We start from the raw sequence: 72,089 nt of genomic DNA, 5'->3' as shown, positions 1-72,089 counted from the left end.
ACTGAAAAAATTTAAAAAAAAGGGCCTATGACATACTTCCCATTAAAAAACTCCCAATCTCTCCCAGATTTGACGGGAAGGTAAGATATGGAGTTGTCTATAAAGCCTCGTTTTTAAAACTTAAATTTTTCAACATTAAAATTAATTCACCTCACGTTTTCAAAAAATAAATTTTTTAAAGAGTGTCCCAGAATTTTTAAACTAGTTGATCAAAAAATTCTTTTTTTAAAAAATCGATCACAGTTTTCTGGCGACTCTGCTGGGGATATTCGACGTTTGACTTGAAAGTAATTTTGGCCAAGTATTTAAACTTTCTTACGCTTTAATTCATACTCCATGTTCACATTAATTGATTATTTGCATGAGACTTGGAGCTCCAATGTGAAGGTGTGTGGGTATACATCGTTGGATGAAGCTCACACATCTATATTTTATGTGCTAAGGGAAGTCAATGTGAATGACACCCTCAACCCTTCCCTTGAAGGTTTTTTTGTGTGATTTGAGAGTTGAGAAAAACACTAGGAAAAAACCCGGATTAACCCTCTCTTCTTTTCAAATATCCCCTACTATTGAAAATGAGGGATTTTGAAATAGAGGTGAGGGGGATGTCCAATTGAGAGCTCCCCTTACATCGAGAGATCCCTTTTGGGATAGTATCCTTGTCGGTGGAACAACTCTCTCTTAAGCCATTTCCAACTTTAGAAAAAAAATCCAAAAAGCCAATTCTACCAAGTCGTTGCCTCGTCTCGTCCTGTCGAGCAACAAAGCCACGTCACAAAGCCCTTTACTTGACTACTATATATGATAAATACATGTATGCATATAGATATTTATAGGCGCTCAGTTTATCCATTCAAAGTTTTAAAATGTCATGAAACATGTGAACAATTTCGAAATTTTGAGGCTAAACTTAATAGTTTTAAAGGAGTAAAATCGAGGAAACCTAGAAAAGCTAAAAGAAGAATCTAATGTAACTAGTTTTCTTTCTTTGTGTCTTTACTACTCAGATTTTAAGCGCAAGATTTAATCAAGAGAGACGCATAAGGCGCAAAGAAGATCAAAAAAGACAAAAAGACTTGAAGATTCAAAGACTTAGACTAGATTTCTTTATGCTTGAAATGTAAATCTCTTTATGAAGATACATGAGCGACATTGTAACGAAAGGATGAGGGGTGCTTGCTTTCTTTTCTTATTTTATTTTATGACTTGAGTTTGTGATTTTATTCATGACACTTAGGATTTTAATAAAATAACTCATTCTTATTTTACTCATCCTTTTCTACATGTTATACATTGTGAATGGGTAAATTGAGCGTCTATTGCGTGTTAGGGATTATGTGCATACGAGCAACGCATTGCTTGTTTTACTTGATAAAGGGGTTCGAACTGACTTTGTTCTCTTGAACACAACATACTCATATTCATCATAATTTACAATGACTAACCCACCAAGAAGGTTTAATGATTCAGTTCATCTAAAGCTAGACGATCTTCGTGATACACTAATACAATTGGGGCAAAAGCTTGAAGACCTCACAGCAGAAGTCGAAACTTATGCGACAATTGAACCCCTTAATCCGAAAAGCTTGCGAGAAGAAAGAGAGAGGGTAAGCAGGACATTCGTGGACGGTTGGAAAGCTGCAGAAAGGTCTATTCAAAACAAGAGTCATGCAAGCACGTCAAACTCAAGGACAAAAGAACCCATTTCGCCTAAACAAAGTCAACAATCATCACGAGCAAGGAGTGCCACTACTGCTCCACCTCGTAGAAAATTTGAAAACTTGGAGATGTCATTGTCGAAGGCCTTAAGGAACTTGTTGCAGAAGAACTTGATTCAAACGTTAACATCGGAACATGGGAGAGAAGTAATGGACAAGTTCACAAATGAGTGGTGCGGATATCACTAGACTAGAGGGCATTCCACTAATTGTTTTTCCCTCTCAAACAGAAGTTTTAAGATCTGATCGATGCTAAGATCATCCCAGTACCTAAGGTTAAAACCGATTGATGACGTCACAGACAACGAGGAGGAAGATCCGTACTTGACGAAACATGCATTCGCTAAAAACAATTCGAACTTAAAATCTATCATTTCTGAATTTCATTCACATGCAGAACATTATCTTGATAATTTTAAGTCTCTAGGCACCTTGAAAAATGTTTTTAAAAATGATAAAGAAACTTTTGATTATATGTCCTCCGATGAAACATTTAAATCAAAAATGACCTATGAGATGAGGCATTATCTAGATAAATAAGAGGAGAATTTATCCACTACGGATGAGACAATTGAAATAAATCTTAACACAGAAGAAGATCCTCAAATTGCTTTAATCAGAAAAAGTTTAAACGATTTAGAACGAGAAAATATGACTAAACTTTTAAAAGCAAACAAAGATGTTTTTGCATGGTCTTATAAAGATATGTCAGGAATTGATACAGAAATCATCCAACGCCGCATACCACTTTATGAAGACGCAAAATCGGTAAAACAGAAGCTTCGAAGAATGAAAGCAAACATCATGGACAAGATCAAAGAGGAAGTTCAGAAACAGCTCGACGCAGGATTCCTCGAAGTGGTAGATTACCCAGAATGGATCGCCAATGTAGTCCCAGTCGCAAAGAAAGATAGAAAGATCCGAGTGTGTGTAGACTATCGGGATCTCAACAAAGCAAGCCCTAAATACAACTTTCCACTACCACACATCGACGTGATAGTGGATCATGCAGAAGACCATCAACTCCTATCATTCATGGACGGATTCTCAAGTTACAACCAAGTACTGATGGCTCCTGAAGACAAGGAGAAGACAACGTTCATCACAGAAGTCAGAACATTTTGTTATCGAGTCATGCCTTTCGGACTGAAGAATGCAGGAGCAACGTATCAACGAGCTACCACGATGATTCTTCACGATATGATCCATAAGGAGGTAGAAGTCTATGTCGATGATATGATTGTCAAATCAAAAGATCGAGAAGGGCACATCCAAAATCTTGACAAATTCTTACAACGCATCAGGAAGTTCCAACTTAGGCTCAACCCAAAGAAGTGCACATTTGGAGTGACAGCAGAAAATATGTTAGACTTCTTAATCACGCAAAGAGGAATTGAGGTTGATCCGAGCAAGATAGAAGCGATCACGGCAATGCCACCTCCACGAAGCAAGAAAGAAGTGCGAGGCTTCTAGGAAAGATCCAGTATATAAGTCGATTCATAAATAAGTTGACTATGACATGTGATCCTTTGTTTACACATTTAAGGAAAAATGAAAGATTCGTCTGGGATGACGCTTGTCAGAACGCATTCGAGAAGATAAAGGGATACCTCAAGAATCCTCCTATTCTGATGCCACCAAGACCAGGCGTACCGCTAATCCTATACTTAACAGTCACGGAAAACGCAATGGGTAGTCTACTGGCCCAAGAAAACTAGGAAAAGATGGAAGTCGCAGTCTACTACATAAGCAAGCGCATGACAGGCTACGAACTTAATTACTCGCCAGTAGAAAAGGTGTGTTGGGCCCTAGCTTGGGTCACCAAGAGGCTAAGGCATTACATGCAAGCCCACACAGTCAAGTTAGTATCAAGGCTCGATCCAATTCGTCATTTATTCCAGAAAACGCTTTTGTCTCCGAGGTAGCTAAGTGGATGATGATAATATCAGAGTACAACATCGTGTACACAATTCAGAAATCTATCCAGGGGAGCGTTGTGGCAGATTTTCTCGCAGACCAACCAATCGAAGTTGAAGGCGAAGAGGAGTTAGCATTCCCAAACGATGAAGTGATGACTATTAACCCTACAACCTGGAAGCTATTATTCGATGGAGATTCAGGAAAACAAGGTTATGGCATCGGAATACTACACATCGATCTTATGGGAACATACAACCCAATCTCAATCAAGCTCGAATATCAAGTGACGAACAATAAGGCAGAGTATGAAGCGTGCATCTCTGGCTTGAAGATTGCTCATGAAAAAAGAGCGAGACGTCTAGAAGTAGTAGGAGACTCAAACTTAGTTATTTCACAAGCTAATAGTGAATGGCAAGTCAAAGGAGACAACCTCAAACCCTACCATCAACACTTATCGACTCTAATAGAAAAGTTTGAACATGTAACATTCACACATGCTTTGAGAAGTCAAAATCAATTCGCAAACGCTTTGGCCACGTTAGCAGTCATGACGCAAATCCCAGAAGGAATCAAAATCAAGCCTTTGAAGATTCGTCAGAAACAGAAACGAGACTTCGAGAAGAGGACGATTTCCAACACTGAAGTGGCGCCCAAACCTTGGTTCGAACCTCTATAGAAGTACGTTGAGCATGGAGAGTATCCTTCACACTTCCCAAAGAAAGAGAGGAGAGCTCTACGCCAATACGCAACCAACTATGTGCTACTCGCAGGAAAGCTATATTGACGCTCCTTTGACGGTCTGAACATGTTATGCATCGACCAGCCTCAAGCATCACAAATCATAAAGGAAGTACACGCAGGAACATGTGGCCCACACATGAACGAATTAGCACTCGTTAATAAGATCCTTCGCTTTGGCTATTACTGGCAGAACATGGAACAAGAATGTGTAGAATATGTTAAGAAGTGTCATCAATGTCAAGTTTACGCGAACTTGAAGCACACCCCAGCATCTCTAATTTACAACATGACTTCACCATGGCCATTCTCGACATGGGGAATAGATATCATCGGGAAAATTTATCCTCACGCTTCAAACGGACACGAATTCATCCTGGTAGCTATCGATTATTTCACAAAGTGGGTCGAAGCTCAATCATATAAGGTTCTCAAGTCATCACATGTTGCCAAGCTCATACGAAACAACATCATTGCACGTTATGGAGTTCCTCATGCTTTGATCTTAGACAATGGTGGACACTTCCGGGGAGAAGTACTCAAAGTACTAGATGAATACATGATTGAACACCACAAATCCTCACCTTATCGTCCTCAAACGAACGACGCAGTAGAGGTAGCGAATAAGAACATCATCACTATCATCAAGAAGATGACTCAGACATACAAGGATTGGCACGAGAAGCTTCCATACGCCTTATGGGGATATAGAACAACCATTCGAACGTCAACGGGAGAAATGCCATTTGCATTGGTCTACGGAATGGATGCAGTGCAACCTATCGAAATCGAAGTTCCTACTTTAAGAGTTTTACTCGAGACACAAGTAGTGGAGGAAGATTGGTGTAAGTCACGGTACAATCAGCTAGCCTTTATGGAAGACAAGAGGTTAGACGTATTATGTCACACGCAAGCATACCAAAGAAGAATGACCAGAGCTTTCAACAAGAAGGTGAAACCTAGGAACATTCAAGAAAGCGATTTAGTTCTAAAGAAGAACTTATGGATACTAAACCCTAGAGGGAAATTCCAAACACCATGGGAAGGACCCTACCTCGTCAAGAAGGTCTTTTCAGGTGGCACCACGAGATTGACCACCTTGGATGGAGAAGAACTCTCAGCACCCTTCAATGTCGACATGCTCAAAAGATACTTCATCTAAAGCATGCGTGTTGAATCCCATACAATCAAAGTTCATAACTTCACAAGTTGTGAACTACGTCAGACCTGATCTCTCTTGAGAGTACGTAGGCAACCCATCCAGGGTGCGGTCACCACTATTAATTATCGATAGAAATTGATAGACATTTTGCATTACATGCATTCATTACATACACTAAAGTTCATAACTCACAAGTTGTGAACTACGTCAGACCTGATCTCTCTCGAGAGTACGTAGGCAACCCATCTAGGGTGCGGTCACCACTATCAATTATTGATAGAAATTGATAGACATTTCACACCACATGCATTCATTACACACCACATGCATTCATTACACATACAACCAAAGTTCATAACTTCACAAATTGTGAACTACGTCAGACCTGATCTCTCTCGAGAGTACGTAGGCAACCCATCCAGGGTGCGGTCACCACTATCAATTATCGAAAGAAGCTGATAGACATTTCATTTCGCATTACATGCATTCATTACATATACATCAAAGTTCATAACTTCATAAGCTGTGAACTACGTGAGACCTGATCTCTCTCGAGAGTACGTAGGCAACCCATCCAAGGTGCGGTCACCACTATTAATTATTGAAAGAAGTTGATAGACATTTCATTTCACATCACATTGCATACATTCATTGAATATACATTAAAAAGGGAGTTAATCACACTCTGAGTTGGCTCCCAAACCAAAAACTCCTAGTCAACACTAGGGGCATTTTTATTAAAATAAAAATGACCACAAGATCCTCACAAAGTCCCACTTGAGAAAATATAACGCCCAAAGATAAAGTATTTTTCTCTTCGACTTATGATCTAAAAAGATTTTCAAAACATTCACACATACACAAACATTTTTCACAAGCATGTGCATGGAACTACGTTGGACCTGAATTCCCCTAGCTATGGGATACGTAGGCAGCTTGTATGAGCCTGGTCCTAAACATTTTCAAAAATCAAACCCTATATCGACACTAGGAGCATTTTACGAAAATGAAATGATTGAAAGATCCTCACATAGTTAGCTTAAATGAGTAAATATAACGCCTAACACATGGCTAAAGCACTTTATTCTCTAACAGCTTAGGATCTTAAATGATTTTCAGCTTAAGTCAATTGTCACTCCAGCAGATACTTAAGGAAATTTCCCCAGCTTAAGTCAATTGCTATTCCAGCAGAAACTTAAGAAAATTCTTCAACGAGATGCGGAATCACGATCTATCCGTGATACAATTTCGGAATTACGTTCGGACCGAATTTCTCCTTTTATGAGAATACGTAGGCAACTTTTCACAAGTACGGTCTCAAATCCCCAGCAAGCCAAATCTTGAGCTAGGACAAAATACATCCCCAAAGAGTTAAAGCCAACGAGAAATTGGGATCACAAATCTATCCAAAACAATCAAATCTCTTGTGTCGAAACTAGGGGCATTTGTGGATAAAAACAAGATAGACCCCTGAATTTTTCTAGTGTCAAGCGAACTGATGAACGAGTGCAAGAAATAAGTAGGGATGCGGGAAAATACGTTTCTCCCCGATGGATGTCTCTTGACGAACTAATGTAACTAGTGGAATCCGAGTAAAGTGTTTCGCAAACAGATCTATCTCAAGCCTAGACAAAAGCTTAAACTACTGATGTTTAAGAGGGAGCTCATAAAAGATGAATGCCCAAACTCGGAACCATGTCATCAACAAAGGCGATGTCTCGTCTCAATTGGAGGTCAAGTGCCAAAGATCTAAGACCTCAAGAAAAGTAAAATCAATTAAACAAAGGCTGTGTTGGTTGAGATATGAAATATAATACTGTTGTTCATTTAGATTCTATCTAATTGCTAAGCAAGAACAAAGTGTTTGAATCTATCAGATACACCCCGGTCATAAAGAAAAGAGGCCGAATAAAATAGAAAAAATACTCGTAGAGGTTGAGATGTTGAAATCACCATTTGTTGTTCATCTAGACTCTTGTCTAAATTGCCAATGCAAGAACAAGAATATACCGATTCTATTAAATATACCCTGAGTATAAAAGAGCCCAAGGCCATAGAATCTTAAGCACATTGACCTCCGAATTCGAGAAGTGAGGCTCAATCTCATGACGCATGGTTGAAAGATTAAGCATTCGAGCGAACAAATCCCTCGAAAAACTCAGGGCAAAACGTCTCGGCGAAAGACAAGTCCCTAAAAGTGACAGCATGAATCTCGAAGAACATCGATTACATGTGGTTTCCTCTCGACACACTCTAAGGAAGAAAGTATGGAACCGATTCTTGAAAGTATTTCAAGACCGTTGAAGAAGACGCTAGTGCTTTGAAAATTAAGGAAGTCTAACTTCGAACTTAATCACTAATCAGAATTGTGATTAAAAAGTATTTCGCTAAACTGACCAGCGATACTCAAATCCATATAATCACTAAGCAGAATTGTGATTAAAAAGTGTTTCGCTAAACTGACCAGCGGCACTTAAATCTATATAATCACTAAGTAGAATTGTGATTAAATAGTATTCGCTAAACTGACCAGCAATACTTAAATCTATATAATCACTAAGCAGAATTGAGATTAAATAGTATTTCGCTAAACTGACCAGCGATACTCAAATCCATATAATCACTAAGCAGAATTGTGATTAAAAAGTGTTTCGCTAAACTGACCAGCGGCACTTAAATCTATATAATCACTAAGCAGAATTGTGATTAAATAGTATTCGCTAAACTAACCAGCAATACTTAAATCTATATAATCACTAAGCAGAATTGTGATTAAATAGTATTTCGCTAAATTGACCAGCGATACTCAAATCCATATAATCACTAAGCAGAATTGTGATTAAAAAGTGTTTCGCTAAACTGACCAGCGGCACTTAAATCTATATAATCACTAAGCAGAATTGTGGTTAAATAGTATTCGCTAAACTGACCAGCAATACTTAAATCTATATAATCACTAAGCAGAATTGTGATTAAATAGTATTTCGCTAAATTGACCAGCGATACTCAAATCCATATAATCACTAAGCAGAATTGTGATTAAAAAGTATTTCGCTAAACTGACCAGCGGCACTTAAATCTATATAATCACTAAGTAGAATTGTGATTAAATAGTATTTCGCTAAACTGACCAGCGATACTCAAATCCATATAATCACTAAGAAGAATTGTGATTAAAAAGTGTTTCGCTAAATTGATCAGCGCCACTTAAATCTATATAATCACTAAACAGAATTGTGATTAAATAGTATTCGCTAAACTGACCAGCAATACTTAAATCTATATAATCACTAAGCAGAAATGTGATTAAATAGTATTTCGCTAAACTGACCAGCGATACTCAAATCCATATAATCACTAAGCAGAATTGTGATTAAAAAGTGTTTCGCTAAACTGACCAGCGACACTTAAATCTATATAATCACTAAGCAGAATTGTGATTAAATAGTATTCGCTAAACTGACCAGCAATACTTAAATCTATATAATCACTAAGCAGAATTGTGATTAAATAGTATTTCGCTAAATTGACCAGCGATACTCAAATCCATATAATCACTAAGCAGAATTGTGATTAAAAAGTGTTTCGCTAAACTGACCAGCGGGACTTAAATCTATATAATCACTAAGCAGAATTGTGATTAAATAGTATTTCGCTAAACTGACCAGCGATACTTAAATCTATATAATCACTAAGCAGAATTGTGATTAAATAGTATTTCGCTAAACTAACCAGCGATACCTAAATCTATAATAATCACTAAGTAGAGTTGTGATTAAATAGTATTTTGCTAAACTGATCAGCGATACTTAAACCTATATAATCACTAAGCAGAATTGTGATTAAAAAGTGTTTCGCTAAACTGACCGGCGACACTTAAATATATATAATCACTAAGTAGAATTGTGATTAAATAGTATTTCGCTAAAAAAACACAATCAGCAAACTGAGTCAAGATGTGTACTCATTTACAATCCAAAGACTAGGCGAGGTGTGTAGAAATATGGTCGAAACCACCAGGCTCGATCTACACGATCGATAAACCAGGAGCGATGTATATTCTAAACAAAGGTGAATCGTCAACGAGTGGATGATAAACCGACTTTGAAGAATGAAGGGTAAATTACACGGGTCTCCTGAGAGACTCGTCAGGTTTGTTCTCTTTTCATTCAACGAAGCCAAAAATAAACTATAAATTGGGTGTTTTCAAAACGTAGTGCCTATTTTCAAGCTTGGACATGCATTTTTTCTAAACCGAGTGTTTTCTACAAATTTTGTCCAAGAGGGGCATTCTGTAGACACTCATTTTTCACACCTAATTTTATAGTTTATACTTTTCATAAATCTGAGTCTATAAAATTTTCTCGAATTCATTCACGGACTTATTGCACGATTTATATTAAAGACGATTATTTTTAGAACAATTGAGTTTTTGAAAATAATTGATTTTGGATTCTTAATAAAGTTAAAGTAGTAATTTGTCTATGTTACAACATTTAGAGAAGTTATTATACTTAAAATATTCAAGGTTTTATTTAATTAATTACCTTGGTATTTATAAAAAATAAAAATTAAAAAAATTATTTACAAAATATATATTAACGTTTTTTATAAAATTCGTTAGGTATATTTTGTTTTCTTTTAATTAGATTAGTTTGTTAGATTAGTTAGATTAAATTTTACAATTTGATTTAGTTAGTATTTTATTATAATTATAATTGTTCCTTAGAAATAGGAATAATTAATAATAATACAATTGCTTTTTTTTAATTGTTTGTTTTAATTTTATTTCTTTTGTAAGATAAAGGGAAATGGGTCAATCCAAGATCCACATGCAAGATCCATATCAGATTTATGAATAGAGATAGGAAGATCCAAATCAAAGGCAAATCAACCCAAAGTAAGGCCAAGGAAAGGATCCAATTGACGGATCCGACCGGTCACCCGACTAATGGACCGACCCATGCCCAAGATTCGACCCATGAAATCAAATGTTAAAAGAGTTAGGTGAAGGCAACGGTCATCTTCTTTCTTGATGGTGACAACCACAAATCTTGAAATGACGATTCTATCATGTGCGGTCAAAAGAAAATAAAAGAAGTTGCTAAAAAAGAGGAGGAAGTGGCAAGAGAGAAAGTTTCAACGTGTGTAGAAGAAAATATTGAAGACTTGGTTATTTTTTAATTATAAAATTAAAATGACCAAGTAATACATCATTATTAAATAAAGATTAAATCTCATTGGATTGAAAACTTGATTTAGTGACATGTCAAGTGGAGATTGCTCCATTATTTTAAACATTTGTAAATGTTTAAAATAGTTTTCTTTCCAACGTCAAGTTTGTTAAATGGGCCTTTGGGCACTAGGGTTTCATAGCTTTGCCTATAAATACCCCTCTTAACACCCTAGAAAAGAAAAACTTCAACTCTCGAAATTCAACCTTCTCTACCTCTCCTTTCTACCTTCTCTATTGCATTTTATCTAAAAATCTGCCCTCTTCCTTTCAAGAATCTAAACAAGAGCTCCAACTAGTTTTGTTGGGTCATAAGCCTTTTGTTTAGAATTTCCATTCCTCTTTGCAAAGAAGCAACCCCATTGTACCTTTTTGCACAATTTTTTTTTTTATATATTTCAATTTGAATTAGAATTTTTTTTTATTTATTTTATCTTGCACTCAAATCCCATACATTATTCCTCTTAAGTTTGCTATTTTGATAGGCGTGTAGGATTTTCTTTATTTTTTATGTATATATGTAACATAATAAAACATAACTAAAAAAAATAAGATAAAAATTTCAATGTAAATAAAAGGTCCTTGATCAAAAAGAAAAAAAGTTTCTTTTTAAAACCAAAATCGGCCCTTGAATTGGCCATTTAAAAAGACTCTAAAGCATAACAAAATATCGGCTCTTGAATTGGCCATTTAAAATGACTCTAAAGCATAACAAAAAAAAAAGCGAAGTATAAAAAATAAAATAAAAAAATAATTAAAAAAAATCTTTTTTTTTATATACAGTTTTATTTATTTATTTTATATTTTTGAATGGTTAGGTTTAATTATTTTGCATATATAAATGTATACTTATATGTTAATAAAAAAATTGGATTTCTTATGCAATTTGGGATCCATTTGGATCACCATAAATAAGTTAGAATAGGTTCATGTTGAAAACCTGAAGCTGACTCAAGACTGAGGATCCATGACTTAGAACTGAGGAATGAGGACCAAGGACCGAGCATCAGAAGACCTAGGACCGAGGATGGAGGACCGAGGATGGAGGACCGAGCTGCATCAGAAGACCTAGGACCGAGGATGGAGGACCGAGCTGCATTCATTTGTTTATTTATCTTTTTATTTATTTATTATTTTATTTTCTGTTTTCTTAAGTCTTAGGTTTGTTGTTTGACATTTTTTATTTTGGTTAGTTAAGAGTTTGTGGCTTGCTTGATCCTAGTTAGAAAAAAAATTAAAATTAAACCCTAACTAAAATTGAACTTAGCCCAAACTTAGACTTAGAATTTTCTTTAGACATAGTACTTTTTTTTTTATTATTATTATTTTTATTATTTTCATTATTATTTTTATTTAAATAAAAAACCCGAAAATAGTATAATTTTAGACCTTTAAATAATTCACTAAAGTTTCTTAAAAATTAATCTAGACTTAGGCCAATTAATTTTTGATTAATAACTTGCCTAGTTTTGATTTTTAGGATAATTTTATGTGTCAATTATTTGCTCTCGTTTTCTTTTATCTTTGCTTATTTTTTTTATCCCATGCAAACCCATTAAATGTTTAAAATGGAAAATCCTAAAATGTAAAGCGTAAAAATGTTTTAAAGAAAGGCCAAAATTAATTAGTAGAGACCTTAGGGGCGTTGTGGGATATAGCGTCTAAAAAACCCTTTCCCACACGTAACCAAACGCCGAACTCACATCTCTTAAATTCCTAATTTTTGAAATTATGTGGCGACTCTCTAGTCGTGAGGTTAATTAATACTGAAAAAAGTTTAAAAAAAGGGCCTATGACATACTTCCCATTAAAAAACTCTCAATCTCTCCCAGATTTGACGGGAAGGTAAGATATGGAGTTGTCTATAAAGCCTCGTTTTTAAAACTTAAATTTTTCAACATTAAAATTAATTCACCTCACGTTTTCAAAAAATAAATTTTTTAAAGAGTGTCCCAGAATTTTCAAACTAGTTGATCAAAAAATTCTTTTTTTAAAAAATCGATCACAAACATATCACTCCCTTAACAAAAATATATAACTACAACACTTAATCTGTATGACTTTATATTTTAATATTAACATAAAATTTTATTAGTATGACATTACATTTATATAATTTTAAATTTTGTATTAATTTTTTAAAGTCTATATTTAGAAATACAATATTTTTAAATTATTTGGTTATTGCACCACAACGACCCGTTTTTGTTAGAATAATAAATTTTAAAACGATTAGATTTTAAAAAATATATATATGATTAAAAATTAATCATACGAGTCTTAAATTACAACTTAAGAAATACAAATACAACACTTTAACCAAATAAATTAATAAGACTTTATATTTAAAAATCAATTTAAAACTGTATTTATATAATTTTAAATATTTGTATTGATTTTTTATAATATATATATAAACACAATTTTTTTTTTCAAATTACTGGATTCTCGTACCACAACGCACAACTCATTTTGCTAGAGTAAACGGGTTATTTGTTAATTTGTGAGTTTACCCATAAATTTGAAACGATTAAATTTAAAAAATAAAATTAAAAAAAAAGATAAAATTTTGAATTATATTCATCATATAAATATATATAAATATTATTATGACTCTTAAATGATGGAATGTTTTGTTTTTGTAAATTAAATATTATTTTTAAATTAATTTTGTATTATAAAATATAAATTAATAATTAAATTTGGACAATTAACTCATAATTTCTTTTAGTTTTTAATTTTTTTTAAAGAATAATTATGCAAACATGTTTACACCTTTATTTGGCAATGTGTCATATTTAAAAAATTAAAAAAAAAAAATAGTGAAATCGCTACACCAAATTATTGTAGGATTAATTATATTTATTTAACCTATAAATTCAAATTCTAACTTAAAATTTTAATTTAAAATAATAAATAGTTTAAAATTATAATTTTATTTTATATTTTAAAAAGATTAATAATTTTAATATATATATATATATATAATATTTATAATTAATAAAATCAATAATAATAAAAAAAATATATTATTATTTATATTTAAAAAACACAAAATATTATTAAAATATATTTTAATATTATGATATTATTATACTAAATAAAAATAAAAATCCATATATTGTAAATAATAATATATTATAAATAGATATATAAAAAATAAAATTATTAATCTTATTAAAAATATTTTATTCTAAGAATCATTATTTAAGTGTTTTTTATTTTATTTATTTTAAATAAAATGTATTCACTAGTGAAAAAATGGACATTACCGAGAGTAAAATATCTCGGTAATAGCTTTATATATGTCGGTGACTCGGTATAACACTAATAACAAAAGTTTAGGAAACTCTCGGCATTCGTCGGTATAGTGGTTTTCGGTAAATCTATTTGGGTTTTTACCAAGAGATTTCATAAATCTTTCGATTTAGACACTAAAGACAAAAACTGGAAGTTATTTGAAAAACTTTTGGTATTGTCCCAAGATAAAATTCCGAGATCATCTCTCGATTTTTCACACGAAGAAAATACCAAAAGTTTTTCAAATAACTTTCGATTTTTCTCTCGTATGAAAAACCGAGAAATGATCTAATACCGAAAGTTTTTCAAATAACTTTTGGTTTTCTCTCAAGAAAAACCGAGAGATAATAGATAATCTCTCAAAATTTTCTCTTGGGACAATACCGGAGGTTTTTTAAATAACTTTCTGTTTTTTCTCTGAGAGATAATAGATTATCTCTCGGTTTTTTCACTTGAGGGAAATACTAAAAGTTATTTGAAAAACTTTCAGTATTGTCTAAAGAGTAAATTTCGAGAAATTATCTATTATCTCTCGGTATTATCCTTGAAAATGGTTCAAATAAGCCGTCCATTTTTACGCAACCAAAACATGTTCAGCCAATTCATATACAATATCATTTATAAACAAAAATATCAATATAATTCCAAGATTTTAAACCAAACTTTATTATCAGTCAAACCAAAACGTTTACAAATGTTCAAAAAACAACTACAATGTACTAACTAGCTAGGGGGTTGATATTGCCTCATTAGGAATGCAATTTGTTGTTCTTATTTCTCCATTTGGGCATCCGTTTGCACCCTTTTTGCCTCCATTTGTGCATTTTCCGCCTCCCTTTGCGCCTTTTCTGCCACCATTTGCGTCAATTCTGCCTCCCTTTGTGCTCTTTCCATATCCCTCGTTTGAATTTCTTCCATTGTCGACGCCATTTCTCTCATTTTTGCCTTAAATTTTTTATTCTCCTCCAACATCAATCGATTAGTGGGTCATTAAGAATTGTTGTAATTCCGACGATCCTCTTGAAAGTGTGTGGGCCATATGTCGGATCTCATACCGATCACTGTCACATGCAGTTCGCGTCCGAACATTTTCTCCGTCAAATCGAAGTAGAAGATATTTGGTTCGTTGCTTCTTACTTCTTCCATCTATGCCTGCATATTTGAAATTAATTTTCATTTATATAAGATATATATATATATATATAATTTTATTAAATTTTCAATTAAAGTCATTTAACTTACAATCTTCTCTTGCGCTCGTTCATTCGTGATTGGGTTGGGGTTTTCTTTTGTACCTTTCAGGGTACGGGTCCTCTTGAAAACTTCAACGACAGTGGGGGCCCATCTTATTCCACCTGCATGTTGAATTAAATGATTTATAAAATTAGTAATATTCTTTATATTAAGTTATTTGAAATAATGTACATACCAAATCTTCTCCACTTGTAAAAATGGCATACTTCCCGTATGATGCGGGAGTTTCAATTAATTCATATTCTCATCATTAATATCATTGTTTCTCTGCATTTGAAATAAAAAATGATGTTAGAACAAGTGTTATCAGTTTTTATTTCAATTATAAAATTGTACCTTAAATTTTTTTGTGAAGTAATGGTGTTTACACACGAACTCCAAATCAGTTGGATCGTAGTCTCGTGGGGAATTGGCAAGTACCATTGCCTCATCTCCATGATGAACCCGGATATAATTCCTGATCAAATCAGAGCGCCACGTATCCCATATATGTTTGGCGTGTGCCAATCTGGTCGCTCGATATTGATCAATAGGACCATCTGTGCTCTCGAAGGGTTCTTGAAAAACAAAACATTTAAATATTATAAAATTTTACTTGAATGATAAATATTTAAGTAATTTATCACCGTCATAGCAAGGCAAAGTGAATCCAATTGGTGAGCACTTAATGTCTTCCACTTGAGAAGACGGTGCGAAATGGATGAGGGGCCCGCACCACCAACTCCAAATGTCTAAACCACATGCGTATACCTTCGTCGATGGGCTTCTCATCGACATCTCTAAAACTCAGAGCAATCTTCAACCCCGGTGGCCTCCTCGATAGAGCGATTCTTGTTCTTTCCCCGTCTCTTCTTAGCGGAAGATTATGCAAAAGTAGCAAATTAAATATTATGTGTAAATCAATATAAGCAATAAATATGTGTAAAAATGTTACATGTCGATGTGTCTTGAGTGGACTGGTGCTCATGATCTCCTCCTCATGTATATATATTATTTTAAAAAATATTGTTTGATAGAAATTATAAAATATATATATATATATATTAAACTTATTAGTTTTTTAAAAATTAAAATTTTAAAATAATTAATTATTTATTAAAAACTTAAGTTGAATTTGAATATATAGTTTTAAACAAATATATTTTAACAATATAATGACTTGGTGTAGCAATTTTGTTTGAATTTTTTTCTATTAATTTTTTTATTGACACATTTGACAAATTAATAGATTTAAATAAAATATTTCAAGTACACGAGTATATTTCTACTCGGGTATTTTATATGTTAATGACAATAACGACGGGAAACTATCATCGTTATTGATAATTTTCTTGTCGCTAAAAGGAATTATCGACACTAAGCTAGGTATATTTTGTTTATTTGATTGATATTATTATCAATAAAGCCGAACAGGTTTTATGAAAAAAAATTGTCCAAATAGATTATAAATCCTAGTTACACCTCTTGTAAATAATGTCTTCGTTTGGTTAGGAGTATTTCGTTTGGTTAGGAGTATTATGTATATAGTAGAAACTATAAGGGTTATTAATTATATGAGTAATGATAAAGGCAGCGAAACATTTACAGCGAATGTGTAGCGAATCTATGTGGAAGGCTGACTAGACATGATGACTCCGGGTCATTAATAATTTCTCTCTCTTCTCTTTATTAATCATTTATTTTTTTATCTTTTCTTCGATCTTTATTAATAATTTATTTTTATAGTTAATTTGTAAATATATATTTATATATTTTATTATTTAACTTATTTATAAAATTTAAAATAATAATAGAGACAATAATAAATTAAATAAAAAATAACAAAATATATATTTTCAAATATATATTATATTTGATAAATATATATTTAAAAGATTAAAAAATTAAATATAAAAAATTTTAATTTTTAATTAATTATTTCTCTCCTCTATTAATATATATACATATATATGTTAATAATTTATTTATTAGTTTTTAAAATGAGTTATAATGAAAAATAAAAATTTTGTCAACTAATTCAAATCAAATATACTAATATTCAAAATAAATATAACTCAAACTATGATATATTAATATTAAATTTTTTTTTCATAAGAGTTAACCCATAATATAAGAATAGAGAATATATAACATTTTGAGTTAATTAATTAAGTTTATAATATAATTTACAAGAAAATAAAATAAAATAAAAAAGATTAAAGAGAGAAAAAAGGAAAAATAACTACTAAAGAATTTAAGTAAAAAATATATATATAATTTTAAAAATTATATATTTATATATTTTATTTATTTATTTTCCATATTATAACTAGTTTTAAAAATAAATAAATATATAAATTATATATACGTAGAGGAGAGAAATAATTAATTTCAAAAAATTAAGAATTTTTATATTTAATTTTTTATTATCTTAATTTATCAAATATAATATATATTTTTTTATTTAATTTGTTAATGTCTCTATTATTATTATTCTAAATTTCTTATAAATAAATAAGTTAAATAATAAAATTTATAAATATATATTTACAAATTAACTATAAAAATAAATTATTAATAAAGATTGAAGAAGAGGATAAAAAAATAAATTATTAATAAAGAGAATAGAGAGAAATTATTAATGACTAGAAGAGAGATAAATAAAATTTGAAATGTTGAGTCATCATGCCTAGGCTTCCACATAGATTCGCTGCACATTCACTGCAAATCTTTCTCTCCCTCTATCATTACTCTAATTATACAGGGGTACTGAGAGGTATAAATTATATATGTTATGTGTTTGGTTGAAAGTATAAAAAGAGTATAAATTATATAATTTTTACTATTTTGTGTTTAGTTGGTTATATAAAAAGGTAATAAAAAGTATAAAAGATTATTTTACTATTTTATATAAATTATTTTTAATTATTATTTTAATATTTATTTGATGAAACTTATTGTTTTATTTTGTTTTATTGTATGTGGTGAATAAATTATAAATGATTGTTTATAGTCACTAATTTCTTATATTCTTATTCTCCTTATTCAAATCAATGAATTGTAAAGATGATTTATAGTCACTAGTTGGGTTGTGGCGATTCCAATTCCGATAGATGCTGCAGCACAAACTATTAGGATTATGAGAGTTAAACATGTAAAGTCTCTCAAACAAACATCCAAAATGGCTTTGAAGGCTTTTCAATGAAACAGTTGAAACCATAAGCCTTATACTTGCGAGATACAAGATATGTCATTGAAACAATCCTCCTTTTGAATTAGATCCTTGATCTCATACTTACGGATAATAGAATAGTATGTTTGCTCCAATATCAAAATCAGCTTGTGTTGCTGATAACTCAGGCAAATGAAGGAAAAGTTATGATATAGGAGAGTGAAGAAAAGGGATAATAAGAAGATGAAGGAAGAGAAAAAAAGGGTATTAATGAAATAAAAACATAAGTAAGGACTTGTAACTGATTTCATCTGTAAAGTATAATTTGTTTTAGTGTAGGTACAATTAGATTGTATCTATAGTATTATGGGAAGAATGTCAATTTTATGTATCAAGTTGAGTGGAAGTGTCAAATTTATCCATTAAGTATCAAAATTTTATTTATATATATTAACTTGTCAAAATATGTCAATTTTATTCCTATTAACGGATATGTGATAACGGACGTTAAAATTTTGCCAAGTTGTATATCCACGTATTTATTTTTAATCTTCATTGCTGTAATTATTTTACTATTCATACACATCCTAACCAAAACTAATTACTTTTAATCTTCATTGCTGTAATTATTTTACTATTCATACACATCCTAACCAAAACCAATTACTTTTCTCTTTCATCCAAAATAATGTTTCTCTTTCCACCGGAGCTTTTAGGGTAGTCTCTCCGCATCCAACTTTTAAGGTAGTCTCTCCTTGGAGCTTGTTTAGGTCAAAGAGGTTTTATCTATTCCACCACGATCCTTAAATTCAATCACGGTCTCCAAATGATGTGCTTCATTCCCACCAAGGAAGCCGAAATTACAGTTCCTTCCATTGCAATGAGTTTCTGTAGAACGGCTCATGATTGTTCATTAGGTTAGGTTACATTTAGAGTCATCGTGCTTATAAGGTTCCATGGCAAAATTTAGTGTTAATTATTACGTTAACCGTCATTGATCTTCAATTAAAATCCTTAATCATCTGAATGACAGATCTATTTGATTACATATAACAAATGATTGAAATGAGAGATTATAATGATTATATAGCAAAAACAAAATGAACGGAAAACAACTTTAATGTTATGAACAAAATCAGTTATCGCCCGTTTCGATTTCCTTCCCGGATAGAGAACGACAACAGAGAGAGGAGTTTGGGACAGACGACATTTCAAATATAATTAACGAGTCATTTGAACAAATCAAGAGTGAAGACATTGCCTCTGTGGCCACTCTATGAGAAAAGGCCAAAGCTGGGACGCTCTCAATCACAGGCTCGTTCATTGCATGCTGAGTTATTCGGTAATCCGACCTAAACTGACAATGCTTTTGTCCCAATCGATTGAGGGAGGATTCGAGGACAACGATTTTGGGTTAGGCTGGGTAGGCTTCTGTCACATAGACAAAGGTTTAGGGTTCGACTGGGAAAGACTTCAGACAAAAATGGTTTAAAGTTCGGATGAAAACTTCAAGTTGGTTGGTGATGACGATGAGAGATAAAAAGTTAAAAATGAAATGAAGGAAGAAGTTACAGAGGAATTTGAAAATGTGAATGTTTAATGTTTTATGTCTTGTTTGAAAGTTGAATTATTAAAAGGGAGAAATTAAAAAAAAAAAAACTATCAAAATTATAACAGCGTTATAACAATTCTGTTAATTTGAATAAAATTGACACATTTTAACAAGTTAATACATATAAATAGAATTTTGATACTTAATAAATAAATTTGACACATGGTCTTAAATTTAAAATTGACCCAATAACAAAAAAAAAAAAAAAAAAAAAAAAAATTTACTTTACATCAAGTCATTGCCCTAAAAGAAAGAAATAAATGTGAGAAAAATATTTAGTAACTAGATTATTCTCTGTCAATGTCATTTCTCAAATCTAATAAACTATTAGGGTGTGTTTGATGACGGGGAATTGGAATTGGAATTGGCATTGGAATTCTAATTCCAATTCCATGAGAATTGGCATTGAATTATAATTCAATTCCTATGTTTGGAAAAATGATAGAATTGTAATTCAATTCCAATTCTTATGTTTGGGAAATGATAGAATTGTAATTCAATTCTAATATTTGTAAAATAAAATATAGTTCAAAATGTTAACTTTTAAAATATGTTTTGACGTTTTGGCACGTTTAATACGTTTTTGACTTTTTTTCACATTTTCACACGTTTTCACACGTTTTAACACGTTTTTCATATTTTCACATATTTTTTACGTTTTTAACACGTTTTTCACATTTTTCACACGTTTTTCACGTTTTTCACGTTTTCCAAACGTTTTCACGTTTTTCACATGTTTTTCACACGTTTTTCACGTTTTCACACGTTTTTTTACACGTTTTCACGTTTTTTACACGTTTTAATACGTTTTCACATTTCTCACATATTATAACACGTTTTTCACACGTTTTCCACACATTTTTCACGTTTTCACACATTATTCACACATTTTTTACGTTTTCACGTTTTTCAAACGTTTTCACGTTTTTCAAACGTTTTAACACGTTTTTCACGTTTTTCACGTTTTTCACATTTTCACACGTTTTTCACATTTTTAACACGTTTTTCATGTTTTCAAACGTTTTCACGTTTTAACACGTTTTTCACACATTTTTCACATTTTCACACGTTTTTCACGTTTTCACACATTTTCACACGTTTTCACACGTTTTTCACGTTTTCACATTTTCACGTTTTCACGTTTTTCACACGTTTTAACACGTTTTTCACGTTTTTCACATTTTCACGTTTTTAAACATTTTTTTTACGTTTTTCACATGTTTTTCACGTTTTTCACACGTTTTTCACGTTTTCACACGTTTTCACGTTTTTTACATGTTTTAATACGTTTTCACGTTTTTCACACATTACAACACGTTTTTCACACGTTTTTCACGTTTTTCGCACATTATTCACACGTTTTTCACGTTTTTCACACGTTTTAACACGTTTTTCATGTTTTACACGTTTTTCACGTTTTCACACGTTTTCACACGTTTTTCACGTTTTCAAACGTTTTCACGTTTTTTACACGTTTTAACACGTTTTCACACGTTTTCACATATTTTCACACGTTTTCACGTTTTTCACACGTTTTAACATTTTTTCACGTTTTTCACGTGTTAAACGTGTTAAAACGTGTTAAACGTGTTAAAACATGTTAAACGTGTTAAATGTGTTAAAAATGTGTCAAACGTGTCAAAAACGTAAAAAACATGTGAAACGTGTCAACGTGTTAAAAACGTTTTAAACGTGTTAAAAACATGAAAACGTGTCAAAAACGTGTTAAACGTTCCAAACATGTGAAAAATGCGTTAAACATGCCAAAACGTGAAAAACATGTTAAATGTGTCAAAAATGTGGTAAACGTGTCAAAAACGAAAAAAGGTGTTAAATGTGTTAAAAACGTGAAAATATGTTAAACGTGTCAAAAACGTAAAAAAACGTGTTAAATGTGTCAAAAACGTGAAAACGTAAAAAAACGTGTTAAATGTGTCAAAAATTTGAAAACGTGTTAAACGTGTCAAAAACGTGTTAAACATGTGAAAAACTTGTTAAACGTGCCAAAACGTGTTAAACGTGTCAAATTTGTGGTAAACGTGTCAAAAACGTAAAAAAATGTGTTAAATGTGTCAAAAACGTAAAAACGTGTTAAACGTGTCAAAAACGTGTTAAATATGTGAAAAACTTGTTAAACGTGCAAAAACGTGTAAAACGTGTCAAAATGTGGTAAACGTGTCAAAAACGTAAAAAAAAACGTGTTAAATGTGTCAAAAACGTGAAAACGCGTTAGAATGTCAAAAACGTAAAAAAACGTGTTACATGTGTCAAAAACGTGAAAACGTGTTAAACGCGTCAAAAACGTGTTAAATATGTGAAAAACTTGTTAAACGTGTCAAAACGTGCAAAATGTGCCAAAACATAAAAATGTGTCAAACGTGTCAAAAACGTGTTAAACGTGTTAAAAACGTGAAAATCATGTTAAACGTGTCAAAAACGTGTTAAACATGTCAAAAACGTGAAAAACGTGTTAAATGTGTCAAAAACATGTTAAACATGTCAAGGACGTGAAAAACGTGTTAAATGTGTCAAAACGTGTTAAACGTGACAAAAACATGTTAAACGTGCCAAAAACGTGTTAAACGTGTTAAAAACGTGAAAATCATGTTAAACGTGTCAAAAACGTGTTAGACGTGTCAAGAACGTGAAAAACGTGTTAAATGTGTCAAAAACGTGTTAAACGTGCCAAAAACGTATTAAACGTGTCAAAAACGTGTTAAACGTGCCAAAAACGTATTAAACGTGTCAAAAACGTGTTAAACGTGCCAAAATATGAAAATATGTTAAACGTGTAAAAAACGTGTTAAAAACGTATAAAACGTGTTTAATGTGTGAAAAACATGTTAAACATGTCAAAAACATGAAAAACGTGTTAATTTGGAATTACAATTCTGACCTAAAAAGATAGGAATTGAGAACTATCAAATTACACTATATTGAATTCCATTGGAATTCTAATTCCAATTTCAATTCTTAATATTAAAGTGTCTAACAAACATAAGAATTGGAATTGGACCCTCCAATTCCAATTCCAATGCCAATTCCAGGGCTATCAAACACACCCTTATATTATATGAAATCACATAATACAACATTCTTTTTTTTAATTAACTAATTAACAATTTAGTAGGTCTCCATAACAATGATGTCAGCTAACGCGGGATTCTTCTCAATCAGCTCTCTCTCTCTTGAAGTTGGTGTCGTTTTCTTCCCACCGTCTTTGAACACAGCAGCGAGGCCAGCTCTATCTTGGTTTCTTCATTTAACGCGTCCTACTCTCATAACCTTGGTTTATTCTTATTCTCGTATTCATATTCATATTCACATTTTATTTCATTTTATTCACGTATAAAAGACGTATAAAAGACGTTAAACGGCATATGCAACCATCCCCACATCACATAGTTCTGGTCTTCCTGGTTCTCTCAGATCACATAATTAATATATACAAAATATGGCAAGCCATGAATGTTCATCCTGTTGGGTTTTGGGCTCATATTTAATTAGAGTTTATATATTGTAATTGGGCTTTAAGCCTTTATTGGGCTTAGGAGTAGTAGTTTAGTCTTTTGGTTTTTGATGTACTCCTATAAATAGAGACATTGTAACCTAGGGTTACTTGGACCATTATTCCATAGAAAATCAATAGAATGGACGACTCCCCGAGGATGTAGGCATTGTTGGCCGAACCTCGTTATATCTTGTGTTCTTTATTATTCTTTACCACTTTATCTCTATATCTTCTTTTATCGTGTGTTTAGATTAGATTTTTTCTCAACAAGTGGTATCAGAGCATGTTTTGAGAATGTTTAACCTAATCTATTTGTGAAGATATGACGGAAACCCTAACCACCATTGAAAAAGTTGTTGATATTTGTGCTTTTGTTGAAGATGGCTGGTTATTTGAGAAAACGACATTGGTTGGAGAAGAAAAAGGAAAAATTATATATCTCCATATATATCTCTATATATTCCATATATATAGATATTATATCATGATATAATATAATATAAAGAGAGGAGCCAAGAATTTTTGAAGCTGTCAACAATTAAGACTTTTTCAACTAAGACTTTTTATTTAAGTCTGTTTGATTTCATAAAATATGTTTAAGACCTATTTGATTCCAATTTTCACAAGTAAGCCTTGTTTGATTTTAATCAAATTCTCAAAGTTTTGTATGCTTTGATCTTGGATTTATATTGAGGCTTGTTTGACTTGAATTTCTCAAATATGGAGATTTGTGTTTATCTTCTAAGAGATTTGATATTCGTCAATATGGAGATTGAAAATTGAAGTTGAAAAAGAAGGTGGAGTACTTATTCGATGTTGCAGATTATAGAAGACAATTGATGCAACATGTAAAGGGTTTTATTATTAAAGCAGGTGGCTTTAATGTTTGTTTGCAAGAGTGTATTTTTGATATTTGTGTTTAAGGGCCGGATTTGGATTTGCATCAAACCTTATGAGTAGGTTTTGATTGGCAATCCCGGTAAGTGTTGGTGCGAAGTTGTCAAGTGGGTGTTGATGCCTCAAGGGTTCTACCAAGAATGATAATTTCTAAGGTATGAGTTGAGGGTGCACTAATCATATATATGGTTTGTTAGATTCTTTCTATGCAGGATTTTGCTAGAAGAATGTGGAGAACAAACGATACATCTTCATGCTTATTGAAAATTAGTTGGAGATTTTATTATAACCGATTGTTGTCTTGGCATACATGGGTGACATTATTTCACTATGGCGAGGGCTTTGACTTGAAGAAATTCTCGGCTGAAATAAGTTTGGAGAGATTTTTCTTTGGAAAACGGTTATTGAAAAAGTCAAATTAAAAGAGAGGTAGAGAGAAAATCTAGTAGTAGATTTTCGCCTACAGCCGCACAGGGTTCATCAAACTGACGATCGGAGATTCAAACAGAGTCCGATTGCGCTGAGATTTTGTCGAGAGGGTTGGTAACTCATTCCTCTACATTTTCAACGGTCGGATCAAGGTTTGGATGTCTCGAAGTTTGTTTTTCTGGGGCTTAAAGTGTCTGCCTAATTTTAGTTTTATTTGACTTATTTGGGACCAAAAAATTTGTATCTTTTTGGTTATGACCTCATCTTATTGGAAGAGCTAATCAAGATGAAGACGGTGGTGAGATTATGTGCTTTTACACTTGACAAAAACATGATCGAATATGGGAAGTTATTATCAAAATGGTGTTTACCGATGATAACATTGTCAACATGTTGACAGGGCAATCCTTCATGCCAAAATTGCAAGATTGCATTGAGTTGGCGGGTGATTAAAGATTGAAACAATTCCAGCTAACACATATTATGAATGAAAGACCAGGAAGAGGAAGACTAATGAAAGACACTTATAAGTTGAGGTGAAGACATCTTGAAAGCAACTCTCAAACGACCGAGAAGAAATCATTGCATTATCTTCTAATGTGAGAAGATAAATAAAAACCTTGAGTGAGATTCCTAGTCATGAAAAAGGGGCTAGATGGGAGACTCGGTTAATTCGAATGTGATGATTTTGTTACTTCTTTTGTTCTATCTTAATTGTCTATACATTGTGGATCATATATTAGATAAATGGGATGATTGCGACCTTGAATAGGGATTCCTAGTCATGAAAAAGGGACTAGATGAGAGGTTCGATCAATTCAAAAGAATGGATATTCGATTTCTTTTAGAGAAACTATAGATGATCATTTGAAGCATGGGTGAAGACAATTGAAGAGAGAGATATTGAATATTGAAATAATATTCTTGGATTGCTAGGCGTTTTTGGACTCAAGAAACTAGCATATTGCAAGTTAATGTGTTCAAGGAGAAGTATGAGGTTCAAGTTGGTTGAGTACGCAACGTTCAAGGCAAGATGGGTGACAAATATTTTGTCAGATCTTGAGCTAGAGAAAAGAGATGTCGTGATAGCCTAATTTATTTGTTATGAAGTAGACGATAAAAGTTCGTCTTAAGTCTTCTCGCTTTTCAATCGATATCTTATTTTGAGGAAGTAGACGATGAAAGTTCGTTTTGGGTGTTCTCAGCTTTCGATAGATATCTGATTTTTGAAAAAGTAGACGATGAAAGTTCATTTTGGGTCTATTCGGTATTTTGCTTTCAGTCGGTTGTTGGACTTGAAAAATAAGACACTCAGTTTGTGGCAAACAAAGGTAAAGATTATTTTGACATAATAAAGAATTGTTAATTCTAGTTTCCGCATATGTCAACGGGTATGAACAAAGATTGGGAAGAGTTGTTGAATGTCTCTAGTCGCTGAAGTAGCGTAGTTGCCAAATTTACTAGGTGTTATAAACTCTATGATTTTATCTTCTAAGGGCTTTTGAACGGAAGTGGAGGTATAATGATTTATCTCATGAATGGCTCGAATAGTGAAGACTGATGTGTGGCTCATAACTTTTTGATGGCGCGATATACGTAATAGTGGAGATTGTTATTCTTCTAAGGGCTCTTGAGTGGAGTGGAGGTGAAGATTGATGGATACGGCTCGTGTATTTCCTAAGGGACGTGAAATTCGTCAAGGTGGAGATTTATAATCTATTCATCACATCTCAATAAGCGCGGTATTCGCCCAAGGTGGAGATTGTTGGGTTTTGGGCTCATATTTAATTAGAGTTTATATATTGTAATTGGGCTTTAAGCCTTTATTGGGCTTAGGAGTAGTAGTTTAGTCTTTTGGTTTTTGATGTACTCTTATAAATAGAGACATTGTAACCTAGGGTTACTTGGACCATTATTCCATGGAAAATCAATAGAATGGACGACTCCCCGAGGATGTAGGCATTGTTGGCCGAACTTCGTTATATCTTGTGTTCTTTATTATTCTTTACCACTTTATCTCTATATCTTCTTTTATCGTGTGTTTAGATTAGATCGTTTCTCAACCCATCCTTCCTTATGACTTCTTTTGTCCTGACTTGCATGGTAGTTACTGCCTTTGCCGGCAATTTCACGGATGACTTTGAAATAACTTGGGGTGGAGACCGCGCCAGAATACGCAACGGTGCCCAGCTTCTGTCTCTTTCCCTTGACCAGACCTCCGGCTCTGGTTTCCGCTCTAAAAAAGAGTACCTTTTTGGAAGAATCGACATGCAACTCAAGCTTGTTCCTGGCAACTCAGCAGGAACTGTCACCGCTTATTATGTATGTCTCTCTTAATTACCTCTTATAATAATATCTCTTAAATCTTAATATCTCTTATTATGTGGGTGTATGTATGATCATGATTTATCTTTATATATATATATAATATAGTTGACATCGGAAGGACCAAAGCATGATGAGATTGATTTTGAGTTCTTGGGGAATGTGAGTGGACAACCTTATACAGTTCATACCAATGTGTTCAGCCAAGGCAAAGGCAATAGAGAACAACAATTTCACCTTTGGTTTGACCCTACCAAGAATTTTCATACCTATTCCATCCATTGGAATCTCCAAAACATCATGTACGTGACATCTTCTATCCCAACAACATCTTCTAATTTTTTTTCTCTCATATCATATATATTTATAAATTTAAAGTGGTTTTGAAAAACAAAATTAATTGATTTAATTGAAGTACTGGGTGAGATTAGGATGCATACACTCTATACAAAAAAATAGTCTAAAAAGAGTATATATATTTAATTTAATGAAATTTGTGAAAATTGCAGCTTCTTGGTGGACAACTACCCTATAAGAGTGTTCAAGAATAGAGAAACAATGGGAGTTCCATACCCGACAAGCCAACCCATGAGGATTTACTCGAGCCTTTGGAACGCAGACGATTGGGCCACACAGGGTGGACGTGTGAAAACGAACTGGACTCACGCTCCCTTTACTGCGCTCTATTGTAACTTCAATGCATGTCTCCCTTCTTCGTCATCCTCTTCGTCGTGTTCATCTGTCTCCACAAACGCACTCTCTGATTTGGACTTTGGAGCTCAGGAGCTCAATGCAATGGGCAGGAGGCGATTAAGGTGGGTGCAAAGGTATTATATGGTGTACAATTATTGTAGTGATCTAAACCGCTTCCCTCAGGGCCTTCCTACAGAGTGCAAAAGCCAATGAAGATTCATAACTTTTTGTTCTGCAGCAAGGTTGTAATGGTTAAATTGCCTCTTTTTTTAATTTATTTGTTGAGAATGAATGGTTAAATTGCACCTTGTATTGATTTATTTGTTGAGATTTCATTCCACCTATTGTTTGGTTTATATATATAAAGCATTAAATAATGATTAAGTTATATGTTTTTGTATGTTGAAATAATTATTTTTAGTTTTTTAGTATAATGTAATATCCTGTTTGAAAATATTCATTTTTTATTTAAGTAAGTCTCTTAAATTCTCTTCTTCACACTATCAAAAAAATTGGAAAGGTTGGACAAGCCACTAAGAACTGACCCCTTCCATTCTCGCTAATAATATGTATAGCTCTTAATTGATGCGCATTCCCTCTCAAACCAGACACGATAGGTGCCCTAAGAGGTAGACGAGATAGACGGCTGAAGACCGACAGTTTACGAGACTCTTCGACTCTTCCTGGCCCTTTTGAGAATTCATCATTCCTTCGGTCGCCTAAGCGAAACCTGAGGTCGACCGTCCACTAGATGGACAACTCGTCATCCCCTACCAACTAAATATCAGTCATCCTCCTGAGGTAGGATTGTCGATGCGGACTCCACCAAAGAATAATTAATTAACAGCGTCACCACTATTTCTCATAACCAATCCAGTTTTATAAGAAATATAGATAATATAATAGACACAATTGGCCTCGTACAAAAAGTTATAATCAACTCTTTCACTACAATGATAACTAAGATAATGAACCGAAACTAGAACGTTAGAAGAATCACTAGTTCACATTATTATAAGCCAAAAGAACTTTATATCAACATGTTAGAATCTGATTTTACAAAAATTTATATTAATACTAAAATGGAACTAAAACGATATGAACTAAAAAGTTTACATCATCCTGAATCTGGGAAAAAAAAAAAAAAAAAAAACATCATCAATGGCATTTTCTCTTCAGCTCCAATTTTCTCTCTTAAAAAATTTATTAATAAGGACATAGACAAATAACAACTTGGAGTAAGAAATTATTCAAATTATTATTAGAGAGTATTCTTTCAAAAAAAAACTAGTAAATTCCTTCCACACTTAGACCTCGTTTGATCTTTGGGTTATCAGGATATTGTCTGGGTTTCTTCAATGTTTGATTAGATTAGGTAAAAATCTAGGTTTTTAAATTTTGTTCCTATTTTACCCCATCTCTCCCCCTCGCACACCTCCTCTCCCTTTATATATATATATATATATATATATATATATTTTATAATTAATAATATTTTTTAAATGAAATAATTTAATTTATATTAAAATAATTTTAAAATATAAATAAATATTAAAAAATTATAAATATATTAATATTAACTTTTATTAATATATAGATAAAAATTTAAATAAATACTAATTTTATAAATAACTACTATTATAATTTAAATATTACATCAAATAATATAGTATATTATAATCTTATTTATATTATGTATTTATTTTTATTTAATATAACTAATATAAAAATTTTACATGAAATTAATGTTATAAGATAATAATTAAAATTCAAACAAATTTATTAGAATATTTATTTAGAATAATAGTTTAAAGTTAGTTTATATTAAAAAAAAATATTTAGAAAAATTTAATTTAAATGAAATATATTTATAAATTAATTAATATTTTTATTTAAATATATTTCACTTTATTTTCTAATATAATTATTTATTTAAACTATTTAAAATTTAAATGGTATTTTAGATAATATAGTAGGTTATAATTATATTTATATTTAATATAATTTGTTTAAATAAAATAATTTATTAATTTAATTTATATGAAAATAAATTTTATAATGTAATAAAATAATATAAGATATATATATATTATTTTTTATTAATATAAAATAAAATATTTAAGTAAAGGTAATTTGGGTATTTTAATTAATAAAATGATTGATTTGATTTATGATGGGATTGTTGGGTTTTGGGATAAAACCTGGGTTTTATTCCAAAAACCCAAAGATCAAACGAGGCCTTAATGTGTTTTGGGTGGAATCAATCCTAAAACTTTTAATGAAAATATAGAAAATATAAGACATCACTTATATCATATATCACTAACAATAGATTAATGACAAGAATCTGCCCCCAAAAAAATAAATAAATAAAAATAAACACTTCCAAATACCTTTAATTCATTTTATTCTTTACAATATTTTTAAATATAAAGCAATTAAAGAATATGGGTAGTTGTATCTATTTCCCATTTTCCTGTTACAAACCTTTTTACAGAAAATTTGATTTCTCTCCTAAAAAATCATAAACAAGCCCTTAAACTTACAATGCAATGATAATGCTCTTAAAATGCAGGATTATTGGTCGCCAGAAGAGCCCAACATAAGAATATTTAATGAGAGCGGAGGAAAAAGAGAGACATTCAGTTTTAATAGTAAGAGTCGTGTTTAAGAGATCAAATATTACCGATTCGATTTCTACTCAGTAGGTTAAGTCTGTTAAGTTGAGGAAGTTATAGATTCAATTCTGTAAAATGATTCTCACATTGCCACATCATAAGTCTTTTAAATCTCTTTCAAAACAAATATTTAAACAATGATGAGTATTCTTCAATATGAATTCTCAAATGGCTTTATTTGAAAACACCACTTCAAAATAAAATAGGCTACATACCTGATTTAACAGATTGAGATTACTCCACTTCATTCCATTGTTAATGCACTAGGCATCTTAAAAAATGAAAGAAAAAAAACACCATTTCCATGTATTCCTTTGTGCAAGTTTCAAATCCAAATAACTAAAGACAGCAAGACAATACAAATGAAGTACTAACTCACTTGAAAACATGACTAGCAGTTAAGAAATTCTGTTTTTACCATGCTTAAATCTGAGAACAAGAATTCCAACACGGTAAATATAACCTCCCTTTCGGGATGAAAAATGTCACCAACAGTAAAAACGTGACATTTTCCATCTACGTAAATCCAGCTACAACCCGCGATTTTTTTAACCTCCTTCGCCCTAATCACATTCCTTATCCTCTCCATTTCATCCCATTTCCCTTCCGCGGCATAAACATTCGCCAACTGCACATACCTTTTCCCTAATCCTCCTTCAACTCTCGTTAACTCATTCTCAACTTCTCTCGCAAGTTCAATGTTCTTATTCATCTTACAAGCATTTAGAAACGTTCCCAACATAACATTATCAACTTTCCCATAAAAACTCTTCATAAGGGTAACCGTCTTCTCTAATTGATTCGCTCTCCCGTATAAATCAATCATACAAGCATAATGATCCGCGTCACGCGACAATCCAAACTCTTTCTCCATCGAAATGAAATATTTCTCGCCAATTTCGACTAATCCGTGATGACGACATGCAGAAAGAAGCGATATAAACGTCGCTTTATCTGGTTTTAATCCCCTTTCCAACATTTCCTCGAAAAGACTGATAGATTCGCTTTCATATCCATGATGAGCGTGAGCGGCTATCATCACGTTGTATAGGATTGTATCTCGACTATAAATTTTTTCGAAGATTCGTTTAGCGTAAGGGAAGTTACCCGATTTTGAGTACATATCGATCATAGTGCTGATCAATTTACGATAATTATCGTCGTTTTCGAATCCTATTCGTAGTATGTAAGCGTGAACTTGCTTACCGAGATCTATAGCAGCTTGCATTGAACAGGCGGTGAGAACACTGGTAAGGATTAGAACATCTGGAATTGAATTGTAATCGTTAAGAAGATTGAAAACAGCTTCGGGATTATGGGATTTCGCATAACCCGAAAACATGGCTGTCCACATAACGATGTTTTTGTCGGAAGATGAATCGAAAAGCCTTCTGGCTTCTGACATGTTTCCTTTAGAGGAATAACCGACTATCATCGAAGTAGTGGCGAATGACTTTTCCGATGCGATTCGAGCGAGAACTGATTCTGCGTACCCTGTTTCGCCGCATTTGCAATAAACATCGACGATACCGCTGCTTACGAATGGATTTGATATAGTTCCATTCTTTAAAACCTTAGAATGAACTTCCTTCGCGTGTTTGAATCTTCTTAAGGAAGCGAGTGCGGTCAGGAGGCTTCCGAATGTGTGTTCGTTGGATTTGAATCCTTCGAATTCCATACAAACGAATAATTCAAGTGCCTGTTCGTCATACCCATTCTGCACATAACCGGAAATCAATGTGTTCCAAGAAACTTCATCGTTTAAATCGTTTCGACGACGAAAAAGATTCAAAGCCATCTCCATCTCACCTTCTCTGCAGTAAGCAGCCAGCATAGCATTCTTCGAAACTAAATCAAACATCGAACAGTCAGTGAAAACTTGACAAGCTTCTTTAAAACAGTCACATTTAGAGTACATATCAATAAGCGAACTAACTGAAAAACAGCTGGAATGATTGTTAGTTTTGATCATACAACAATGTAGTTGCTTCCCATAAGAAGAGAAACATAGTTTAGCCGTTAAGTTAAGCATTGTTGTGAGAGTAACCTCGTCAACACAAACCAAGTTGTCGTCTTTTCGCATTTTCGCAAACGTTTGAAATGCGTGTGGTTGGTACCCATCACTTCTGACGTATCCGGTCAATATTGAATTGTAAGTGACGGTGTCCTTCAATGGGGTAGAGTCGAACAAAGAGATTGCTCGAGTTAGATTCAGAGATTCTATATTGGCCCAGATGATGGCGTTCCAAGAGTAAATATTTCTCTCTGGCATTTCGTCGAACAGGTTGTGGGCTTCTTTAATGAGGCCATGTTTAGATAATAATCGTATGATTTGGTTGGATGAGAAAATGGTAAGAGATGAACCGGATTTGATGGATTGACCGAGGTGTTTAAGCCCGTCTTTTATTGATCTCATCTAACTCCGGGGGGGATCATTGACATCGCAATGAACAGGTAGAGTATGTCTGATGTTGGGGAGGATTGAAGAACTAAGGATTGAAGTTTCTTCTGGTTTGCCCTAGTCACGCAGAAACGTCTGTTAAAGCTTTATGACTTGAGGAACTGGAAAATGCATAATATATTTTATTTGTTCTTCGTGCCCAGACGATCGAATTCTATCGTCTTCTTCAGCTGGACATACCTCCTGTTATCATTAAATACCGTATTAAAATTTATGAGTTTTCAAACTCAAATTCTTGCTTAAAAGGTTTTTAAAGGAAATCTATATATATATATATATATATATATATATATATATATATATATATATATATATATATATATATATATATATATATATATATATATATATATATATATATATATATATATATATATATATATATATATATAGATATATATATATATCTATATCTATATATATATCTATATCTATATATATATATCTATATATATATCTATATATCTATATATCTATATATCTATATATATATCTATATATATATCTATATATCTATATATATATATCTATATATCTATATATATATATATATATATATATATATATATATATCTATATATATCTATATATATCTATATATCTATATATCTATATATCTATATATATATCTATATATATATCTATATATCTATATATCTATATATTTATATATATATATATATATATATATATATATCTATATATAGATAGATATATATATATATATATCTATCTATATATCTATATATATATATATATCTATCTATATATCTATATATCTATCTATATATCTATATATCTATATATCTATATATATATATATATATATATATATATATAGATATATAGATATATATCTATATATCTATATATCTATATATATATATCTATATATCTATATATCTATATATATATATATATCTATCTATATATCTATATATCTATATATATATATATATATATATATCTATATATATATATATATATCTATCTATATATCTATATATATATATATATCTATCTATATATCTATATATCTATATATCTATATATATATATATAGATATATATATATATATATCTATATATATATATATATATATATATATATATATATATATATATATATATATATATATATATATATATATATATATATATAATGATGCTTAATTTTTAAAGTGTCCGGATTGCCGGGTCGAGAGCTGTGGTTAATTTGGATACTTGGGTCGGATTGTGGGTTTACCCGTTTTTAAATTTAAAACGGTTAAAAATAAAATTAAAAATGCTAGAGGTATGTTTCGAACTTGCAACATAACAAAACAAGTACAACTCTTTAACCAACTAGGCTACAAAGACTTTATATTTTAAATTCAACACCAAATTTGATAAACGCGGGACGTTTTAACATTAATATAAGTTTATTTTTTAACTAACTAATCTATATATATATAATGATGCTTAATTTTTAAAGTGTCCGGATTGCCGGGTCGAGAGCTGTGGTTAATTTGGATACTTGGGTCGGATTTTGAGTTTACCCGTTTTTAAATTTAAAACGGTTAAAAATAAAATTAAAAATGCTAGAGGTATGTTTCGAACTTGCAACCTAACAAAACAAGTACAACTCTTTATTTAACCAACTAAGCTACAAAGACTTTATATTTTAAATTCAACACCAAATTTGATAAACGCGGGACGTTTTAACATTAATATAAGTTCAACTTTTTAACTAACTAATCTATATATATATAATGATGCTTAATTTTTAAAGTGTCCGGATTGCCGGGTCGAGAGCTGTGGTTAATTTGGATACTTGGGTCGGATTGTGGGTTTACCCGTTTTTAAATTTAAAACGGTTAAAAATAAAATTAAAAATGCTAGAGGTATGTTTCGAACTTGCAACTTAACAAAACAAGTATAACTCTTTAACCAACTAGGCTACAAAGACTTTATATTTTAAATTCAACACTAAATTTGATAAACGCGGGACGTTTTAACATTAATATAAGTTCAACTTTTTAACTAACTAATATATAATAATGTTGAGTAAATGGATACTTGGGTCGGATTATGTGTTGACCCGCCCATAAATTTAAAACGGTTAAAAATAAAATTAAAAATGTTATCCGTAATTTTTTCACGATTTTTTATATTATTACTCGTGCAAATGCACGGGCTAAATGCTAGTTTCACAAAATGACTTTAAAAAGGTATGCACGGTTTAAAAGTGCATAAATTTAATTACGCAAATAAACGCTTTAAAATATTTTGACGAAACTATCCCGTCGTATAACGCGAGGGGCAGAATCGTCACGCGAAGAAAAAGTCTGTGAAATTACCCCGTCGCGTAACGCGAAAGAAACAATCATGCTGAATTTTTCACAGGTTTTTCATTTGCGATACGATCATGTCCTTCGCATTACGCGACGATGATAATTTCGTCAAAATATTTTAAAATGGTCATTTACGCAATTAAACCAGCGCATTTAAAGGACTTTTTAGGGTCATGTAGTCAAATTTCCCAATTCAAACTATCTTATCTAATATAAGTGTTAAAATAATGAAAATTAAACATCTTATTTAATATAAGTGTTAAAATATTCAATCCGCCCAATATAAGATCAAATTAGAGAAATCAGCCTAATCGGGATAAAGAGTAGACTTATCTAGAGTTATAAATGAGGAAAGTTACTCGTGAGTCGCTCGGTCAATGTTTGATTTGAGTTCGACTTTGACAAAATTCGAGTCGAGCTCAAACCGACTCGTTTAATATTCGAATTGAGCTCGAACTCATATAATATTTGTTCGATAGTTTATCGAGCTTGATAATAAATAATTTATATTTTTATTTATTTTAATATTAAAAATTAAAATTTAAAATAAATATTTTTTCTTTCCAAATATTTAAAAATTTAATTTTAGTTTAAGTTTTTCGAGTCAGCTCGTAAATAAATAATCGAGTCGAGCTAGGCATATTTACTCTAATTTCTAATTTGATTACAAAAAATTCCTAGTGGAACACCAATTATATGATTCTCTAAAATAAATTATATTTTTTTATCATAAAATTATTTTTCGTATTATTATAATGAAAAAATTATTTTTTATATAAAAAGTAAATCAATATATTTATTTTTATTAGTATTCGGGACAGGATACTATCTCGGTCAATTATCGGTTTGACCAAGTAAAACCGTTAGTCTTAATTTAGCAGAACAGCCGTAATGGCCTAGATTTAAATTTATCTACAAACTCAACCGAACTCAATCATCGATCACCTTTAATCATGACTTTTCACCTCAACTTAGTTCAAATAAATAAAACAATCTAAACCCAAACCCATTTACAAAATAGTGCTTAAACCATTTTGCTGCAAACTGCTCTACGAATAATTCCCACAACCAGCGTCAGAACTAAGGCGGATGCTGCGGCTGTCATCATTCTTCGCTCATCAGCAGCAGCTCCTTCCTCCCTATTAGCTGCCTGTGTCCTCTCTAAATCCTCCTAAATAAAATTATAGGTAAATATATCAGGATTCAGGACCGGATGAATGAAATGAAAGACTTGAATTCTGCATTGATTTGACGATTAAGCCAAACACTACATTTTCAACAAGATTTTGCAGGCAATATGACAATGGTGAAAAAGAGAAATGAGATATAATGGCAGTTGAACCTCTTTTGATAACCGAGATTCATTGCTGGATTGAGATGATACTGCATTGCCAGATTGAGTAGCCTCAGCCTGTTTAGAAACAGGAACAGATAGTAAATAAAGATGCTGCTATACAACACTTATATATGCTATATTTTGGTTTAAATGATATAGAATGTGAAGGATATTTTAGTATTTTATTATGATTTGAATTATCGTGATTGATTATGGAATTAATGATGAGACACGTGGAGTTTCATCGAACAAGGCCTTAAAATTGAAAACATAAATATTTCACATATGGAAGACACGAAAATGGTCATTTGAAAACATTTTACAGAGTTGGATCTAGTCTGAAAACATCAACAGATTGATGAATACAAGAAATTTATTGACATTTTCTCGTACAACTCATACCCAACTCCAGAAATTGTTTCCAAATAGGCCAATTTCTTTGTTGCTTTTTCAATTGGGAGGCCAAGAAAATGGGAATGATTTCAAGCACACAAAGGAATTCCAAAAATGTAGATAAAAAGAACCTGAGTTTTCTTCTCTCTTGCTTTTCTTAACTTCTTCAACTCTTTTTCTCTTGCTTTCCTCTTGCCATCTTTCATTGCCTGAATAATCAACAGAAAACAAAAAAAAATCACCATTATCAAATATCAGAAAACATTTCTAGATTTGTGCTTGTAATCCTTGAGCAGAAAACCATTTACAAATATCAAAATACCATTATTCATTTTAGAGCATGTAACTTTTTAAATATAAAAAAATTATCTGTATTTGTGTCTTTTGCCCATTTTCATGTTACAAACTTTTTATAGAACATTTGATTTACCTAAAATAGAGCATGAAACTATGAGATAAACTTTTTACTCTGTTATATACTAAGTTCAAAAGCATCATTTTCTCAAATGTTATCCCATCTGAATGAGAAATCTAACTCTTTCCAAATGAACCCAAGTCATACAACAGAGCAGGATAAACAAAGAGGCTGTTTTGTTCCCACTTTCCTTCATATTGATCATGATGTGAAAAGTATACATTTGTTATGTTTGCAAAAAATCACATTAATATGTAAGAATGAATCCTATGATCGAAAAAATATATCCATACCAAATAAAGCAAAAAAATACATTATAATTTGGGTCATGATTAAAAACTAGTTTTTATATCAAATGAAACAATAAAATCACACTATAATCTCAATCATGATCCAAAAAAAGTCTATACATGTTTGATCTTGGGTTACTTCAAAAAGACACTTTCATCTCAATTATTTTTTCAACCATCCTATCACTTAATTAATCAATTAAAATACTCGCACTTTATAATATTTTATAAAATTTTAAATACAAAAAAACATTTTAGTAATTTAACTTAAATAATTCCAAAAATACTAGTTTTGAGATCATAGCCTAGATTTTTTTTTCCCAATTAACCGCACATCATACAAGCGAAGAGGAAGAAAAACAAAAAAAAAAAATGCTTTCAATTTAACTTTGGCGATTTCATTGTGACAAAATACTAGTTTTCAAATAGGCTCAACTCACTTCAATAGTTCATGACGAGTACTAGACTTCCAAAATAAGATGAGTATGGCAGAGACATGGGCACCTGCTTAGCAGCTTGAGATTCCTCCATTTCCATTGTCAATGCACTAGGCACCTTAGCAGCATGCCAATCCCACTTCTCAGGGTTTAAAGACATGAATCGTCTAAACACATTTCTTACTTCCTTTACAGACGCAAGCATATAAGCTGTCCAGCCTCTTTCATCTTTAATACACGGATCAATCCCCTGTTCGAGTAGTTCCAAGACTTTCTGAACATTTCCACATTTTGCTGCTTCGTGCAATGCTGTTATTGAATTACTAACAGGTTTGGATTTATTTTCAACAACAGGATGTGGATGTGGAATTGGAACGGGACAGGAATCGTTTTTCTCATTTACCTTTGAAGATGAGCCAGACTTATTGATTGCGAAACTTTCCTCCACTATTTCGTGGTTAATTTGTGTTAGCAAGCCATATATTCTTTGTGCTTCCTTGAAGGTAGGCCGTCGAACAGTCAGAGGAATCTTACGAATGATGCGTTGATCACAGGTGAAATAAGGTTTTTCGTCGTTGAAAAGTAATTGGCGGTTGTCTGAAGGAGCGTAGATGAAAATGCAACAGGAAATAAGAAAGTATGGGTTCCATTCAGCAAGAACTTCTTGGATTTCCTGCAAAAATATGAAAACTATGGTTAGATGTACTTTGCAGCACTAGTTAACAATCAATTAAGAGATTGTGTGAAGGGATTTTGGACGGTTTTTTTAGATTTCTTTTATTGAGCGAGTGTTCTTTAAACTTTGTTCTTACTGGCATCCGCAGGACTCATTTCACCTTGACAGAACTCTTAGGATCCCATTAAATACATAAAAAAAATATCCCACACGGTGCAGATTCCTCCTTTCTAAATTAATTATTTTGTTTCAACACCGAAAAGGAAAAGTTCAATTAATGGCTTCAAAAAGAAATATAAGGAGATGTTGAACTGGGTGCTACTCTTTTCTTTAGTTTTAAGTAATGCAAGCCAGATGAAGCTTAACTGAGCTATATACCTTTCTTAAAGCAAGTTCATTGTATCGCCGAAGTGAAGCTCCAGCAGAATGAGCAGCAGCTTTGCCACTTGCATCTTTTGAAGACTGTTTTCCCCCAGCTTTGGCTCTGATAACATACCTGCAGAAAAGAAACAAGTTTCACAGAACTTAATGCACACTGCACAGCTTTTATTGCACAAGAGTAAAAAATTGAGACAAAGGATATATACAAAGGATGTTAGTCATTTATTGAGACAACAATAACACATACCGAACTTTCTCACATACTTTCACTCATTTCTCTCACTTTTAATACTTCACAAAATGGTTTTTCATTTACTTGTTCATGGGGATTATACAACACAAGTCATTCTATGAACTCGTTGTCCAAGTGCAGTACTAACTAGATGAACTGCTGAATTGTGGAGGTGACCAACATTTAAGATTGCAACGAGTAATTTACACAAGGAGGCAAAATCACTCTCGAGTACAGTTCTTTGCAAGTCTCGGCCAATTCGTGTTTCATCTAGATAAGTTTTTAATTTCATGCTTATGCAACCACTTTAATTAATGATGTGATCAATAATATTTTCCAACATAAAAACATGACAAAGAATAAGGTGATAAGAAGGGGCTGACCTGTGAAATGTTTTATGTGCGACAACCAAGTTTGCATCAAACACGCATCCGGAAAAGTGTCCACCACTTGCAAGCAACACAATCCTCAAACACGTATTGTTTCTCGGTTCACAAACCAAAAACTTCAATCTTTCAATCACATCTTTCTCACTAACAAGTGAGAAATCCTCATCTTCATTCATGACCAAACATTTCCAAATTGAAAATATTTCCCCCGTCCTAACACGTATAAAGAGCTTCTTTTTAACTCCAATGCATAATCCAGTACCACTCGCGTAGTCTCGTTCATCATCAGAACCTGATATATTTGATATATCAAAGTCATTCAATAAAGAATCAGATCTTAGCCTTTCAAATTCTTCCTCCTTCACAATATCCTTTCCAGATATGCTTAACTTTACCTAATATGCACAAACCGATAAATCCATTAGCGAGAAATACACCATATTTTCAGCCAATCTTCTAAACAAACAAAAGTGTTCATTCTTTTGCATGAAACAATCATATGAAGGTTATTTATTTTGCAAAATGACACTTCATATCACAAAAAACAGCAGCTTAATGCAACAATTGTACATCAACGAGACTCAACTAAGGCATTCAAAATATATGTAGCAAGTATTGTTTGTTTACATTGAATCGATGAATATCGGACTTGAAATGAGAGCGTTGATCATGAAGAGATTCGAAGTCTTCTTTGCAAGTATTGCAAGACCATCTGTTAATCGGAGAGTTGATAGTATCGATTCCACGCTCACCATTGAGAACTCCGTCGTCTAGAACAGGCACCGTTGTACCGGAGTGAAGGAGGCGGCACAAATCGAAGAAATCCTGAGGGAGGCTGAAGAGAGAATGTCGTCGCCTCGATTCAGGTCCTCTTTTCCGTAGTTCATTGAGCTCCTTACCGCCATCAGCGGCGGCGGCGGCGAAAATGGCGGGATCGGTCATTCTTGTAAAATATCTACTGGTTCCATTATTTAATAAAATGTATAAAAAAAATAATATAATTTTTTTTTAAGAAGTGTTAAATAAGATAAAAATAAATAAATAATTGTCAAAAATATTTTAAGATATACTTTAGGCCTGGTTTGATGAAGGGGTTTTTGACCCAAAACTCAATTATCTTATTAATCATCAAATCAAATAATTTTATCATTTAAATACAAAAACTACCCTCTAATTTTATCTTCTCTCTAAACCATCATTCTCTCACCTACACCATATCTTCTAAAGTCAAAGGGCAAATTAGTCTTTAATTTTAAAAACCAGTTTTTTCATATTTTTTATCAAACAAGGGTTTTTTTAGATAAAACCAAACAAAATCAAAAAAACGACTTCCTCAAATAAGGCCTTAGAGGAGAGGAATCTGATTAGCTCAATAAATAAAATTTATGATTTTTTTTCCACACTTTTTTATTTTTCCGGTCATTTCAACCCCACCAAAAATCACTATGAAAAAGATATGACATATAAATTGAACGTAGAGAAATGACATCTGAATGTATAAATACATTAGGAATTATTAGAAGGGTAAAAAAGAATTCTGAGAGAAATTTGTGCAATAACCATTATTAGAATATTGAGAAAAATAAGTATTTGAGAAAAATAAGTATTCGAGAATTCTAATTACGCACTAACATTAATGATTTTTTTTTTTTAAAAAAAGTGACAACAAACTGATGGGTAAATGTATTCTTCAAAACAGAACGTTTTCCCAATTAACTGAGTATAAGAGATGAGCAAAATAGAATGAAATCAAAACGACAATTCAAGACAAGATTTAGCGTGGAAAATCTCTCATAAAATTGAGAGTAAAAATCAGGGGACCAGTTAGGCCACTTAACAATCCACTATCATCAACAAGGTTACAAACATGGGTTCTCTCTAGATATAAACTAGAGTCACTAATCAATTGCAAAAAGATTACACGACAATCTTGACAAATAACAACAAAAAGCAGAAAGAGTAAGGTCAACCAGCCTTATCAATTCTGCAACCAGAAAATAGATCTTCACCGTTTAGAACGTAGCCCCAAAAATAACTAATAAGCAGTTAACGTTTGAAGTTGATCAAACGGTGCAAACTCCGGCAAACGAAAATCTTCTCCAGCTGCTACCTCAAACCCTTGAATATGTTTTTGCTCTGGTCTCTCTCTTGTTGTTCTCCAAACCCTATTAACCTAAAGTGGAAAAGTAATGTTTCTCACATTATATATCTTGGGCCTAAATAAAGCCCACAACAAGTTGGGTCTCTCCAACTAGGAGGACAAAACCCAACAAACTCCCCCGACCGACTAGTTGGAGGGTAATGTCAACCCAGCAACCGAGCGACATAACTCGAACTTGTTTCGTGACACCACCTTTGTCAACATATCTGATCCATTATCATCTGTATGAATCTTTTCAAGTTCTAACATCTTCTCATCCAAAGCATCACGAATCCAGTGATAACGAACTTCAATGTGTTTCGACTTTGAATGAAATGAAGAATTATTGGCAAGATGAATTGTAATTTGATTATCATAAAATAAGACGTATTTTTCTTGTTTCAACTCAAGTTCCATTGTGAATTTTTTCAACCACAATAACTCTTTTGTTGCCTCAACTGCAGCTATAAGCTCGGCTTCAGTAGTAGAAAGAGCAACACACTTTTGCAATTTAGATTGCCAAGCCATAGCTCCCCTGGCAAAAGTCACCAAATATCCTGAAGTAGATTTTCGATTATCTAAGTTTCTGGCCATATCAGAATCAATATATCCAATTAACACAGGCTTCTCACATCACAAAGTTAGTTGAAGATTCGTCGTTCCCTGGAGATATCTCATAATCTACTTCACGGCTTTCCAGTGATGTCTTCCCAGATTTGATAAATATCTACTCACCACACCAACAACGTGCGCTATATCAGATCTAGTACAAACCATAACGTACATAAGGCTACCAACTGCTGAAGAATATGGAATGTTCTTCATAAAAAACTTCTCATCATCAGTGGAAGGACAACCAGTATGACTAAGCTTAAAGTGAGAAGCTACAGGAATATTCACCACTTTAGCTTTGTCCATATTGAAGCGTCGAAGAACTTTCTTAATATACATCTCTTGTGACAAATGCAACTTTCTGTTATCCCGATCACGGATAATCCGAATCCCAAGAATTTGACGTGCTGGTCCTAAATCTTTCATGGCAAACGACTTACTCAGAGTTTCTTTTAACTCACTGATTTTAGAAACATTTCTTCCAACAATCAGCATATCATCTACATATAGCAGAAGAATAATAAAATCATCAGCAACGAATTTTCGCACAAAAACGCAATGGTCAGTCTTGTTCATCTTGTACCCATGTTCAATAATAAATTGCATTTTCACCACATGAGCAAAGATCTCACCAAAGTCAATACCCTTTCTTTGCGATAAGCCTTTTACAACCAACCGAACCTTATATCTAGGCTGTGAAGTATGCTCATCCTGCTTTAATCGATAAAGCCATCGATTTTTCAAAGCCTTCTTGCCCTTAGGCAACTTTGTTAGCTCAAAAGTGTTATTCACACGAAGAGATTGCATCTCATCCTCCATGGCATTCATCCATTCCTTTTTATTTTCACTTTCCAAAGCTTCTCGAAAACTCTCAAATTCTTCAGCATCAGTGAAAAATACATACTCATTTGCTGAGTATCTAACTGAAGGACGTCTCTATCGAGTAGACCGTCTTGGTTCATTAGAAGGTATGGACTCATTAACATTTTCATTGTCTTGATCATTTTCATTTCCAACAAAAAGATCATTGATAGAGTCAACATCAACAAAATCATTAGTATTTAAAAGATTACCGAGATTAGACGAGATCATGGCTGACTATCTTTCTGTAGTCACTCGATATGTTGATGGATCTAATTGTTCAGGAGTTAGATATTTTGGTAGATTCTCAAATAAAAACGATCCAATGGATATTTCTGTTGATCATGCTGATACAGATGAGCAAGCTGCTGCTCTTCTGATAGAACTTGAAAATCTCTCTACAGAAGAAAGATGTCTGCTGGCTCAACCCGTTATTGAGCAAGATGAGGAACCCATTCAAGAGAATCCGTCCTTAGAAGAAGAGGAAATTATTCAAGAGCCTGAACAAACTCAAGAAGAAGATGTTGTTGAAGAGATAGTCCAAGCTCTTGTAACACAAGAGGAAGAAATTGTTGAGGAGCACGTTCAAACTCCTAACATAAATGAAGAAGAGGTAGTGAAATCCCCTGTTGTCAGAACAGAGGGATCTCAAGAAAAAGAGGTTGAAGTTAGTCAGCCTGAGGTTGTCAGATCTGAGGGGGAACCCTCAAAAGACAAAGATGCCGAAGAGAGTTCCTCATTTGAGGGGGAACTAGATCAAAATGCTAGAACTGTCAAGCCTCTACCATTTCCTGAGATTAATGCTGGTAATCTCTATGAAAATATTCTCAATCCTCTTCATAGTAAGTGAAATCTGTATGAAAGATTTCAGAGAGCAGAAGAGGAGTTGGAAGAAGAAGAGCGAAATAAATATGAAAATGTGTCTGAGAAGGATGAACCGAGCAATCCCTACAGGTTCACACCCAATTTAACCCAATTCAGAGCATGGAAGAAGAATCACAAGATAATTCATCCAATAAAGGATCTTCCGCTGACGGTATCAAGCTTCTAAAGTCTATGACATCTCTGCTTACCTCTCTTCAGAAGAATGTGGTAACTTTGGGATCGAATATGGAAAAGATCTTGAAGATCCAGAAAGAGGACAGAAAAGACTTCGTTGAACATGTCAAAATCCTTAATGAGTTGGATAAGACACTGAAGAAGAATACATATGAGACTCATGTCTCAAATTCAAATTTCTCCAAATTTGAAAAGCAGCTCTTCAGTCGTCAATCGGAAATGATGAGCCTTGAAAGGCAAATCAATCTTGATAATCAACGAGAGATTATGGAAACAATGGAATTATTTTAGAATCAGCTTGTTGAAATCCAGGGCAGCATGAGAAGAACAGCTGCTGAAAGACTGAAGTATGCCGACTCCATTGCAAGGAAATTTCAAGCTGAAGAGAATGTGAAAGCTGGCGCTGAGAAAGAACTGACTCGTATCATTCAAGGTGAGCTTAGTAGAAGAGGTGACGGTGTATCAACCGACACCAGATCTTAGCAAGCGCCAATCAACGATGAAAATCCAAGTCCATCTAAAAGAGGTGGAGGTCGAAGCGGTGGTGATCGCGGAGGCCGAAGAAGTATTGGTGGTCGTGGTGGGCGACCTGGTAGTGATCAAGGAGGCCGAAGCAGTGGTGGTAATCGTGGAGGCCGGAGTGATGGAGCTGCTCGTGGTGGTCGCGCTCTTTCTCCTTTTCGCAATTTGCTAATCGGTCAAGAGATGATGGGTGAAGGGATGAGCTATGAAGGAACTCGTTTCCCTATCGATCCTCGAGTGAAAATGGAAGAACAATAATCTCCTCTCTCCTACTCTGTTAACTCTTAAACTATACTTCTTTAACTATGTTTTTGAATTCTGGTTTTTGGAAAGTAGTTGTGTAAGCTGGATGAACAAATTCTACTCTGAATTTTATATGATGAATATTTAATTTGTTATCTATGCAAAGGGTTTCAATCTCATCATTAAAAATGGGGAAATTGTTGGGTCAAATTATTTTGACTAAATGTTGAAATAGTTTGACTATCGGAATTTTAATGATGAATGGATAATCTATGCGTCTAATTATTTTTGATGCAGGTGTATCAAAATCAGATTTCATTAGACTTGGTCCTAATGAGGTTCATTAGACCGATTTGGCTTTAGATGCACGAAGTTAGACGTGTAGTCTAACTAAGCGGTGTTAGACGTGCAGTCTAACTAGTGTAATTAGACGTGCAGTCTAACTCGTGGAGTTAGACGTGCAGTCTAATGAAAAGTGAAAGTTAGACGTGCAGTCTAACTCCTTTAGATTAGTCTGAAGGGATTTGTAATTAGACGTGGAGTCTAATGGAAAGAGTTAGACGTGCAGTCTAACTGGTTGAGTTAGACGTGTAGTCTAACCAGTTGAATTAGACGTGCAGTCTAACTAGTGAAAGTTAGACGTGCAGTCTAACTGGTGAAAGTTAGAAGTGCAGTCTAACTGGTGAAGGTTAGACGTGCAGTCTAACTCCTTCAGACTAGTCTGAAGTGGAACCGTAATTAGACGTTGAGTCTAATGGAATGTGAAAGTTAGACGTGCAGTCTAACTGGTGAAAGTTAGACGTGCAGTCTAACTCCTTCAGATTAGTCTGAAGTGATTGTAATTAGACGTGAAGTCTAATCCCATTAAGACAAGGTGGTCTAATGGATCCTATTATTAGACATGAACGTCTGATTTCATTAGACGAGGTCGTCTAATTGAAATACGTCTAATGCGTTGCTTAAGAAGTTGTTTGAAGCTAACACCCGCCTACCCACGTGCTCTAGCTGTACGCTACTCCTGCTCCACTTTCTAGTGAAGATTTATACGACAGCCAGCTCCAACCAATCAACCAATGCCACGTAAGCGAATATCCTTCACATTACTTGTTTTGCAGGTACATTTTGAAGAATATTCGACGCACTACCAGTTGTGTACGGCCACGATCCTTGTATTTAGAGTCTGATGTGTACTATGGAGGCGTTCCAATGGAAGCTCGCCACGTGTCATTATGAAGATTTGACCGTTGGTACCCGTTCCTTATTTAAAGAATCTAAAAGACAACGGACAATCCCTTGACCTATCTTGATCTCTCGCTGGCATTCTAAGAAGAATCTCTGAAATTACTGAGAAATCAAGGTGTTGAATATTCAAACTGTTAGCTGCTTTCCTAATTTTACTGTGTGTTAATCAAGAGAGAGTTAGAATCAAAGCATCATTTTAGCTGAGTGATATTCATCATATTGTAAGTTGAACAGAGTTTGTTCTGTTCAACAGTGAGCTATTCGTGCAAACTGTATTTGATTCAAAGCATATTATAGTGAATCCTTCTGGTGGTTGGAAGAAGGGGTGACGTAGGAGAGTTTGCTCCGAACATCCATAAACAAACTGCTGTGTTGTTTTCTTTCTGTCATCTTCTCATTCTTGATCCTAAGTTTCAAACCTAAGTAAACATTTCCGCTACACATTTAACACATTTTTTTTTCATTTAAAATGTATTTGACTTATTTAACACATTATTATTCGTTTAATACGTTTTTGACATGTTTAACATGTTTTCCACATTTTTCACGTTTTTGACACGTTTTGACGCGTTAAACAAGTTTTTCACGTTTTAACACGTTTAATACGTTTTTCACACGTTTAACACGTTTTTTACACGTTTAACACGTTTTTGGCATATTTAACACATTCTTGACACGTTGAACATGTTTTTCATGTTTTTATCATGTTTAACACATTTTAACACGTTTTTGACATGTTTTTCATGATTATGACACATTTTCACGTTTTTGGCACGTTTAACATTTTTTCACATTTTCACATTTTTGACATGTTTAACACGTTTTTAACATGTTTAACACGTTTTTCACATGTTTTCACGTTTTTGGCACGTTTTACACATTTTGACACGTTTTTCATTTTCTCCACATTTTTGGCACGTTTAACATGTTTTCCACATTTTCTACATTTTGGTACGTTTTGACACGTTTTTCACGTTTTTGACATGTGTAATACGTTTTTCACACGTTTTTGACACGTTTAACACGTTTTTGGCATGTTTGACACATTTTTGACACGTTGAACATGTTTTTGGCATGTTTAACATGTTTTTAACACGTTTAATACGTTTTTGACACATTTAACACATTTTGACACGTTTTTCATGTTTTCGACACGTTTAACATGTTTTTCACAATTTTCACATTCTTGACACATTTAACACGTTTTAAACATTTTAACACGTTTTTCACGTTTTTGGCACGTTTAACACGTTTTAACACGTTTAACACAATTTCCACATTTTCCATATTTTTGGCACGTTTTGACACGTTTAATATATTTTTCACATTTTGACACGTTTAATACGTTTTTTAAATGTTTAATGTGCCAAACTTAAAAAAACGTGTTAAATGTGCCAAAAACATGAAAAATGTGTTAAACATACCAAAAACGTGTTAAACGTGCCAAAAACGTATCAAAATGTGTTAACGTGCAAAAATTATGTTAAACATGTCAAAAATATGTTTTACCTACAAAAACGTGTTAAACGTGTTAAAATGTCAAAAAATGTGTTAAACGTGCCAAAAACATGAAAACGTGTTAAACGTGTTAAATGTGCTAAAAATATGTTAAATGAGCCAAAAACATGTTAAACGTGCTCAACATGTAAAAAACATGTTAAACATGCCAAAAATGTAAAAAACGTGTTAATGTGTGAAAATGTGTAAAATATGTCAAAAACGTGTTAAACATGCCAAAAACGTAAAAAACATGTTAAACGTGTGAAAAACGTGTCAAATGTGTTAAACATATAAAAAATATGTTAAACATGTTAAAATGTCAAAACGTGTTAAATGTGTTAAACGTGCCAAAAAGTGAAAACCGTGTTAAACTTATCAAAAATATGTTAAACGTACCAAAAACGTGAAAAATATGTTAAACTTGTCAAAACCATGTTGAACGTATTAAACATGTCAAAAATGTGTTAAACGTGACAAAAACATGTTATTAGTGTGAAAACGTGTTAAATATGTCAAAAACGTGTTACACGTGTCAAAAACGTGTTACACGTGTCAAAAACGTGAAAACGTGTTAAACATGTGAAAAATGTGTTATAAGTATGAAAATGTGTTAAAAATATTTAAAACGTGTGAAAACGTGTTAAACATGTCAAAAACGTGTTCGACTTAAAGTTGGAAGATGATTAGTTTATATTGGATTAATAATAGAGAAATAAATTAAATTTATATAATTTGGGTAATTTGGGTAACTCTAACCCAACCCAAATTAAACTCAACCCAACCCAAATTAATATTTTGGATTTGGATTAGGGTTGGGTTTGATTAAACCCAAATTATGGGTACCCCTACTCAAAACAGATACTAAATAAGCCTTACAAGCCTCATGAGCTAGATTGGCCAATTTAATAAAAGAAACAATATATTTAGTTTAATTAAACATAAAATGATTTAGCATAATAGTTCAAATAAAAATTGAAAATTTGTATTTGGCCATGAATTCAAATATCAAAACAAATATTTTTGTAACTAGAACTAGGACAATCAAATAGTTTCACATTTTTTTACCGATCATCCACACTTTACAATTACTTTTAGGTCCTAACATAAAAGAGAACAAAAAAAACCTTATGAAATGAAGTTCTTGAGTTAATGATCCTCAAACACATCTTTTGAAAGCCCATGTAATACTCAGAGTCGGTACTAAGTAAGCCTTACAAGCCTATGTGCTAGGACAGTCCACATAGGGTAACTCATTTAATAAAAAGAACAATATATTTAGTTAAATTTATTAATTTAATTAAACATAAAAGAATTTATCTTAATAGTTCGAATAAAAATTGAAAATTTGTATTTAGTCAAGAATTCAAATCTCAAAAAAAAATTATAACTAGAATCATTAACAACAATGTCCCTATTATAAGAATCATTAACAAGTCGTAGATTATTTTCGTTCAAAGAAAAGTTCATAGCATCAGTTGGAGTTTGAAATATTGGCGATGACAATGATCTTCTCGCAAGACTTCAATCTACTGTCATTAAATGATTGAAGAGAACGAAACCATACTCATCTCGAGGAAGCTTAGCACAATAGCAATAAAGTAATGACAAACTTGATCCACAGCTCAAAGTAACACTAGTGGAAGCAACTGTGTAAATTTTTTCATCAAAATCAACAAATGTTGCAATTGGTGATGTTCTAGATGCAATCTCCCAGTTCATTTCATTTTCTTGTTTCTTGAAATTATCTACCAAGTTCATCTCATTTGTATTGCCTCTGCAGTAATATGTTAAAAAGAATAATTAGGCCTCATTTGATGAAGGGATTATCTCATTATCAATCAAATAATTCAAATCATTAAATAAAATACCCTTACTTTATTTTCAATAACATTTTAAAACATTAAATACAAAGAATATTTTAACCATTTAATCCAAATAATCAACTTTTCATCGATCAAGGTTCTTTCCAAAAAGTTGCTTTGTTTTTTCAAAAAATAACTAAATCAAACAAACTCTTAATGTGGTCCAAGAGCATAAACAAATTCAACAAGGTAATAGTAAAAAAGTTTTGTAAACCTGTGCACCAAAATTGCATATTCCGAGTGAGACATTCGTGCACGACTTCCAGACTGTATAAAACTACAAATGATTTCTGGAAGATCAAACCGCACAACAAGGCAGCATGTTTGGATGTCAAGTCCTTCCTCATCCACTTACCCACTTTTGTGGCAATTAATAAATTTAGCTTTAAAATCAGGGGAAAGGAAAAGAATCATATTAATTAAGGAGTTGGAGGATTTAAGTACAAAAAATAATCAGTAATAACCAAAATATACCTCGCCAGAGAGGAACTTTTCGAGAGTGGCATACATGTTTTTACGAGACGAATTCCCTAATCCAGAGTGGACTCCTACAAGGAAGTCACACCTTCAAGATGATAGAATTGAAAGACGTCTCAAGATGCATTCAAAGATCTTGCTGTCACAATTCTATTCACAAATATAATACATTTCATGCCAGTTTGTATCCTGCAAAATATGACTTATTATATATGCCTAATGATAGAGGACATAATATCTGCTTAATTAAAAGTAAATAATAGGAATCATTTCATAGAAGAAAATTAAAAGCACCAGAGCTCTATTTACAAAATTCAACTATATAATTAAAACCAATGTTTGACTCTTCTGAAGAGTGGGCAAAAACAATGTTGTAAGATTAATGTACAAAAAATCATGGAAATTGTGTAAGACTAAGGACCTAGTTTTATGATGCAGAATTTCATTTAAGGGGGAGAAGAAGAAACCCTTAGAAATACTAAGTAGTAACTTGACTTTAATAATACCATTACCTAATACCATATCATAGCGGCATAAAATAGAAATATGTATTTGTTAGGCAACGTGCATGAACAACAAATGAAGCAACATAAACAAGGAATTATAAACTGGTCAACTTTATAGGAAAATATAGGAGCAAAAACAATCATATACATCAATCAATTACCCATCTAAAATTGGAAAGAATTCCAACAAGTATTAAAAGCTTCCCTGAGAAAAATGGCTCCTCTAGAACACCCTCTATGGATGAATTAGCAGCATTTGGACCTATAATAATGAAGAAACAAATTATGTAAATATCTTCTAGTTCTTTTTATGTAAATATCTTCTAGTTCTTTTGCTTGGAAAATAATAGGGCATCAACGCAGATACTTATATAATATGAATTTACCTTCAACATTTTCCCTCCCAAACAACGATGCAGCCTAAGCAAGATACTTGTTGCATAAAGAGTCATCGCTATCCTCTTATTTTTTTCTATCAATCTACTTCTTACAGATTGGTCACCTTCCATAAGCAAGCTACAAGCCTTCAAGAAATAGCAAAAGAGAAGTTTGAAGGGCATATTTTTTTAGATAGATATAGATAACTAGAATGTGCTTCCGGCCTGGCTAGCTAGCCATGGAGGCATAAACGGATTGATCCGTGATTAAAGTTGGTGTTGCATGCATCTGTATTTATACTAACACGTCTAATGTCCATTTTTTCACACCTCGGTTATTTAATTTTCATTAATGAATGCACAATAAAGGGTCTAATTAAGTGGTCCTGTCGAGTTTTTGTGATAACTTTCAAAATCTTCAATTGTTGGTTGTAAATGAAAAGTTAATTTGGTTAAATTGATTAGGTACACTCATGAGAATCAAGTCCATTCATAGCATATAGATCACTCATTACATCATATCATATTATATCTCGTCCTAACATGTAACTGCATCTCAATCATTAAATATGAATATTCTTCAGCAAATCACGCTTATACCGACGCATAATCGCTGGCGCATATGATTGCGTCAGTCATAGTTGTAAAAGAATAGGCACATACCATCCTTAAATAATGAATTCATTTGATCTTTTTAATAATATTCATAATTTCATGTTCCCAAAAACCCTTACAATATATTTCTTTAATACATTCTAAAATTCTCCAACCTAATATTTCCCAATATCAGGAGTAATATCCCTAGGAATAGAAATTATTTTAACCATATATAATCAATTCTCTAGATTATTTATGATAATCATATCCATAAAAATAAATTATCTATTCATTAGTAATATTTGTCCATTGATAATGAGATGAGAGATACTTGGTAAAACTAGACCTAAGACGAGGAATTGAAAAAAAGATATATAAGTTTTTTTTTAATAAAGTACTGTATTAAAATAAACATCGCAAAGATAGCGATTTCCACACAAACAAACGAAATTCAATACACAACCGGAATTCAATACACAACCGAAATAAGAAAATAACAAGAGAATGACTCCAACAGAAAGTGTAAACACTTCCAATGCTGGAACCGGAAATCATATCACACATCGATAACCACTTTTACTAAGTGAACCAATTTTATTTGAAATTGAAGAGCTTGTGTTTCTTGTGTTCTTACTTTCACCTTCAAATATCCATTATGCTCCTCCTCAAGCTTGCGAAGCTGCAACAAAATGTGAAAAATCATAAATATATATTTGGGTAAGTATTTAATGTAAGAAATGTATGTAATCGACTTCTTTTTTATTTTGAATAAAAACATGAGCTTATAAGTTAATTAATTAGTTTGGTTTAAGAACATTAACTTCTTATAACCTTAAATAATATAATATCAATTTTTCAAAATTGGGTTGTTGAAATATATAATGTTACATAAAGGAAGGCATGAACAAATGCATGAAATAAAAGAGAAAACAATTAATTACCTGCCCTGGAAAGCTCATCATTCAAATCCGCCCCAACGTGCCATGCAAAGTAACCACGAAAGCCATTACTCCTAAGATAAATAACCTTGGTTTTGACACTTTGAGTATCATCGTAGCCGATCCATGTCGTATCCACATAACAATAATCGGTGACAACAATAGCATCAAAATCCCTGGCTGCTCCATTTTGGATCATATTTCGGATCCTGTGGTACTCAAACGTGCTATCGCCAGGACCAGCCGGACCATTTGCCTTGGCGTTAAGTCCGTGAGCATTAGGATTTACAAGCCTCCAACCAATCCCATAGAAGGGAATCCCTTGAACCAGCTTGTTTGCGGGGACCCCAGCTTGAATCCAAGCATTGAGTCCGGATCTCCCACTTACACGATAGGTGGTACGGTGAATTAGAGGGCCTATGCAAACAAAAGTTTTTAAAAAATGATAATAAATTAAAACGGAAACATTGCAAAACTTAGTTTATAGTACTTTAAATATGAATATGAAAGTTGTTCATTCTTCTTTTACTTTTCAGATATTAAAAAATATCAACATTTTTAATTCATCTTAAAACAATTTTAATATATTGTCTTATTGTACAATTTGTCTCTAAATAGATAACTAGTTATAACAAGAAGGGTGAAATTGAAAAAAATGAAATCCAATTTATTTAATTTTCAATCTTCCTTCTCAAAATATAATCTCAACAAATTATTTCAATAATGTTTTATTTGATTTATATATTATCTTCTTAATTACTCTAAAAAATATCATATATATTTATATACTTTATTATTTGATTAAATCAATTTCCATATTATTACTCTAATAGGAATATATTATAAGTTAATTAACCGATAAAATATATAAATATATATTGATAAATTAATAGGCAAAAGAGAAATTATTAATGGAGAGTGAGAAATAATTTTTTAAAATTTTATTTTTAATTAGCAATGTTGGAATTTTAAACTGATTCATAAATTTCATTAATGAATGGAAATGAGAATTTTGGTAATAAAATCAAATAAAATTCAAACGTGAATTAAAGTGAAATTTGATCCAAATGATTAATGTAATTAACTTTAATGGCATGAAGAACAATTATCAAATTAAATATGTTTAATTTTGTTAATTATTTGTAACCTTCATGATATTATTGCTATCAATTTATTAGCAATTTAGAAAATAATGTAACGTGTATTTTCTAACGAAGAGAAAATACAAAGGGCAATCAAGAGGCAATTAAGGTCAGCCGTTGGATCAAAGATTAATGGTTGATTTTATTTTTATGGTATGGTTCGAACTTGCAACCTAACAAAACAAGTACAACTTTTTAACCAACTAGGCTAATAACACTTTAAATTTTAAATTCAACCCAAAATTTGATAAACGCGTGACATTTTAACAATATAAGTTCAACTTTTTAACTAACTAATCAATATATATATAATGATGCTTAATTTTTAAAGTGTGCGGATTGCCGGGTCGAGAGCTGTGGTTAATTTAGATTTATATGTGAGAGTAAATGGATACTTGGGTCGGATTGTGGGTTGACCCACCCATAAACTTAAAACGGTTAAAAATAAAATTAAAAATACTATAGGTATGGTTCGAACTTGCAACCTAACAAAACAAGAACAACCTTTTAACCAACTAGGCTAATAACACTTTTTTTAAAATTCAACCCAAATTTGATAAACGCGTGATATTATAGGTATGGTTCGAACTTGCAATCTAACAAAACAAGTACAACCTTTTAACCAACTAGGCTAATAACACTTTATATTTTAAATTCAACACGAAATTTGATAAACGCGTGACATTTTAACAATATAAGTTCAACTTTTTAACTAACTAATCTATATATATATAATGATGCTTAATTTTTAAAATGTCCGGATTGCCGGGTCGAGAGCTGTGGTTAATTTGGATATATGTGAGAGTAAATGTATACTTGGGTTGGATTGTGGGTTGACCCGCCCATAAACTTAAAACGGTTAAAAATAAAATCAAAAATACTATAGGTATGGTTCGAACTTGCAACCTAACAAAATAAGTAAACCTTTTAACCAACTAGGATAATAACACTTTATGTTTTAAATTCAACCCAAAATTTGATAAACGCGTGACATTTTAGGTATGGTTCAAACTTGCAACCTAACAAAACAAGTACAACATTTTAACCAACTAGGCTAATAACACTTTATATTTTAAATTCAACCCAAAATTTGATAAACGCGTGTCATTTTAACAATATAAGTTCAGCTTTTTAACTAATTAATCTATATATATATATATATATAATGATGCTTAATTTTTATAGTGTCCGCATTGCCTGGTCGAGAGTTGTGGTTAATTTGGATATATGTGAGAGTAAATGGATACTTGAGTCGGATTGTGGGTTGACCGCCCATAAACTTAAAACGGTTAAAAATAAAATTAAAAATGCTATAGGTATGGTTCGAACTTGTAACCTAACAAAACAAGTACAACCTTTTAACCAAATAGGCTAATAACACTTTATATTTTGAATTCAACCCAAAATATGATAAACGCGTGACATTTTAGGTATGGTTCGAACTTGCAACTTAACAAAACAAGTACAACCTTTTAACCAACTAGGCTAATAACACTTTGAATTTTAAATTCAACCCAAAATTTGATAAATGCGTGACATTTTAACAATATAAGTTCAACTTTTTAACTAACTAATCTATATATATATATAATGATGCTTAATTTTTAAAGTGTCTGGATTGCCGGGTCGAGAGCTGTGGTTAATTTGGATATATGTGAGAGTAAATGTATACTTGTGTTGGATTGTGGGTTGACCCGCCTATAAACTTAAAACGGTTAAAAATAAAATAAAAAATGCTATAGGTATGGTTCGAACTTGCAACCTAACAAAATAAGTACAACCTTTTAACCATCTAAGCTAATAACACTTTATGTTTTAAATTCAACCCAAAATTTGATAAACACGTGACATTTTAGGTATGGTTCGAACTTGCAACCTAACAAAACAAGTACAACATTTTAACCAACTAGGCTAATAACACTTTATATTTTAAATTCAACCCAAAATTTGATAAACGCGTGTCCTTTTAACAATATAAGTTCAACTTTTTAACTAACTAATCTATATATATATATATATAATGATGCTTAATTTTTATAGTGTCCGGATTGCCGGGTCGAGAGCTGTGGTTAATTTGGATATATGTGAGAGTAAATAGATACTTGGGTCGGATTGTGGGTTGACCCGCCTATAAACTTAAAACGGTTAAAAATAAAATTAAAAATGCTATAAATATGGTTCGAACTTGCAACCTAACAAAACAAGTACAACCTTTTAACCAACTAGGCTAATAAAACTTTATATTTTAAATTCAACCCAAATTTTAATAAACGCGTGACATTTTAACAATATAAGTTCAACTTTTTAACTAACTAATATATATATATATATAATGATGCTTAATTTTTAAAGTGTCCGGATTGTCGGGTCAAGAGTTGTGGTTAATTTGGATATATGTGAGAGTAAATGAATACTTGGGTCGGATTGTGAATTGACCCGCCCATAAACTTAAAACGGTTAAAAATAAAATTAAAAATGCTATAGGTATGGTTCGAACTTACAATCTAACAAAACAAGTACAACCTTTTAACTAACTAGACTAATAACACTTTATATTTTAAATTCAACCCAAAATTTGATAAACTCGTGACATTTTAACAATATAAGTTTAACTTTTTATCTAACTAATATATATATATATATATATAATGATGCTTAATTTTTAAAGTGTCCGGATTGCCGGGTCGAGAGTTGTGGTTAATTTGGATATATGTGAGAGTAAATGTATACTTGGGTTGGATTGTGGGTTGACCCACCCATAAACTTAAAACGGTTAAAAATAAAATTAAAAATGCTATAGGTATGGTTCGAACTTGCAACCTAACAAAATAAGTACAACATTTTAACCATCTAGGCTAATAACACTTTATGTTTTAAATTCAACCCAAAATTTGATAAACGCGTGACATTTTAGGTTTGGTTCGAACTTGCAACCTAAAAAAACAAGTACAACCTTTTAACCAACTAGGCTAATAACACTTTATATTTTAAATTCAACCCAAAATTTGATAAACGCGTGTCATTTTAACAATATAAGTTCAGCTTTTTAACTAATTAATCTATATATATATATATATATATAATGATGCTTAATTTTTATAGTGTCCGCATTGCCTGGTCGAGAGTTGTGGTTAATTTGGATATATGTGAGAGTAAATGGATACTTGAGTCGGATTGTGGGTTGACCGCCCATAAACTTAAAACGGTTAAAAATAAAATTAAAAATGCTATAGGTATGGTTCGAACTTGTAACCTAACAAAACAAGTACAACCTTTTAACCAAATAGGCTAATAACACTTTATATTTTAAATTCAACCCAAAATATGATAAACGCGTGACATTTTAGGTATGGTTCGAACTTGCAACTTAACAAAACAAGTACAACCTTTTAACCAACTAGGCTAATAACACTTTGAATTTTAAATTCAACCCAAAATTTGATAAATGCGTGATATTTTAACAATATAAGTTCAACTTTTTAACTAACTAATCTATATATATATAATGATTCTTAATTTTTAAAGTGTCTGGATTGCCGGGTCAAGAGCTGTGGTTAATTTGGATATATGTGAGAGTAAATGTATACTTGTGTTGGATTGTGGGTTGACCCGCCTATAAACTTAAAACGGTTAAAAATAAAATAAAAAATGCTATAGGTATGGTTCGAACTTGCAACCTAACAAAATAAGTACAACCTTTTAACCATCTAAGCTAATAACACTTTATGTTTTACATTCAATCCAAAATTTGATAAACACGTGACATTTTAGGTATGGTTCGAACTTGCAACCTAACAAAACAAGTACAACATTTTAACCAACTAGGCTAATAACACTTTATATTTTAAATTCAACCCAAAATTTGATAAACGCGTGTCCTTTTAACAATATAAGTTCAACTTTTTAACTAACTAATCTATATATATATATATATAATGATGCTTAATTTTTATAGTGTCCGGATTGCCGGGTCGAGAGCTGTGGTTAATTTGGATATATGTGAGAGTAAATAGATACTTGAGTCGGATTGTGGGTTGACCCGCCTATAAACTTAACACGGTTAAAAATAAAATTAAAAATGCTATAAATATGGTTCGAACTTGCAACCTAACAAAACAAGTACAACCTTTCAACCAACTAGGCTAATAAAAATTTATATTTTAAATTCAACCCAAAATTTAATAAACGCGTGACATTTTAACAATATAAGTTCAACTTTTTAACTAACTAATATATATATATATAATGATGCTTAATTTTTAAAGTGTCCGGATTGTCGGGTCAAGAGTTGTGGTTAATTTGGATATATGTGAGAGTAAATGAATACTTGGGTCGGATTGTGAATTGACCCGCCCATAAACTTAAAACGGTTAAAAATAAAATTAAAAATGCTATAGGTATGGTTCGAACTTACAATCTAACAAAACAAGTACAACCTTTTAACTAACTAGACTAATAACACTTTATATTTTAAATTCAACCCAAAATTTGATAAACTCGTGACATTTTAACAATATAAGTTTAACTTTTTATCTAACTAATATATATATATATATATATAATGATGCTTAATTTTTAAAGTGTCCGGATTGCCGGGTCGAGAGTTGTGGTTAATTTGGATATATGTGAGAGTAAATGTATACTTGGGTTGGATTGTGGGTTGACCCACCCATAAACTTAAAACGGTTAAAAATAAAATTAAAAATGCTATAGGTATGGTTCGAACTTGCAACCTAACAAAATAAGTACAACATTTTAACCATCTAGGCTAATAACACTTTATGTTTTAAATTCAACCCAAAATTTGATAAACGCGTGACATTTTAGGTTTGGTTCGAACTTGCAACCTAACAAAACAAGTACAACCTTTTAACCAACTAGGCTAATAACACTTTATATTTTAAATTAAATCCAAAATTTTATAAACGCGTGTCATTTTAAAAATATAAATTCAACTTTTTAACTAACTAATCTATATATATATATATATAATGATGCTTAATTTTTATTGTGTCCGGATTGCCGGGTCGAGAGTTGTGGTTAATTTGGATATATGTGAGAGTAAATGGATACTTGGGTCGGATTGTGGGTTGACCCGCCCATAAACTTAAAACGGTTAAAAATAAAATTAAAAATGCTATAAATATGGTTTGAACTTGCAACCTAACCAAACAAGTACAACCTTTTAACCAACTAGGCTAATAAAACTTTATATTTTAAATTCAACCCAAAATTTAATAAACGCGTGACATTTTAACAATATAAGTTCAACTTTTTAACTAACTAATATACATATATATATACATATATAATGATGCTTAATTTTTAAAGTGTCCGGATTGTCGGGTCGAGAGTTGTGGTTAATTTGGATATATGTGAGAGTAAATGAATACTTGGGTCGGATTGTGGGTTGACCCGCCCATAAACTTAAAACGGTTAAAAATAATAATTTAAAAAGCTATAGGTATGGTTCGAACTTGCAAACTAATAAAACAAGTACAACCTTTTAACCAACCAAGCTAATAACAATTTCTATTTTAAATTCAACCCAAATTTTGATAAACGCGTAACATTTTAACAAAATAAGTTCAACTTTTTAACTAACTAATATATATATATATATAATGATGCTTAATTTTTAAAGTGTCCGGATTGCCAGGTCAAGAGTTATGGTTAATTTGGATATATGTGAGAGTAAATGGATACTTGAGTCGGATTGTGGGTTAACCCGCCCATAAACTTAAAACGGTTAAAATTAAAATTAAAAATGATATAGGTATGGTTCGAACTTGCAGCCTAACAAAACAAGTAAAACCTTTTAACCAACTAGGCTAATAAAACTTTATATTTTAAATTCAACCCAAAATTTGATAAACGCGTGACATTTTAGGTATGGTTCGAACTTGCAACCTAACAAAACAAGTACAACATTTTAACCAACTAGGCTAATAACACTTTATATTTTAAATTCAACCCAAAATTTAATAAACGCGTGACATTATAACAATATAAGTTCAACTTTTTAACTAACTAATATATATATATATATATATATAATGATGCTTAATTTTTAAAATGTCCGGAATTTCGGGTCGAGAGTTGTGGTTAATTTGGATATATGTGAGAGTAAATGAATACTTGGGTCGGATTGTGGATTGACCCGCCCATAAACTTAAAACAGTTAAAAATAAAATTAAAAATGCTATAGGTATGGTTCGAACTTGCACTCTAACAAAACAAGTACATCCTTTTAACTAACTAGGCTAATAACACTATATATTTTAAATTCAACCCAAAATTTGATAAACTCGTGACATTTTAACAATATAAGTTCAACTTTTTATCTAACTAATCTATATATATATATAATGATGCTTAATTTTTAAAATGTCCAGATTTCCGGGTCGAGAGCTGTGGTTAATTTGGATATATGTGAGAGTAAATGAAAACTTGGGTCGGATTGTGGGTTGACCCTCCCATAAACTTAAAACGGTTAAAAATAAAATTAAAAATGCTATAGGTATGGTTCGAACCAAGGTTGTCAAAATCGAGAGTTTACGTAGAATCGTTATATAATTGTAAACTCGTAAAATCTAGAGTTTACACGAAATCGTAAGAGTTTCATTTAAAAAAATAATAGTTATAATTTATTATTATTTATATATATAATTAAGTATTTTATACTTAACAAATTTTAAGAAATTATATATTTTAATATAAGATTAATTAAAAATTAATAATAAACAAATAACACTATAAATATTTATACTTACAAAATAATTATATTAATTAATTTATTTAAATAAATAATAATTTTATTTTTTAAATTTTAAATATAAATTTGTTTTTTTATAGTAAAATCGTATAAAATCGTAAAATCGAAATTATTTATAAACTCGTAAAATCGTAAAATCTTATTATCGTAAATTTAAAATCGTAAGAGTTTACCTATTTAAGAGTTTACTTAAAATCAGACTCGTTAGCCTAATGTGAAATCGTAAAATCGTAAAATTTTAAGAGTTAACTCGAGATTTTGACAGCCTTGGTTCGAACTTGCAATTTAACAAAACAAGTACAACCTTTTAACCAACTAGGCTAATAACACCTTATAATATAAATTCAACCCAAATTTTGATAAACTCTTGACATTATAACAATATAAGTTCAACTTTTTAACTAACTAATATATATATATAATGATGCTTAATTTTTAAAGTGTCCGGATTGTCGGATCGAGAGTTGTGGTTAATTTGGATATATGTGAGAGTAAATGAATACTTGGGTCGGATTGTGGATTGACCCGCCCATAAACTTAAAACGGTTAAAAATAAAATTAAAAATGATATAGGTATGGTTCGAACTTGCAATCTAACAAAACAAGTACAACCTTTTAACTAACTAGGCTAATAACACTTTATATTTTAAATTCAACCCAAAATTTGATAAACTCGTGACATTTTAACAATATAAGTTCAACTTTTTATCTAACTAATCTATATATATATATATAATGATGCTTAATTTTTAAAATGTCCAGATTTCTGGGTCGAGAGCTGTGGTTAATTTGGATATATGTGAGAGTAAATGAATACTTGGGTCGGATTGTGGGTTGACCCGCCCATAAACTTAAAACGGTTAAAAATAAAATTAAAAATGCTATAGGTATGGTTCGAACTTGCAATCTAACAAAACAAGTACAACCTTCAAACCAACTAGGCTAATAACACCTTATATTATAAATTCAACCTAAAATTTGATAAACTCTTGATATTTTAACAATATAAGTTCAACTTTTTATCTAACTAATCTATATATATATATAATGATGCTTAATTTTTAAAGCGTCCAGATTGCCGGGTCGAGAGCTGTTGTTAATTTGGATATATGTGAGAGTAAATTAATACTTGGGTCGGATTGTGGGTTGACCCGCCCATAAACTTAAAACGGTTAAAAATAAAATTAAAAATGCTATAGGTATGGTTCGAACTTGCAATCTAACAAAATAAGTACAACCTTTTAACCAACTAGGCTAATAACACTTTATATTTTAAATTCAACCCAAAATTTGATAAACGCGTGACATTTTAGGTATGGTTCGAACTTGCAACCTAACAAAACAAGTACAACCTTTTAACCAACTAGGCTAATAACACTTTGAATTTCAAATTCAACCAAAAATTTGATAAATGCGTGACATTTTAACAATATAAGTTCAACTTTTTAACTAACTAATCTATATATATATATAATGATGCTTAATTTTTAAAGTGTCCAGATTACCGGGTCGAGAGATGTGGTTAATTTGGATATATGTGAGAGTAAATGTATACTTGAGTAGGATTGTGGGTTAACCCGCCCATAAACTTAAAACGGTTAAAAATAAAATTAAAAATGCTATAGGTATGTTCGAACTTGCAAACTAACAAAACAAGTACAACCTTTTAACCAACTAGGCTAATAAAACTTTCTATTTTAAATTCAACCCAAAATTTGATAAACGCGTGACATTTTAACAATATAAGTTCAACTTTTTAACTAACTAATCTATATATATATATATATTGATGCTTAATTTTTAAAGTGTTCGGATTGCGGGGTTGAGAGTTGTGGTTAATTTGGATATATGTGAGAGTAAATGAATACTTGGGTAGGATTGTGGGTTAACCCGCCCATAAACTTAAAACGGTTAAAAATAAAATTAAAAATGATATAGGTATGATTCGAACTTGCAACATAACAAAACAAGTACAACCTTTCAACCAACTAGGCTAATAAAACTTTGTATTTTAAATTCAACCCAAAATTTGATAAACGCGTGATATTTTAGGTATGGTTCGAACTTGCAACCTAACAAAAAAAAGTACAACATTTTAACCAACTAGGCTAATAACACTTTATATTTTAAATTCAACCCAAAATTTAAGAAACGCGTGACATTTTAACAATATAAGTTCAACTTTTTAACTAACTAATATATATATATATATATATAATGATGCTTAATTTTTAAAGTGTCCAGATTGCTGGGTCGAGAGTTGTGGTTAATTTGGATATATGTGAGAGTAAATGAATACTTGGGTCGGATTGTGGGTTGACCCGCCCATAAACTTAAAACGGTTAAAAATAAAAATAAAAATGCTATAGGTATGGTTCGAACTTGCAATCTAACAAAAAAAATACAACCTTTTTAACCAACTAGGCTAATAACACTTTATATTTTAAATTCAACCCAAAATTTGATAAACGCGTGACATTTTAGGTATGGTTCAAACTTGCAACCTAACAAAACAAGTACAACCTTTTAACCAACTAGGCTAATAACACTTTATATTTTAAATGCAACCCAAAATTTAATAAACGCGTGACATTTTAACAATATAAGTTCAACTTTTTAACTAATTAATATATATATATATATATATATATATATATAATGATGTTTGATTTTTAAAGTGTCCGGATTGTCGGGTCGAGAGCTGTGGTTAATTTGGATATATGTGAGAGTAAATGAATACTTGGGTCAGATTGTGGGTTGACCCGCCCATAAACTTAAAAGGGTTAAAAATAAAATTAAAAATGCTATAGGTATGGTTCAAACTTGCAACCTAACAAAACAAGTATAACATTTTAACCAACTAGGCTATTAACACTTTATATTTTATATTCAACCCAAAATTTGATAAACTCGTGACATTTTAACAATATAAGTTCAACTTTTTATCTAACTAAGCTATATATATATATATATATATAATGATGTTTAGTTTTTAAAGTGTCCAGATTGCTGGGTCGAGAGTTGTGGTTAATTTGGATATAAGTGAGAGTAAATGAATACTTGGGTTGGATTGTGGGTTGACCCGCCCATAAACTTAAAACAGTTAAAAATAAAATTAAAAATGCTATAGGTATGGTTCAAACTTGCAACCTAACAAAACAAGTTCAACATTTTAACCAACTAGGCTAATAACACTTTATATTTTAAATTCAACCAAAATTTGATAAACTCGTGACATTTTAACAATATAAGTTCAACTTTTTATCTAACTAACCTATATATATATATATAATGATGCTTAATTTTTAAAGTGTCCAGATTGCTGGGTCGAGAGTTGTGGTTAATTTGGATATATGTGAGAGTAAATGAATACTTGGGTCGGATTGTGGGTTGACCCGCCCATAAACTTAAAACGGTTAAAAATAAAATTAAAAATGCTATAGTTATGGTTCGAACTTGCAATCTAACAAAACAAGTACAACCTTTTAACCAACTACGCTAATAACACTTAATATTTTAAATTCATCCCCAAAATTTGATAAACTCTTGACATTTTAACAATATAAGTTCAACTTTTTATCTAACTAATTTATATATATATATAATGATGCTTAATTTTTAAAGTGTCCAGATTGTCGGGTCGAGAGCTGTGGTTAATTTGGATATATGTGAGAGTAAATGAATACTTGGGTCGTATTGTGGGTTGACCCGCCCATAAAATTAAAACGGTTAAAAATAAAATTAAAAATGCTATAGGTATGGTTCGAACTTGCAACATAACAAAACAAGTATAACATTTTAACCAACTAGGCTAATAACACTTTATATTTTAAATTCAACCCAAAATTTGATAAACGCGTGACATTTTAGGTATGGTTCAAACTTGCAACCTAACAAAACAAGTATAACATTTTAACCAACTAGGCTAATAACACTTTATATTTTATATTCAACCCAAAATTTGATAAACTCGTGACATTTTAACAATATAAGTTCAACTTTTTATCTAACTAAGCTATATATATATATAATGATGTTTAGTTTTTAAAGTGTCCAGATTGCTGGGTCAAGAGATGTGGTTAATTTGGATATTTGTGAGAGTAAATGAATACTTGGGTCGGATTGTGGGTTGACCCGCCCATAAACTTAAAACAGTTAAAAATAAAATTAAAAATGCAATAGGTATGGTTCAAACTTGCAACCTAACAAAACAAGTTCAACATTTTAACCAACTAGGCTAATAACACTTTATATTTTAAATTCAACCAAATTTTGATAAACTCGTGACATTTTAACAATATAAGTTCAACTTTTTATCTAACTAATCTATATATATATATAATGATGCTTAATTTTTAAAGTGTCCAGATTGTTGGGTCGAGAGTTGTGGTTAATTTGGATATATGTGAGAGTAAAATGAATACTTGGGTCGGATTGTGGGTTGACCCGCCCATAAACTTAAAACGGTTAAAAATAAAATTAAAAATGCTATAGTTATGGTTCGAACTTGCAATCTAACAAAACAAGTACAACTTTTTAACCAACTAGGTTAATAACAATTTCTATTTTAAATTCAACCCAAAATTTGATAAAAGCGTGACATTTTAACAATATAAGTTCAACTTTTTATCTAACTAATATATATATATATAATGATGCTTAATTTTTAAAGTGTCCAGATTGCCGGGTCGAGAGCTGTGGTTAATTTGGATATATGTGAGAGTAAATGAATAATTGGGTAGGATTGTGGGTTGACCCGCCCATAAACTTAAAACGGTTAAAAATAAAATTAAAAATGCTATAGGTATGGTTTGAACTTGCAACCTAACAAAACAAGTACAACATTTTAACCAACTAGGCTAATAACACTTTATATTTTAAATTCAACCCAAAATTTGATAAACTCGTGACATTTTAACAATATAAGTTCAACTTTTTATCTAACTAATCTATATATATATAATGATGCTTAATTTTTAAAGTGTCCAGATTGCTGGTCGAGAGTTGTGATTAATTTGGATATATGTGAGAGTAAATGAATACTTGGGTCGGATTGTGGGTTGACCCGCCCATAAACTTAAAACGGTTAAAAATAAAATTAAAAATGCTATATGTATGGTTCGAATTTGCAACCTAACAAAACAAGTACAACCTTTTAACCAACTAGGCTAATAACACTTTATATTTTAAATTCAACCCAAAATTTGATAAACTCGTGACATTTTAACAATATAAGTTCAACTTTTTAACTAACTAATCTATATATATATAATGATGTTTAATTTTTAAAGTGTCCGGATTGCCGGGTCGAGAGCTGTGGTTAATTTGGATATTATCACTCATGCAAATGCACAGAATACATGCTAGTTAAGTGTAATAATTAATATTCTAATTAATTATCATATATTTTTTAAACGGTATTTTTAATGATAAATGAAGTTGTATATATATTTGTTTAATAATATATATGACATATTATTACGTTTCTATGTTATTGACTATATATATTATAGTTGTTTTGTCATCGTGGTGACTAAAATGAAAGAAGCAATAATATATAATATCATATATATGGATATATTAATTTTGGTTTAATATAATATATTTGATATACATTGTTCAATTAATTACATCATTAAGACTTACTTAATTTGATAATTTTGAAATTAAATAATTACAAGCAAAGTCTTGTTTGATTTGAGAATAATGTGGTAAATGTGCCGATATTATGGGATGCAAACGTGCAACCGAAAATAAATGTTTAAGTGACTTCGGTCAAAGATGCTTGAAACATTATGATTTCTTTTGTAGAAATCATGTGATATGGTGAATATTTATTTGATTAAATATTCTAATTTCTTTTATAGAAATTAAGTGTTGAAACAAATATTTTAATTGATTAAATATTTTTAATTTCTTATGTAGAGATTATGTTAAGAATGATTTATATATGAATAAACATTCTAATCTTTTGTCTAGAAATTATATTTTATTCAATTAAATATTTATGATATAGTTATGTTATTCATTGTATGATAAGTATAACAAAAGAAATCTGTAAAAGAACTGTGTGACAATTTTTTGATTAGAAAATCATTGATTTAAATCATACAAATGTGTGTGATTTAAAAAGGATACCAACACGAATGTGGGGGATAATATTTTTATTGATTATAACACAAAAATAATTGTGTACATTATGATAAATGTAAAAATAATTTGTTGTTAGAGAAATATGTTCTCTATAAAAGATAAAGTTACGCAACTTTATAAAAAGAAATAAAATAACAAGAAAATGTCTTGTTTATATTTGCTGAGTTGGTGTTCAAATCGATATTTTAAATTTGAGAATTTTGAAATCAAGAAATGTGTCATATTTTGACATTACTTTCATAAAAAATTGAAGAATCAATGTCTTCAAAAGGATTTTATGAAATAAATAAAAATGAAAATTTATAAAGTTTTGATATGACTTATAACAAACTTTATAATAATGGTATGAAAATTTGATCATACTTTTATTAAAAAGTGGATATGACAATTATATATATTATGAAGACAATGGAAATTATTTTATTACGTGTCTTTTGTACGATATTTTTATCGTTGAAAATTACGATAAAAATGATTAAATCCATTAAGGATATGAATTGCACTAAACGAAATATCATGTTGTTATCAAATGATATATTGCTATTATTAAATGAAAGAATTTACGTGTAAAAGTGAATATATTTACACTTAGAAGTGCAATTTACGTATGGAAATATTCTAAGAAACGTATGATGGATATATTAAACGTTATATTTTATATTTTTGACTTATGTCGAAAAATAAAATACTTTATGTAAAATATATAATCGTTTACACGAAGGCAAAATAGTTCAAAGACATTTTGTCTAGTAGTTAGTCAAGTAAACAATATTTTCATAAAAAAATGTTTAAATGGTAAGCATGTACGAATGACTATGCTTCTTATTAGAAGATATTCGAAGATTATCAGAAATTTCTAATTATTATAATAATAATTTGAAATTAGATAAGCTTAGAGTTAATGACAAGTCTAGACATACACATCTTAGACATAATGTCATTAGACTACACTCTCTAATGGAGTTATCAAATTTGACTATGTAAGTCAAAGATAACATTGTGGATCTACTAATAAAATTATTAGAGAGTTTGTTTGAAAGTCTTTTAAGACATCAGCCTACTATAAGTTGGTATGAAGAAAAACCCAACCTATACAGACTAGAGATCCCAAGAACTAGGTTCAATGGGACAACCTAATTGTACTAACTTGAAATTTATTGTTGAGGATTAATCCTATAATAAAACAATATATGTTTTGACGAGGATAAGCATATCGCTTTTAATGATTCTTTGTGAGCAAAGAGATCACCTATGTGAGGGAGAAGTAGGGCCGCTTCGAAAGAATTGCACGGCTCAATTATAGACCCTCTCACAGAACCAGGCGCGTGTTCCATGGCCAAAACGGACACAACCATGAGAGCTTGACATGTATTAGAGAGAATTTTATGTGAAAGTGTGTAATCGTTTACACAAATGACAGAATAGTTCAAGGATATCGAGTCTACTAATCGGCTAGTAAAGTTATATACTTTCATAAGGGAAGTTTCAAAGGGTTACATCTACATATCCTATGTAGAATTCAATTGTTGAACCTTTCACCGGGTTAATCTTTCAATTTCCATTAATGTGGGGGATTGTTGGAATTTTAAACTAATTCATAAATTCCATTAATGAATGGAAATGAGAATTTGGGTAAATAAAATCAAATAAAATTCAAACGAAATTCACATAAAATTCAAACGTGAATTAAAGTGAAATTTGATCCAAATTATTAAATTATTATAATCAATTTGTTAATGATGTAAGTAACATTCAAAGGCTTGAAGAACAATTATCAAATTAAATATGTTTAATTTTGTTAATTGTCATTGTAACCTTCGTGATAATATTGCTATCAATTTATTAGCAATTTAGAAAATAATGTAACATGTATTTTCTAACAAAGAGAAAATACAAAAGGCAATGAAGAGGCAATCAAGGTCAGCCGTTGGATCAAAGATTAATGGTTGATTTTATTTTTATGAAAGTTTAACTTTTCAACAATATAAAATCCCTCATCTCTAATCTCAAACACTACATTATCTTATATTTTTTCTCACTCTAGAATTCCAAAAGTACTCTTCTTATTTTGGTAGTGTTCTTCGAGTTCGAGTTCTTTGCTCGATATTTCCATTGAACCCGATGATAGTTCAGGTACGCTGATCAAGTTCGACGAGTAGTGATTTCAGTGCAGAATCACTACTGGATTCGTTGTACCTTGGGAGACAGTCATCTACAATAAGCTCCAGCACAAACGGGAGACGATGAAACTGTTTTAAGAGAAATGTGTCTAACACATGTTTCGAATCAACATTTTATCTAGTGATTTCGTTCTTTGTAATATTGTATTTATTTAATTTATTTGTAACATCATATATATATATATATATTTCTGTTATTTTCAAGATAAGATTTCAAACAAGCAAGTCATACTCACACCTTCGCATCATTGAAAAAAAAATAGTTCTCACGCATCTTTACTTTTAAATTAAATAAATAATTGATTATACTATATTTTTGAGAATTTTGAAAAATTTTGAATCCTTTAAAAGTGTGTAATATAATATATCAGTAAAGGCAAAAACCGTTACTAAAAGCATCAAAAGCCGTTACTGATAACTATCTGTAACGGCAAATATAACCGTTACCATTCGTTACAGACACGCTCGTCACAGAAACTTCTCAGACATCAGTAACGACTTTCATAAGCCGTTACTGATAGTCATTGGACAACAGTAACGGTACTAGCCGAAGGAAAACCGTTACTAAATGCATTTGATATCAGTAACGGCTTTCGAAAACCGTTACAGATAGTCATTGGACAACAATAACGATTCTAGCCGAGTTAAAACCGTTACTGTTGTTCAATGACTATCAGTAACGGCTTTCGAAAGTCGTTACTGATGCTTGAGAAGTTAATGTGACGGTCTTTTTTTTGTTAAACCGTTACAGAGAAAATTATAGTAACGGTTTTTAAATGCTTAAAACCGTTACTAAACAATAATAGTTTTTTTTATATATTTCGTATTTGTACCTATATAAACCAATAACCAAAAACCACAATCATCAATAACCAAAACCACAATCATCAATAACCAAAACCACAATCATCAATAACCAAAAACCACAATCATCATTTCAAAACAACAATCATCCACAAGCTACAATCATATCTTAAATCCACAAAAACCATTAATTAACGTACTTTAAATAACACATGCATTTCAAAAACTATATAAAACTTCAACTAACCAGAATTCAAGTGGGAGGGGCATCATCACTAGTCGAATGGGCATCATCTCTAGTGGGAGGGGCAGGTGGACGTGGAGGGCGAGCACCGGGAATCATGGATCATAAGAAGTTCATCGTCTCCCTCATCTCAAGCATCTCATCCCGCATTCTATCACGCTCGTCAAATGATTGTTGTCTCTCCCTTTGTGCTTCTTCACGTTCCATTTGACGCTGCCTTTGTGCTTCTTCACGCTCCATTTGATGATGCATTTGTGCTTTTTCACGCTCCATTTGACGCTCGAATAATGCTTCTTAGCACTCTCTCCGTGACTGAAGTTTCTCCGCTTCACGCTCCTCTCGCATTCTCTGCATCTCCTCAAGTAAAACTCGGTTTTCTTCACGGAAATGTTGCGTGTCACTGCGTGGTGTGCTAGAACCCCCACGAGCATCTGCTCTAAAACATGTAGGTGTGACACCTGAGCCCATACCCATGACTCGCCCATGTCCCTGAGACCCGAACGCATACTCAACCAACTACAGGTCATTCCTAGTCGGGTCTTCTTCTATAGCAGTTTGCAAGGCAGTCTACAAACACAAATTACATTTGATTACATACATAAAATAAATGAAACTAATAAACACGACTTACCACTTTTTCTTGAATAGTAGGGGGGACCTCCGGATTTGGATCTTGCAAAGTTGGTTTCTTCGTATGAGTGTGGAGAAATAATTAAGCAAAATTAGACGAGGTACCGGTAGTCTTCTCTTGTACAGATTTAATAATTGATAAAAACGTAATAACATTATAAACTTTGTATTCAAGATAAAACGAACCATTTGCCTCTCCACTTGCGAAAATGAGATGCTGCCCACATGATTCTTGTACACAACACGCGACCTATTTTGCGCATTGACATTACTTGTTTTCTACAAATAAGAAAAGATTTGTGTTTAATGAATGATTAATGTAATAGCTCTTTATAAAAATTAACTTACCTTGAATTCTGGAGTGAGAAAACGACAATCAAGAAGATAATGCCAATCACTTAGTTCAATCTTCGGAGGGGGATTTGCCCTAATCGGTACCTCGTTACCTTCACGAGCTTTAACGTACAAGGTGTTCCATTGAAATCTCCATCTATCCCATAATTTGTTAGCTTGAAATAAACCTTGTTTGCGATAGTTGTTGATGTCCTCCCACACAGCCACGAAAGAATCCTAAATAGTCAACATTAAAATATGATTATAAATTGTGATTAATACATAAAAATTAATTATATAATAAGTTACCATGATAGCCATCCATATGTGATCTAGCTGTGTAGAGCTCAGGTCCGACCAACGCAAAGTCTTGTGAGGTAGTGCATTGGAGTCTCGAATGACACTCCCAATATGCCTCGACCACGTTGTCCTATTATCGCACATGGGCTTACCATCTACCGGGTTAAAATGAAGAGTCATCTTTTGCCCCGCTTGCAATCTACCAACTGCTATATTTTTGTTCTTGCCCCGTCTCCTCCTCGAAATAGATTCTAAAAGTAAACACAAAATTATATAGGATCATAACAAAATACTTAATCAAAAACCGGTACATCCATTTTGCTCCTCAGACGGGGGTTCTGTCTCATCATTATAATCATCGAGGTTAGTGTTTGGTACACTATCAACGTTCATGACATCATCAAGGTCCAAATCAATTTCCCCGATAGATTTAAGTAGTGTCATAGGGTCTTCTAAATGCTCCTCGGTCTTCTGTACAAGGTCGTTTAGTGCGCTGCTTAAACCCTTACCTTGTATTCTTTTAGGTGCCATGATAGCTGCAAATATTGAATCTAATGTTTATAAGAAAAATTTATAAGTAACCCTTCATAGAAAATAATTCAACCTTAATTAGAGTAACGGGGATTTA

General features: G+C 31.7%; 4 protein-coding genes across 4 annotated transcripts; 2 read left to right on the top strand and 2 right to left on the bottom strand.

Moving 5' to 3' along the window:
* Positions 1-26,996: 26,996 nt before the first annotated feature.
* LOC124919436 (xyloglucan endotransglucosylase/hydrolase 2-like) lies at positions 26,997-28,278 on the top strand. Its single transcript, XM_047459671.1, has 3 exons — positions 26,997-27,247; positions 27,359-27,552; positions 27,760-28,278. The coding sequence occupies exons 1-3, from the start codon at positions 27,002-27,004 to the stop codon at positions 28,154-28,156; spliced, it is 837 nt and encodes a 278-aa protein (XP_047315627.1). The 5' UTR covers positions 26,997-27,001; the 3' UTR covers positions 28,157-28,278.
* A 2,482-nt stretch (positions 28,279-30,760) lies between these two features.
* Positions 30,761-33,249, bottom strand: LOC124919435 (putative pentatricopeptide repeat-containing protein At3g18840). The gene has a single exon (XM_047459670.1). The coding sequence runs from the start codon at positions 33,035-33,037 to the stop codon at positions 31,013-31,015; it is 2,025 nt and encodes a 674-aa protein (XP_047315626.1). The 5' UTR covers positions 33,038-33,249; the 3' UTR covers positions 30,761-31,012.
* A 3,048-nt stretch (positions 33,250-36,297) lies between these two features.
* Positions 36,298-40,924, bottom strand: LOC124938712 (ankyrin repeat and zinc finger domain-containing protein 1-like). The gene is made up of 8 exons (XM_047479210.1): positions 40,592-40,924; positions 39,959-40,359; positions 39,341-39,458; positions 38,354-38,959; positions 37,244-37,353; positions 37,154-37,196; positions 36,758-36,826; positions 36,298-36,586 (listed from the first exon to the last, which is right to left on the bottom strand). The coding sequence occupies exons 1-8, from the start codon at positions 40,904-40,906 to the stop codon at positions 36,440-36,442; spliced, it is 1,809 nt and encodes a 602-aa protein (XP_047335166.1). The 5' UTR covers positions 40,907-40,924; the 3' UTR covers positions 36,298-36,439.
* Positions 40,925-44,561: 3,637 nt separating this feature from the next.
* On the top strand, positions 44,562-45,416 carry LOC124938693 (keratin, type I cytoskeletal 10-like). Its single transcript, XM_047479188.1, has 3 exons — positions 44,562-44,798; positions 44,949-45,069; positions 45,163-45,416. The coding sequence occupies exons 1-3, from the start codon at positions 44,562-44,564 to the stop codon at positions 45,414-45,416; spliced, it is 612 nt and encodes a 203-aa protein (XP_047335144.1).
* Positions 45,417-72,089: the final 26,673 nt, after the last annotated feature.

Source organism: Impatiens glandulifera, chromosome 1 (assembly GCF_907164915.1).
Source record: "Impatiens glandulifera chromosome 1, dImpGla2.1, whole genome shotgun sequence".
Taxonomy (NCBI): Eukaryota; Viridiplantae; Streptophyta; class Magnoliopsida; order Ericales; family Balsaminaceae; genus Impatiens; species Impatiens glandulifera.
This window is presented reverse-complemented; position numbering and strand designations above follow the sequence as displayed.

Excerpts from the sequence above, each read along its gene's own strand:
- LOC124919436 (XM_047459671.1), top strand. The coding sequence starts at position 27,002 with ATGACTTCTTTTGTCCTGACTTGCATGGTAGTTACTGCCTTTGCCGGC. Across the intron at positions 27,248-27,358 it reads GAACTGTCACCGCTTATTAT|TTGACATCGGAAGGACCAAA; the intron begins GTATGTCTCTCT and ends TATATAATATAG. Across the intron at positions 27,553-27,759 it reads TGGAATCTCCAAAACATCAT|CTTCTTGGTGGACAACTACC; the intron begins GTACGTGACATC and ends TGAAAATTGCAG.
- LOC124919435 (XM_047459670.1), bottom strand. The coding sequence starts at position 33,037 with ATGAGATCAATAAAAGACGGGCTTAAACACCTCGGTCAATCCATCAAA.
- LOC124938712 (XM_047479210.1), bottom strand. The coding sequence starts at position 40,906 with ATGACCGATCCCGCCATTTTCGCCGCCGCCGCCGCTGATGGCGGTAAG. Across the intron at positions 37,197-37,243 it reads TACATTTTTGGAATTCCTTT|CAACAAAGAAATTGGCCTAT; the intron begins GTGTGCTTGAAA and ends CAATTGAAAAAG. Across the intron at positions 36,587-36,757 it reads AATCTCGGTTATCAAAAGAG|GAGGATTTAGAGAGGACACA; the intron begins GTTCAACTGCCA and ends AATTTTATTTAG.
- LOC124938693 (XM_047479188.1), top strand. The coding sequence starts at position 44,562 with ATGGAAGAAGAATCACAAGATAATTCATCCAATAAAGGATCTTCCGCT. Across the intron at positions 44,799-44,948 it reads AGAATACATATGAGACTCAT|GGCAGCATGAGAAGAACAGC; the intron begins GTCTCAAATTCA and ends GTTGAAATCCAG. Across the intron at positions 45,070-45,162 it reads ACTGACTCGTATCATTCAAG|GTGGAGGTCGAAGCGGTGGT; the intron begins GTGAGCTTAGTA and ends CATCTAAAAGAG.